We start from the raw sequence: 72,089 nt of genomic DNA, 5'->3' as shown, positions 1-72,089 counted from the left end.
CTTGGGGCTGGTGCCCTTGGCCCATATAGGCCAAGGCGCACACCCTACAGCCCATGTGGCCCCCCGGGGCAGGTGGACCCCCGGACCCCTTTCGGCACTCCCGGTACAATACCAATAATGCGTGAAACTTTTCCGGCGACCAAAACAAGACTTCCCATATATAAATCTTTACCTCCGGACCATTCCGGAACTCCTCGTGACGTCCGGGATCTCATCCGGGACTCCGAACAACTTTCGGGTTACCGCATACTAATATCTCTATAACCCTAGCATCACCGAACCTTAAGTGTGTAGACCCTACGGGTTCGGGAGACATGCAGACATGACCGAGATGACTCTCCGGTCAATAACCAACAGCGGGATCTGGATACCCATGTTGGCTCCCACATGTTCCACGATGATCTCATCGGATGAACCATGATGTCAAGGACTTAATCAATCCTGTATACAATTCCCTTTGTCTAGCGGTATGATACTTGCCCGAGATTCGATCGTCGGTATCCCGATACCTTGTTCAATCTCGTTACCGGCAAGTCTCTTTACTCGTTTCGTAACACATCATCCCGTGATCAACTCCTTGATCACATTGTGCACATTATGATGATGTCCTACCGAGTGGCCCAGAGATACCTCTCCGTTTACACGGAGTGACAAATCCCAGTCTCGATTCGTGCCAACCCAACAGACACTTTCGGAGATACCTGTAGTGTACCTTTATAGCCACCCAGTTACGTTGTGACGTTTGGCACACCCAAAGCACTCCTACGGTATCCGGGAGTTGCACAATCTCATGGTCTAAGGAAATGATACTTGACATTAGAAAAGCTTTAGCATACGAACTACATGATCTTGTGCTAGGCTTAGGATTGGGTCTTTGTCCATCACATCATTCTCCTAATGATGTGATCCCGTTATCAATGACATCCAATGTCCATGGTCAGGAAACCGTAACCATCTATTGATCAACGAGCTAGTCAACTAGAGGCTTACTAGGGACATGGTGTTGTCTATGTATCCACACATGTATCTGAGTTTCCTATCAATACAATTCTAGCATGGATAATAAACGATTATCATGAACAAGGAAATATAATAATAACTAATTTATTATTGCCTCTAGGGCATATTTCCAACAGTCTCCCACTTGCACTAGAGTCAATAATCCAGTTCACATCGATATGTGATTAACACTCAAGGTCACATCCCCATGTGACTAACACCCAAAGAGTTTACTAGAGTCAATAATCTAGTTCACATTACCATGTGATTAACACTCGATGAGTTCTGGGTTTGAACATGTTATGCTTGTGAGATATGTTATAGTCAACGGGTCTGAATCTTTCAGATCCGTATGTACTTCGCAAATCTCTATGTCATCTTGTAGATGCAGCTACTACGCTATATTTGGAGCCATTTCAAATAACTGTTCTACTTGGAGCTATTCTAAATTGTTGCTCCATTATACGTATCCGGTATCTCTACTCAGAGCTATCCGGATAGGTGTTAAGCTTGCATCAACGTAACTCTTTACGTCGAACTCTTTATCACCTCCATAACCGAGAAACATATCCTTATTCCTCTAAGGATAGTTTAGACCGCTATCTGGTGATCTACTCCTAGATTACCTTTGTACCCTCTTGCCAGATATGTGGCAAGGCACACATCAGGTGCGGTACTCAGCATGGCATACCGTATAGAGCCTATGACAAAAGCATAGGGGACGACCTTCGTCCTTCCTCTTTCTTCTGCCGTGGTCGAGCTTTAAGTCTTAACTTCATACCTTACAACTCAGGCAAGAACTCCTTCTTTGACTGGTCCATCTTGAACACCTTCAAGATCATGTCAAGGTATGTGCTCATTTGAAAGTACCATTAAGAATTTTGATCTATCCTTATAGATCTTGATGCTCAATGTTCAAGTAGCTTAATCCAGGCTTTCCATTGAAAAATACTTTCCAAATAACCCTATATGCTTTCCAGAAATTCTACGTCATTTCTGATCAACAATATGTCAACATATATTTATCATAAATTCTATAGTGCTCCACTCACTTCTTTGGAAATACAAGTTTCTCATAAACTTTGTATACACCCAAAACTTTGATCATCTTATCAAAGCATACATTCCAACTCCGAGATGCTTACTCCAGTCCTTAGAAGGATTGCTGGAGCTTTGCATACTTATTAGCATCTTTTAGGATTAACAAAACCTTCCGGTTGTATCACATACAACCTTTCCCCAAAAAATCGTCGAGGAAACAATGGTTTTTGGCATCCTATCTGCAAGATTTCACAAATAATGTAGTAATTGCTAATATAATTCCAACAGACTCTTAGCATCGCTACGAGTGAGAAAGTCTCATCGCAGTCAACTCCTTGAACTTGTCGGAAAACATCTTAACGACAAGTCGAGCTTTCTTAATGGTGATACCTACCATCATTGTCCGTCTTCCTTTTAAAATCCATATGTACCTAACAGCCTTACGACCATCAAGTAGTTCTCCCAAAGTCTACACTTTGTTTTCATATATGGATCCTCTCTCGGATTATATGGCCCCGAGCCATTTTGGAATCCAGGCCCACCATCGCTTCTCCATAGCTCGTAGGTTCATTGTTTTCTAGCAACATGACTTCCAAAACAGGATTACGTACCACTCTGAAGTAGTACGCATCCTTGTCATCCCACGAGGTTTGGTAGTGACTTGATCTGAAGTTTCATGATCACTATCATAAGCTTCCACTTCAATTGGTGTAGGTGCCACAGGAACAACTCCTGTGCCCTGCCACACACTAGTTGAAGAGACGGTTCAATAACCTCATCAAGTCTCCACCATCCTCCCACTCAAACTTTTCAAGAGAAACTTTTCCTCGAGAAAGGACCCGATTCTAGAAACAATCCCTTATTGCTTTCGGATCTGAGACAGGAGGTATACCCAACTGTTTTGGGTGTCCTATGAAGATGCATTTATCCGCTTTGGGTTCGAGCTTATCAGCCTGAAACTTTTTCACATAAGTGTCGCAGCCCCAAACTTCTAAGAAATGACAGCTTAGGTTTCTCTAAACCATAGTTCATATGGTGTCATCTCATCGGAATTACGTGGTGCCCTATTTAAAGTGAATGTGGTTGTCTTTAATGCCTAACCCATAAACTATCGTGGTAATTCGATAAGAGACATCATGGTATGCATCATATCCAATAGGGTGCAGTTATGATGTTCGGACACACCATCACACTATGGTGTTCCAGGCTGTATTAGTTGTGAAACAATTTCCACAATGTCTTAATTCTGTGCCAAACTCGTAATTCAGATATTCATCTCTATGATCATATCATATATATTTTATCCTCTTGTCACGACGATCTTTTAACTGCACCCTGAAATTACTTGAACCTTTCAATAATTCAGACTCGTGATTCATCAAGTAAATATACTCAACATCTACTCAAATCATCTGTGAAGTAAGAACATAACGATATCCACTACATGCCTCAGCACTCATTGGATTGCACACATCAAAATGTATTACTTCCAACAAGTTGATTTCTAGTTCCATTTTACTGAAAACGAGGCTTTTAGTCATCTTGCCCATGTGGTATGATTTGCATGTCTCAAGTGATTCAAAATCAAGTGAGTCCAAACGGTCCATTTGCATGGAGTTTCTTCATGCATATACACCAATAGACATGGTTCGCATGTCTCAAACCTTTCAAAACAAGTGAGCCCAAAGATCCATCAACATGGAGCTTCTTCATGCATTTTATACCGATATGACTTACGTGGCAGTGCCACAAGTAGGTGGTACTATCATTACTATCTTTTGGCATGAACATGTGTATCACTACTATCGAGATTCAATAAACCATTCATTTCAGGTGTAAGACCATTGAAGGTATTATTCAAATAAACAGAGTAACCATTATTCTCTTTAAATGAATAACCGTATTGCGATAGACATAATCCAATCATGTCTATGCTCAACGCAAACACCAATCTCGATGGTAGAGGGAGCGTACGATATTTGATCAACCTTGGAAATACTTCCAACACATATCGTCATCTCACCTTTAGCTAGTCTCCGTTTATTCCGTAGCTTTTATTTCGAGTTACTAACACTTAGCAACCGAACCGGTATCTAATACCCTGGTGCTACTAGGAGTACTAGTAAAGTACACATTAACATAATACATCCAATATACTTCTATCGACCTTGCCAGCCTTCTTATCTACCAAGTATCTAGGGTAATTCTGCTCCAGTGGTTGTTACCTTTATTACAGAAGCACTTAGTCTCGGGTTTGGGTTCAACCTTGGGTTTCTTCACTAGAGCAGCAGCTGATTTGTCGTTTCATGAAGCATCCCTTTTTTCCCTTGCCCTTCTTGAAACTAGTGGTTTCACCAACCATCAACAATTGATGCTCCTTCTTGATCTCTACTTTTGTGGTGTCAAACATCGCGAATATCTCAAGGATCATCATATATGTCCCTGATATATTACAGTTCATCACGAAGCTCAAGCAGCTTGGTGGTAATGACTTCGGAGAACCATCACTATTTCATCTGGAAGATCAACTCCCACTCGATTCAAGCGATTGTTGTACTCAGACAATCTGAGCACAAGTTCAACAATTGAGCTTTTCTCCCTTAGTTTGCAGGCTAAGAAAATCGTCGGAGGTCTTATACCTCTTGACATGGGCACGAGCCTGAAATCCCAATTTCAGCCCTTGAAACATCTCATATGTTTCGCGACGTTTCAAAACATCTTCGGTGCCTCAACTCTAAGCCGTTTAACTGAACTATCACGTAGTTATCAAAATGTGTATGTCAGATGTTCGCAACATCCATAGACAACGTTCGAGGTTCAGCACACTGAGCGATGCATTAAGGACATAAGCCTTCTATGAAGCAATGAGGACAAACCTCAGTTGAAGGACCTAGTCCGCATAATTACTACTATCAACTTTCAACCAAATTTTCTCTAGGAACATATCTAAACAGTAGAACTGAAGCGCGAGCTACGACATAATTTGCGAAGACCTTTTGACTATGTTCAGGATAATTAAGTTCATCTTGTGAACTCCCACTCAGATAGACATCCCTCTAGTCATCTAAGTGATTACATGATCCGAGTCAACTAGGCCGTGTCCGATCATCACGTGAGACGAACTAGTCATCATCGGTGAACATCTTCATGTTGATCGTATCTACCATACGACTCATGCTCGACCTTTCGGTCTCTTGTGTTCCGAGGCCATGTATGTACATGCTAGGCTCGTCAAGTCAACCTAAGTGTTTCGCATGTGTAAATCTGTCTTACACCCGTTGTATGTGAACGTTAGAATCTAACACCCGATCATCACGTGGTGCTTCGAAACAACAAACTGTCACAACGGTGCACAGTTAGGGGGAACACTTTCTTGAAATTATTATGAGGGATCATCTTATTTACTATCGTCGTTCTAAGTAAACAAGATGCATAAACATGATAAACATCACATGCAATCAAATAGTTGCATGATATGGCCATCATCACTTTGCTCCTCTTGATCTCCATCTTCGGGGCTCCATGATCATCATTGTCACCGGCATGACACCATGATCTCCATCATCATGATCTCTATCATCGTGTCTTCATGAAGTTGTCTCGTCAACTATTACTTCTACTACTACAGCTAACGGTTAGCAATAAAGTAAAGTAATTACATGACGTTTATGTTGACACGCAGGTCATAAATAAATTAAGACAACTCCTATGGCTCCTGCCAGTTGTCATACTCATTGACATGCAAGTCGTGATTCCTATTACAAGAACATGATCAATCTCATACATCACATATATCATTCATCACATCCTTTTGGCCATATCACATCACATAGCATACCCTGCAAAAACAAGTTAGACGTCCTCTAATTGTTGTTTGCATGTTTTACGTGGCTGCTATGGGTTTCTAGCAAGAATGTTTCTTACCTACGCAAAAACCACAACATGATATGCCAATTGCTATTTACCCTTCATAAGGACCCTTTTCATCGAATCCGATCCGACTAAAGTGGGAGAGACAGACACCCGCTAGCCACCTTATGCAACTAGTGCATGTCAGTCGGTGGAACAAGCCTCACGTAAGAGTACGTGTAAGGTCGGTCCGGGCTGCTTCATCCCACAATGCCACTGAATCAAGATTGGACTAGTAACAGTAAGCATATTGAACAAAATCAACGCCCACAACTACTTTGTGTTCTACTCGTGCATAGAAACTACGCATAAACCTGGCTCATGATGCCACTGTTGGGGAACGTAGCATAAATTCAAAATTTTCTTGCGTGTCACCAAGATCTATCTATGGAGTCATCTAGCAACGAGGGAGGAGTGGATCTACATACCCTTGTAGATCGCGCGCGGAAGCGTTCAAGAGAACGGGGTTGATGGAGTCGTACTCGTCGTGATCCAAATCACCGATGATCCTAGCGCCGAACGGATGGCACCTCCGCGTTCAACACACGTATGGAGCAGCGACGTCTCCTCCTTCTTGATCCATCAAGGGGGGAGGAGAGGTTGATGGAGATCTAGCAGCACGACGGCGTGGTGGTGGAAGTAGCGGGATTCCAACAGGGCTTCGCCAAGCGCTGCGGGAGGAGGGAGATGTGTCATGGGAGGGAGAGGGAGGCGCCAGGGCTTAGGTGCGGCTGCCCTCCCTTCCCCCCACTATATATAGGGCCAAGGGAGAGGGGGGCGCAGCCTTGGCCCTTCCTCCAAGGAAGGGTGCGGCCAGGGAGGAGTCCATCCTCCCCAAGGCACCTAGGAGGTGCCTTCCCTTTTTAGGACTCTTTCTTTCCCTTATCTCTTGGAGCATGGGCCTCTTGGGGCTGGTGCCCTTGGCCCATATAGGCCAAGGCGCACACCCCTACAGCCCATGTGGCCCCCCGGGGCAGGTGGACCCCCGGACCCCTTTCGGCACTCCCGGTACAATACCAATAATGCGCGAAAGTTTTCCGGCGACCAAAACAAGACTTCCCATATATAAATCTTTACCTCCGGACCATTCCGGAACTCCTCGTGACGTCCGGGATCTCATCCGGGACTCCGAACAACTTTCGGGTTACCGCATACTAATATCTCTATAACCCTAGCGTCACCGAACCTTAAGTGTGTAGACCCTACGGGTTCGGGAGACATGCAGACATGACCGAGATGACTCTCCGGTCAATAACCAACAGCAGGATCTGGATACCCATGTTGGCTCCCACATGTTCCACGATGATCTCATCGGATGAACCACGATGTCAAGGACTTAATCAATCCCGTATACAATTCCCTTTTTCTAGCGGTACGATACTTGCCCGAGATTCGATCGTCGGTATCCCGATACCTTGTTCAATCTCGTTACCGGCAAGTCTCTTTACTCGTTTCGTAACACATCATCCCATGATCAACTCCTTGATCACATTGTGCACATTATGATGATGTCCTACCGAGTGGGCCCAGAGATACCTCTCCGTTTACACGGAGTGACAAATCCCAGTCTCGATTCATGCCAACCCAACAGACACTTTCGGAGATACCTGTAGTGTACCTTTATAGCCACCCAGTTACGTTGTGACGTTTGGCACACCCAAAGCACTCCTACGGTATCCGGGAGTTGCACAATCTCATGGTCTAAGGAAATGATACTTGACATTAGAAAAGCTTTAGCATACGAACTATATGATCTTGTGCTAGGCTTAGGATTGGGTCTTTGTCCATCACATCATTCTCCTAATGATGTGATCCCGTTATCAATGACATCCAATGTCCATGGTCAGGAAACCGTAACCATCTACTGATCAACGAGCTAGTCAACTAGAGGCTTACTAGGGACATGGTGTTGTCTATGTATCCACACATGTATCTGAGTTTCCTATCAATACAATTCTAGCATGGATAATAAACGATTATCGTGGACAAGGAAATATAATAAGAACTAATTTATTATTGCCTCTAGGGCATACTTCTGCAACACACACAAGGCCTTTTCGGTCCCTCGATTAACCGTTGGAGTATCAAACAAAGTCCAAATGGCATGAAACTTGACATGCGGTCTACCGGTAGTAAACCAAGGCCGCATGGCAAGTCTCGGTCCAATCCGAAAACGTTTAACACCCGCACACGAAAAGAGGTAGAATGGGACACCGGGTGACATAGGAGCGCCGGATTACAAAACGAACAATGGGGAAAATGCTCAGATGCATGAGACGAACATGTATGCAAATGAAATGCATAAGATGACATGATATGCAATGCATGACACACAAGCAATGACAAGGCAACAACAGCGAATAACTGGAGGACACCTGGCACATCGGTCTCGAGGCGTTACAGGTTAGCAACCCTTGAAGAAAGAGGCCTCATCAGCCCGTCCCTGGGCAGCCAATTATGCTCCCAAATATGTATTGTGGTTCTGTCTCCTATCCTCTGAATAATTCCGTTCAACATGGTGTCTCGCCCGTCCATAATAGAACATCAAATCTGCGATGGTGATGATCCAAGTTCAGCTTCAACAATAGTGATGTTTGGGAAGTAGATTGCCTTCAGTATACGCGAACTCAAGGACTCTGGGTTTTGAAGTAGCCGCCAAGCTTGCCAAGACAACAGGGCTAGGTTAAAAAGTTCCATGTCCCGAAAGCCTAGACCACCCAAGTTTTTAGGATTAGTCATAATATCCCAAGATACCCAACACGGCTTTCTTTTTCCACGTTTGCTGCCCCACCAGAATTGACGAATGAGAGAAGTTATGCTCTCATAGAGACCCCTTGGCAATCTAAAGCAAGATATTGAAAATACGGGAATAGCTTGTGCTACTGATTTAATCAAAACCTCCATCCCAGCGGCAGACAAGAGCTTCTCCATCCATCCCTTGATCCTTTCCCATACCCTATCACGAAGGTATTTGAAACTGCCATTCTTTGACTAACCAACCTCCGTCGGCATCCCTAGATACCTTTCACTCAAGGTCTCATTTTGCACATTAAGGACATCCTTTACCTCCTATCTTTGAGAGACAGGGCACCCCTTGCTGAAGAAAATATATGATTTTTCATTGTTTACCTTTTGTCCCGACGCTCCACAATAAATATCCAACAGGTTTGAAACACTGGTTGCACCCTCCACACTAGACTTAAAAAGCAGCAGGTTGTCATCTACAAACAAAAGGTGGTTAACAGCAGGAGCTGTCGGTGCCACCTTGACGCCACTGAGCACTGATGACTGAGAATTAGATTTTAAAAGGCACGAAAGGCCCTCCGCTGCTAGCAAGAATAGATAGGGGGAGATGGGATCTCCCTGTTGTATACCTCTTTTAGGTTTGAACTGTTCCAGCTTCTCTCCATTGAATAAGACCGAAAAAGATACGGACCAGACCATAGACATCACCACATCAACCCAAGATGGGGCAAAACCCAGTTTCACCATGATCGCCTGTAAATAATCCCACTCAAGCCTGTCGTAGGCCTTCATCATATCCAGCTTCAAGGCACAAAGTCCGGAAGTTTTTGATCTATTCCTCTTCATGAAATGCAGACACTCATAGGCACATATAATGTTGTCAGTAATAAGCCTTCCAGGTACAAACGTAGACTGTTCTTCTGATATGATATCAGGAAGAATTTGTTTCAATCTATTCGCTACCACCTTGGAAGCTATTTTGTACAACACATTACAAAGACTGATAGGCCTGAACTGAGACAGTAATGTAGGGTTTGTTACCTTAAGGATAAGTACCAACACCGTGTCATTAATAATTTCCGCACTCTCTTCACCCCTGATAATGCGCAGTACGAACTTAGTAAGTTCCTCGCCACATAGATCCCAATGCCTCTGATAGAAATGAGCTAGGAACCCGTCGGGTCCCGGGGCCTTGGTTGGGAACATCTGAAATAACGCATGCTTAACATCCTCGCTGGTATAAGGTGTTGGGGAATGTAGTAATTTCAAAAAAAATCATACGCACACGCAAGATCATGGTGATGCATAGCAACGAGAGGGGAGAGTGTGTCCATGTACCCTCGTAGACCAGAAGCGGAAGCGTTAGCACAACGCGGTTGATGTAGTCATACGTCTTCACGATCCGACCGGTCAAGTACCAAACGCATGGCACCTCCGAGTTCTGCACACGTTCAACTCGATGACGTCCCTCGAACTCCGATCCAGCCGAGTGTTGAGGGACAGTTTCGTCAGCACGACAGCGTGGTGATGATGTTGATGTTCTACCGACGCAGGGCTTCGCCTAAGCACTGCTACGATATGATCGAGGTGGATTATGGTGGAGGGGGGCGCCGCACACAGCTAAGAGATCAAGAGATCAATTGTTGTGTCTATGGGGTGCCCCCCTCCTTCGTATATAAAGGGCGGAGGAGGAGAGGGTCGGCCAAGGGGGTGGCACGCCCTAGGAGGTGGAAACCTGCTCCAAGTAGGTTTGCCCCTCCCTTTCCTAGTCCAAGAAGGAGGGGGAAGGAAGGAGTGCGAGAAGGGAAAGGCAAGGGGTGTGCCGCCCCCTTTCCTTGTCCTATTCAGACTCAAGGGGAGGGGGCGCGCCTCTTGCCCTGGCCGGCCCCTCTCTCTCCACTAAGGCCCAACAAGGCCCATTAGTACCCGGGGGGTTCCGGTAACCCCCGGTACTCCGATAAATGTCTGAAACCTTCCGGAACCTTTCCGGTGTCTAAACATATTCATCTAATATATTGATCTTTACGTCTCGACCATTCCGAGGCTCCTCGTCATGTCCGTGATCACATCTGGGACTCCGAACTACCTTCGGTACATCAAAACATATAAACTCATAATATAACCGTCATCTAACTTTAAGCGTGCGGACCCTACGGGTTCGAGAACTATGTAGACATGACCGAGACACGTCTCCAGTAAATAACCAATAGCGGAACCTGGATGCTCATATTGGCTCCTACATATTCTACAAAGATCTTTATTGGTCAAACCGCATAACAACATACGTTGTTCCCTTTGTCATCGGTATGTTACTTGCCCGAGATTCGATCATCGGTATCTCAATACCTAGTTCAATCTCATTACCGGCAAGTCTCTTTACTCGTTTCGTAATACATCATCCCGCAACTAACTCATTAGTTGCATTGCTTGTAAGGCTTATACTGATGTGCATTACCGAGTGGGCCCAGAGATACCTCCTCGACAATCGGAGTGACAAATCCTAATCTCGAAATACGCCAACCCAACAAGTTCCTTCGGAGACACCTATAGAGCACCTTTATAATCACCCAGTTACGTTGTGACGTTTGGTAGCACACAAAGTGTTCCTCCGGTAAACGGGAGTTGCATAATCTCATAGTCATAGGAACATGTATAAGTCATGAAGAAAGCAATAGCAGAATACTAAACGATCGTGTGCTAAGCTAACGAAATGGGTCAAGTCAATCACATCATTCTCCTAATGATGTGATCCCGTTAATCAAATGACAACTCTTTGTCTATGGCTAGGAAACATAACCATCTTTGATCAACGAGCTAGTCAAGTAGAGGCATACTAGTGACAATCTGTTTGTCTATGTATTCACACATGTATCATGTTTCCGGTTAATACAATTCTAGCTTGAATAATAAACATCTATCATGATATAAGGAAATAAATAATAACTTTATTATTGCCTCTAGGGCATATTTCCTTCAGTCTCCCACTTGCACTAGCGTCAATAATCTAGATTACATAATAATGATTCTAACACACATGGAGTCTTGGTGCTGATCATGTTTTGCTCGTGGAAGAGTGATGGTGTCCTGGACTAGGGGGTAGTCACCACGTCATCTCCTGGTCTGTTATATTGGGCCGAGGACCCCCATGGCCGTATACTCATCGGCCAGTTCGGACAGCTGCCGCATACATGGAAGATTCTACAAAACTTGGTGATCAAGACAAGGACTCCTCCCCACCGGCGTATTCGGCTAGTACTCTTGTTATCCTAGGCCTCTGGTGCATTATATAAACCGAGGCCAGGCTAGTCGATAGATAGATACATATAGATGTTGGGTTTCGTAGTAATTTCAAAAAATTTCCTACGCACACGCAAGATCATGGTGATGCATAGCAACGAGAGGGGAGAGTGTTGTCTACGTACCCACGCAGACCGACTGCGGAAGCGTTGACGCAACGTAGAGGAAGTAGTCGTACGTCTTCACGATCCAACCGATCAAGTACCGAAACTACGGCACCTCCGAGTTCGAGCACACGTTCAGCTCGATGACGATCCCCGGACTCCGATCCAGCAAAGTGTCGGGGAAGAGTTCCGTCAGCACGACGGCGTGGTGATGATCTTGATGCACTACAGCAGCAGGGCTTCGCCTAAACTCCGCTACAGTATTATCGAGGAATATGGTGGCTGGGGGCACCGCACACGGCTAAGGAATAGATCACGTGGATCAACTTGTGTGTTCTAGGGTGCCTCTGCCTCAGTATATAAAGGACTAGAGGGGGGGAGGCTGGCCGGCCAAGGTGTGGCGCGCCAGGAGAATCCTACTCCCTCTGGGAGTAGGATTCCCCCCCCCCCCAATCCTAGTTGGAATAGGATTCGCTGAGGGGGAAAAGAGAGGGAGGGGGCCGGCCACCTCTCCTAGTCCTAATAGGACTAGGGGAAGGGGGAGGCGCGCAGCCCATGTAGGGATGCCTCTTCTCTTTTCCACTAAGGCCCATCATGGCCCATTTAGCTCCCGGGGGGTTCCGGTAACCTTCCCGGTACTCCGGTAAAATCCCGATTTCACCCAGAACACTTCCGATATCCAAACATAGGCTTCCAATATATCAATCTTTACGTCTCGACCATTTCGAGACTCCTCGTCATGTCCGTGATCACATCCGGGACTCCGAACAACCTTCGGTACATCAAAATGCATAAACTCATAATATAACTATCATCGTAACCTTAAGCATGCGGACCCTACGGGTTCGAGAACAATGTAGACATGACCGAGACACGTCTCCGGTCAATAACCAATAGCGGGACCTGGATGCCCATATTGGCTCCTACATATTCTACGAAGATCTTTATCGGTCAGACCGCATAACAACATACGTTGTTCCCTTTGTCATCGGTATGTTACTTGCCCGAGATTCGATCGTCGGTATCCAATACCTAGTTCAATCTTGTTACCGGCAAGTCTCTTTACTCGTTCTGTAATACATCATCCCGCAACTAACTCATTAGTTGCAATGCTTGCAAGGCTTATGTGATGTGCATTACCGAGAGGGCCCAGAGATACCTCTCCGACAATCGGAACGACAAATCCTAATCTCGAAATACGCCAACCCAACATCTACCTTTGGAGACACCTGTAATGCTCCTTTATAATCACCCAGTTACGTTGTGACGTTTGGTAGCACCCAAAGTGTTTCTCCGGCAAACGGGAGTTGCATAATCTCATAGTCATAGGAACATGTATAAGTCATGAAGAAAGCAATAGCAACATACTAAACGATCGGGTGCTAAGCTAATGGAATGGGTCATGTCAATCAGATCATTCAACTAATGATGTGACCTCGTTAATCAAATAACAACACTTTGTTCATGGTTAGGAAACATAACCATCTTTGATTAACGAGCTAGTCAAGTAGAGGCATACTAGTGACACTAAGTTTGTCTATGTATTCACACATGTATTATGTTTCCGGTTAATACAATTCTAGCATGAATAATAAACATTTATCATCATATAAGGAAATAAATAATAACTTTATTATTGCCTCAAGGGCATATTTCCTTCAGTCTCCCACTTGCACTAGAGTCAATAATCTAGATTACACAGTAATGATTCTAACACCCATGGAGCCTTGGTGCTGATCATGTTTTGCTCGTGGAAGAGGCTTAGTCAACGGGTCTGCAACATTCAGATCCGTATGTATCTTGCAAATCTCTATGTCTCCCACCTGGACCAGATCCCGGATGGAATTGAAGCGTCTCTTGATGTGCTTGGTTCTCTTGTGAAATCTGGATTCCTTTGCCAAGGCAATTGCACCAGTATTGTCACAAAAGATTTTCATTGGACCCGATGCACTAGGTATGACACCTAGATCGGATATGAACTCCTTCATCTAGACTCCTTCATTTGATGCTTCCGAAGCAGCTATGTACTCCGCTTCACATGTAGATCCCGCTACGACGCTTTTTTTAGAACTGCACCAACTGACAGCTCCACCGTTTAATGTAAACACGTATCCGGTTTGTGATTTAGAATCGTCCGGATCAGTGTCAAAGCTTGCATCAACGTAACCATTTACAACGAGCTCTTTGTCACCTCCATAAACGAGAAGCATATCCTTAGTCCTTTTGAGGTATTTCAGGATGTTCTTGACCGCTGTCCAGTGATCCACTCCTGGATTACTTTGGTACCTCCCTGCTAGACTTATAGCAAGGCACACATCAGGTCTGGTACACAGCATTGCATACATGATAGAGCCTATGGCTGATGCATAGGGAACGTCTTTCATATTCTCTCTATCTTCTGAAGTGGTCGGGCATTGAGTCTTACTCAACTTTACACCTTGTAACACAGGCAAGAACCCTTTCTTTGCTTGATCCATTTTGAACTTCTTCAAAACTTTGTCAAGGTATGTGCTTTGTGAAAGTCCAATTAAGTGTCTTGATCTATCTCTATAGATCTTGATGCCTAATATGTAAGCAGCTTCATCGAGGTCCTTCGTTGAAAAACTCTTATTCAAGTATCCCTTTATGCTATCCAGAAATTCTATATCATTTCCAATTAGTAATATGTCATCCATATATAATCTTAGAAATGCTACAGAGCTCCCACTCGCTTTCTTGTAAATACAGCCTTCTCCAAAAGTCTGTATAAAACCATATGCTTTGATCACACTATCAAAGCGTTTATTCCAAATCGGAGAGGCTTGCACCAGTCCATAAATGGATCGCTGGAGCTTGCACACTTTGTTAGCTCCCTTTGGATCGACAAAACCTTCCGGTTGCATCATATACAACTCTTCTTCTAGAAATCCATTTAGGAATGCAGTTTTGACATCCATTTGCCAAATTTCATAATTATAAAATGCGGCAATTGCTAACATGATTCGGACAGACTTAAGCATCGCTACGGGTATACCTGGCCATTCCTCGGGCCGGGCCGGGCTTCGGGCCGGGCCAACCAAAGCCCGACGCAAAAAACCCAGGCCCGAGCCCGGCCCGGCCCGGCCGTCGGGCCTAAAAATCAGGCCCGAGCCTGGCCCATCATCCTAAAAGCCCATCGGACCTCGGGCCACGGGCTAGGCCTCTTCCTTAAATGGCGAAATCGACGGGCCCGGGCCCGGCCCGACCCGGGCTTCGGGCTCAAAACCTAGGCCCGAGCTCGGCCCATGGACAAGGTCGGGTCGGGGCGGGCTTTTTCGGGTCAGGCCGGGCCGGGCTGCCCATGGCCAGGACTAGCTACGGGTGAGAAAGTCTCATCGTAGTCAATCCCTTGAACTTGTCGAAAACCTTTTGCAACAAGCCGAGCTTTATAGACAATAACATTACCATCAGCGTCAGTCTTCTTCTTGAAGATCCATTTATTCTCAATGGCTTGCCGATCAACGGGCAAGTCAACCAAAGTCCACACTTTGTTCTCATACATGGATCCCATCTCAGATTTCAAGGCCTCAAGCCATTTTGCGGAATCTGGGCTCACCATCGCTTCTTCATAGTTCGTAGGTTCATCATGGTCTAGTAACATGACTTCCAGAACAAGATTATCGTACCACTGTGGTGCGGATCTTACTCTGGTTGATCTACGAGGTTCGGTAGTAATTTGATATGAAGCTTCATGATCATTATCATTAGCTTCCTCACTGATTGGTGTAGGTGTCACAGAAACCGGTTTCTATGATGAACTACTCTCCAATAAGGGAGCAGGTACAGTTACCTCATCAAGTTCTACTTTCCTCCCACTCACTTCTTTTAAGAGAAACTCCTTCTCTAGAAAGATTCCAAATTTAGCAGCAGAAGTCTTGCCTTCGGATCTGTGATAGAAGGTGTACCCAACAGTCTCTTTTGGGTATCCTATGAAGACACATTTCTTCGATTTGGGTTCGAGCTTATCAGGTTGAAGATTTTTCACATAAGCATCGCAGCCCCAGACTTTAAGAAACGACAACTTTGGTTTCTTGCCAAACCACAGTTCATAAGGCGTCGTCTCAACGGATTTTGATGGTGCCCTATTTAACGTGAATGCAGCCATCTCTAAAGCATAACCCCAAAACGATAGTGGTAAATCAGTAAAAGACATCATAGATTGCACCATATCTAGTAAAGTATGATTACGATGTTCGGACACACCATTACGCTGTGGTGTTCCGGGTGGCGTGAGTTGCGAAACTATTCCACAATTTTTCAAATGTACACCAAACTCGTAACTCAAATATTCTCCTCCACGATCAGATCGTAGAAACTTTATTTTCTTGTTACGATGATTTTCAACTTCACTCTGAAATTCTTTGAACTTTTCAAATGTTTCAGACTTATGTTTCATTAAGTAGATATACCCATATCTGCTTAAATCATCTGTGAAGGTGAGAAAATAACGATATCCGCCACGAGCCTCAATATTCATCGGACCACATACATCGGCATGTATGATTTCCAACAAATCTGTTGCTCTCTCCATAGTACCGGAGAACGGTGTTTTAGTCATCTTGCCCATGAGGCACGGTTCGCAAGTACCAAGTGATTCATAATCAAGTGGTTCCAAAAGTCCATCAGTATGGAGTTTCTTCATGCGCTTTACACCGATATGACCTAAACGATGGTGCCACAAATAAGTTGCACTTTCATTATCAACTCTGCATCTTTTGGCTTCAATATTATGAATATGTGTATCACTACTATCGAGATTTAACTAAAATAGACCACTCTTCAAGGGTGCATGACCATAAAAGATATTACTCATATAAATAGAACAATCATTATTCTCTAATTTAAATGAATAGCCGTCTCGCATCAAACAAGATCTAGATATAATGTCCATGCTCAACGCTGGCACCAAATAACAATTATTCAGGTCTAAAACTAATCTCGAAGGTAGATGTAGAGGTAGCGTGCCGACCGTGATCACATCGACTTTGGAACCATTTCCCACACGCATCGTCACCTCGTCCTTAGCCAATCTTTGCTTGATCCGTAGCCCCTGTTTCGAGTTGCAAATATTAGCAATAGAATCAGTATCAAATACCCAGGTGCTACTATGAGCATTAGTAAGGTACACATCAATAACATGTATATCACATATACCTTTGTTCACCTTGCCATCCTTCTTATCCGCCAAATACTTGGGGCAGTTCCGCTTCCAGTGACCAGTCTGCTTGCAGTAGAAGCACTCAGTCTCAGGCTTAGGTCCAGACTTGGGTTTCTTCTCTTAAGCAGCAACTTGTTTGCTGTTCTTCTTGAAGTTCCCCTTCTTCTTCCCTTTGCCCTTTTTCTTGAAATTGGTGGTCTTATTGACCATCAACACTTGATGCTCCTTCTTGATTTCTACCTCCACAGCCTTTAGCATCGCGAAGAGCTCGGGAATTGTCTTATTCATCCCTTGCATATTATAGTTCATCATGAAGCTTTTGTAGCTTGGTGGCAGTGATTGAAGAACTCTGTCAATGAGACTATCAACAGGAAGATTAACTCCCAGTTGAGTCAAGTGATTATGATACCCAGACATTTTGAGTATATGTTCACTGACAGAACTATTCTCCTCCATCTTGCAGCTATAGAACTTATTGGAGACTTCATATCTCTCAATCCGGGCATTTGCTTGAAATATTAACTTCAATTCCTGGAACATCTCATATGCTCCATGACGTTCAAAACGTCGTTGAAGTCCCGGTTCTAAGCCGTAAAACATGGCACAGTGAACTATCGAGTAGTCATCAGCTTTACTCTGCCAAACGTTCTTAACGTTGTCAGCAGCATCTGCAGCAGGCCTGTCACCCAGCGGTGCTTCCAGGACGTAATTCTTCTGTGCAGCAATGAGGATAATCCTCAAGTTACGGACATAGTCCGTGTAATTGCTACCATCATCTTTCAACTTTGCTTTCTCAAGGAACGTATTAAAATTCAACGGAACAACATCACGGGCCATTTATCTACAGTAAACATAGACAAGCAAGATACTATCAGATACTAAGTTCATGATAAATTTAAGTTCAATTAATCATATTACTTAAGAACTCCCACTTAGATAGACATCCATCTAATCCTCTAAGTGATCCATATCAACTAAACCATGTCCGATCATCACGTGAGATGGAGTAGTTTCAATGGTGAACATCACTATGTTGATCATATCTACTCTATGATTCACGCTCGACCTTTCGGTCTCTGTGTTCCGAGGCCATATCAGTTATATGCTAGGCTCGTCAAGTTTAACCTGAGTATTCCACGTGTGCAACTATTTTGCACCCGTTGTATTTGAACGTAGAGCCTATCACACACGATCATCACGTGGTGTCTCAGCACGACGAACTTTCACAACGGTGCATACTCAGGGAGAACACTTACACCTTGATAATTTAGTGAGAGATCGTCTTATAATGCTACCATCAATCAAAGCAAGATAAGATGCATAAAAGATAAACATCACATGCAATCAATATAAGTGATATGATATGGCCATCATTATCTTCTGCTTGTGATCTCCATCTCCGAAGCACCATCATGATCACCATTGTCACCGGTGCGACACCTTGATCTCCATCGTAGCATCATTGTCGTCTCGCCAATTTATGCTTCTAGGACTATCGCTACCGCTTAATGATAAATTAAAACATTACAGGGCGATTGCATTGCATACAATAAAGCGACAACCATATGGCTTCTGCCAGTTGCCGATAACTTGGTTACAAAACATGATCATCTCATACAATAAAATATAGCATCATGCCTTGACCATATCACATCACAACATGCCCGGCAAAAACAAGTTAGACATCCTCTACTTTGTTGTTGCAAGTTTTACGTGGCTGCTACGGGCTGAGCAAGAACCGTTCTTACCTACGCATCAAAATCACAATGATAGTTCGTCAAGTTAGTGTTGTTTTAACCTTCTCAAGGACCGTGCGTAGCCACACTTGGTTCAACTAAAGTTGGAGAAACTGACACCCGCCAGCCATCTGTGTGCAAAGCATGTCGGTAGAACCAGTCTCGCGTAAGCGTACGCGTAATGTCGGTCCGGGCCGCTTCATCCAACAATACCGCTGAACCAAAGTATGACATGATGGTAAGCACTATGACTTGTATCGCCCACAACTCACTTGTGTTCTACTCGTGCATATGACATCTACGCATAAAACCTAGCTCGGATGCCACTATTGGGGAACGTAGTAATTTCAAAAAAAAATCCTACGCACACGCGAGATCATGGTGATGCATAGCAATGAGAGGGGAGAGTGTGTCCATGTACCCTCGTAGACCGGAAGCGGAAGCGTTAGCACAACACGGTTGATGTAGTCGTACGTCTTCACGATCCGACCGATTAAGTACCGAACGCACGGCACCTCCGAGTTCTGCACACGTTCAACTCGATGACGTCCCTCGAACTCCGATCCAGCCGAGTGTTGAGGGAGAGTTTCTTCAGCATGACGGCATGGTGACGATGATGATGTTCTACCGATGCAGGGCTTCGCCTAAGCACCGCTACGATATGATCGAGGTGGATTATGGTGGAGGGTGGCACTGCACACGGCTAAGAGATCAATTGTTGTGTCTATGGGGTTCCCCCTCCTCCGTATATAAAGGGGGAGGAGGAGAGGGCCGACCAAGGGGGTGGTGCGCCCTAGGAGGGGGAAACCTATTCCAAGTAGGTTTGCCCCTCCCTTTCCTAGTCCAAGAAGGAGGGGGAAGGAAGGAGTGGGAGAGGGGAAAGGCAAGGGGGGCACCGCCCCCCTTTCCTTGTCCTATTCGAACTCAAGGGGAGGGGGCGCGCCTCTTGCCCTGGCCGGCCCCTCTCTCTCTCCACTAAGGCCCAACAAGGCCCATTAGCTCCCAGGGGGGTTCCGGTAACCCCCGGTACTCCGATAAATGTCTGAAACCTTCTGGAACCTTTCCGGTGCACAAACATAGTCGTACAATATATCGATCTTTACGTCTTGACCATTTCGAGACTCCTCGTCATGTCCATGATCACATCCGGGACTCTGAACTACCTTCGGTACATCAAAACATATAAACTCATAATATAACCGTCATCTAACTTTAAGCGTGCGGACCCTACGGGTTCGAGAACTATGTAGACATGACCGAGACACGTCTCCGGTCAATAACCAATAGCGGAACCTGGATGCTCATATTGGCTCCTACATATTCTACGAAGATCTTTATCGGTCAAACCGCATAACAGCATACGTTGTTCCCTTTGTCATCGGTATGTTACTTGCCCGAGATTGAATCGTCGGTATCTCAATACCTAGTTCAATCTCGTTACCGGCAAGTCTCTTTACTCGTTCCGTAATACATCATCCCGCAACTAACTCACTAGTTGTATTGCTTGCAAGGCTTATAGTGATGTGCATTACCGAGTGGGCCCAGAGATACCTCTCCGACAATCGGAGTGACAAGTCCTAATCTCAAAATACGCCAACCCAACAAGTACCTTCGAAGACACCTGTAGAGCACCTTTATAATCACCCAGTTACATTGTGACGTTTAGTAGCACACAAAGTGTTCCTCCGGTAAACGGGAGTTGCATAATCTCATAGTCATAGGAACATGTATAAGTCATGAAGAAAGCAATAGCAGAATACTAAATGATCGTGTGCTAAGCTAACGGAATGGGTCAAGTCAATCACATCATTCTCCTAATGATGTGATCCTGTTAATCAAATGACAACTCTTTGTCTATGCTAGGAAACATAACCATCTTTGATCAATGAGCTAGTCAAGTAGAGGCATACTAGTGACAATCTGTTTGTCTATGTATTCACACATGTATCATGTTTCTGGTTAATACAATTCTAGCATGAATAATAAACATTTATCATGATATAAGGAAATAAATAATAACTTTATTATTGCCTCTAGGGCATATTTCCTTCATAAGGGGCACATAAATATCGTTCATGGCCGGGATTACTTTCTGGGGAACGTGCTGCAACACCTCCTCAACACCGATGACACCCTCTGATGTGTATTGTGCCTCATAGAACTCACGAACCATGGTGCGTAGCTCGGCTGGGTCATCGGTGTGTACACCCAATGAGTTGTATAATGCCTTTATCATGTTCTTCTTCCTTCTCATGCTTGCCCGCATATGAAAAAACTTAGTGTTTCTGTCTCCTGTTGACAGCCATTCCAATCTTGATCTTTGCCGCCACATAATCTCCTCTCTATGGTACAACTCCACCAACTTTTCATTCATTTTGATCTCTATGTGCATCGGTCCCGTGCATGTTGGATTACTTCGCATCCTATCAAGTGAGGATTTTAGCTCCTTTATCTCCTTCCGGACACTACCGAAGGTGTCTCTGCTCCAAGATGTTATTTGATGGGATATGGAGAGAAGCTTGTCTCTGAAATCTCCTATGCCATAACCCCGGGACACATCATTCCATCTTGACTCGATAGTTCGCCTCCAGTCCTCATGTGACTCCCACATGACCTCATATTTGAAGGCCTTCGCACCTCCCATCTGTTGCGGCTCTTGATCAAAGCTAAGAAGAACTGGGCCATGATCCGAGCTAGCTGACGTAAGGTGTTTCAGGGTCGCTGTAGGGAACATGTCCATCCAACCAGTGGACGCCAGAGCCCTGTCCAGTCGCATCCTGGCATAAGAACCCCCGGCCACCTTCTTCTCAAAAGTCCAGAATCTTCCCTGATACCCAATGTCCATCAACATGCAAACATCCACAGCATCCCGGAAAGCTTGGATTTGTGCATTGCTTCTATTAGCTACGCCCTGGTGTTCTTCCTGACGTAGCACCTCGTTGAAATCACCCACACAGACCCAAGGCAATTCATTCAAAGCTGCCAAGTTTTTCATTAGATCCCAGGTTTGGTGCCTCGGACTAGTTTTAGCCTCCCCATAAAAGCATGTCAATCGCCATGGGTCCTGCCCCGCCCCCTGTATTCTCACATCAATGTGATAAACAGAGTCGCCCAAAATCTCAACATCAATTGTTTTATTCCAAAACATTCCAATTCCACCACTTCTACCCTGACTATTTATTGCATACGAGTTATCATACCCCAGAGTGCTAGCAAAAGCTTCTACACGTACACCACTGATTTGTGTCTCAACAATACATAGTACGGTAGGGGCAAACTTCAACGCGAAATCGCGAAGTTCACGAACTGCCGCGGGTTTGCCCGCGCCATGGCAGTTCCAGCAGAAGACACTCATTGGTTCCGGCAGAAGACACTCATTTGTGTCTCGACAATACATAGTACGGTAGGAGCGCTCGTTAACTAGTTGGTTCCTGCAGTAATTACGCTGAAAAGCCAACTGTTTGGGCCTCAACTGTTAGGCCGCGGCTTGAAGAGATGGGCCGCAGCTCCTACTCAAATTAGAGATATTTCGCGGGAGCGTCTACGCCTCTGAGTGAGACGGGTCGTTTACGTCGGCTGTTCCATCGTTACATATGTTTGATTCATTCTCTTTTTTGCTATTTTCTTTTTGAAAAACACACATATATACATACGTATTTCGAAAGTTAGTCTACTTAAATTTATAAAAATCAGTGAGCATTAAAAATGTTCATGTAATGTAAAAAACTCATCACATAAATTGTAAAAGCTGTTCGTATCATCAAAACATTGTTCATCACATTTACAAAATGGTCGCACGTTTTAGATATATGTTTGCGACATTTCTAAAAGAAATGTTTGCGTAACTTTGGAAAACATTCTGTACCATATGGAGAAAAAGTTCAAGGCATTTCAAGAAATGTTCCCATCGCTTATAAGATGTTTCACGCGTTTTGAAAACTATTCATGTTATTAATTAAAAATGCTTGCCGTGTATTTCCAAAACAACCAGCATGCATTTGAAAAATGTTCAACAATTAAAAATGGTTCGCACATTTTTGAAAAATGCTCATGAAATTAAAATTTTGCTCAATATATTTTGTAAAAATGTTCGCCGTGTATCTGTTAAATGTTCAACATGTATTCCAAATACTGTTCAGCATGTATTGAAAGATGCTCTACGTGTATCTAAAAACTGTTCAACTTATATATAAAAATGTCTAATGTGCATGTGACAAATTTTCAACATGTATCTAAAAATGTTTAGCTTGTATTAAAAATGCCATGTATTTGAAAAAGCTACTTCCTCTGTCTCGAAGTATATGATGTTTTTTAGGCTCCAGTAGCGTGCAAAAACATCACATATTTTGAGGCGGAGGTAGTAAGAAAAAACAAAACCAGAAAAAACTGGAAAAAGAAAGGAAAGACAACCAGCGAAACCACACAGCTGATAAAATCTCTACTTACTTAAAAGGAATGTAAGGTTCTCATTTCACCTTTTTTTTCATCACCCCTTGGTCCAACCTTCCTTGCATGATACTAAATCAACCTAATTTACTCACCTTCTGAACCAACTCCACTTTTATTTACTTACCAAACTTCGGATCAAAATATAAGGTAATTCATGGGCAGAATTTGATGATCATTTATTTACACAATTGCATTATTATAGACAGTTAAATCATAAGCCGACGTATAGAACATTTATATCCCGTTGCAACGTACGGGCATTGTTCTAGTAAGAAAAAACTTGAAGAAACCTGACCAAGAAAACACACAAAAGGAAAAAAAATGTGCGCAAGGTACGAAACCGATCTCTACCTGTCTATAGAACCTTCCGAGTACCGCTCTATTGGGCCGGTCCAGTTAGACTATCACACAGCGGGCGCCAAAGGCGAGACAAAGGTACATCTTGCAGTACGCGAGATTATATCATTTGCTGCATTTTGCTCCTTCTTTCTTAAATAATAACACGGCTAAAACAGAGCTCCCCGATGAAAGAAGGGGAAACTGCACTGCTTTCAAATATGACGTGAATTCTAAAAATGCTCATTTCATGAAGAGATGAGGTTAGAATAACGAATTTCATTCGAGCGGTGACCCGATACTAAAACGGTAACTAACCCAGAAGATGAGGGGAGCAATCTGACGTGAATTCGAATTCGTGTCGATTTTTTAGATAGGTTGCCAAGTCCTTGATATGTAGGCATGAATTCAACCTGTGTTGTGAGGACAAGCAAACAAATGAAGAGAAAGTCATTGCTTGTAGTAGTACGGCAGAGGACACGGCAGCATGAGTCTATGACGCCACGTTGCCGTGGCCACAGCAGACCAATCCCACTCCCACGCTCCCTGCCTGGTGGGCCTGCTGCTACCGGGCCGCTAGGAGGGAGGACCAAGAACCAAACAGGGAGAGGGAGCTCTGAAACCCAAGCACGCACACGCAAGCAGCGGGCGGAGGCACAAGAACCAGAGAGACATGCAGTGCAGCAATTGTAACAATCAATGTCCAAGTTCAGGTTCAGGCAGCCCATGCCGCCATCCCATCCACGGCCATGCTCCTACTAAAACCACAGGGCTACTGCCGGCCACACTTCCACGTAGCTATCTTTCGTCTCCTAGTTTTCCTTGAGAATCCTTCGGCGGATGAATTCAGACTCTTCGCTCCATTTGTGCGGAGAAACAGAAACCTCTAGGGCGGGCAGCAGCTCCTGCTCTGATCACTTCACCGGAGTTTTTTTTTTGGGGTACTCCCTTTGTTTCAAAATAAGTGTCTCAACTTTATACTAACGTTAATAAAGTTATACTAACTTTAAAATACTTATTTTGGGACGGCGGGAGTACTAATCAGGAAACGTTCTCTGCTCACTGTTTTCATGTTACAGAGTGGTACTCTATAATGCAAAACCTGTGCTGGGCAATGGTGATCGCTAGCTCCTGGTTGAGTCGTGTTAATGCTCTGTCCCTCCCTGTCCCTCTGGTACCTATAATTGGTACTCCACTGGAGCGTTGCCCGACCTGCAGGAAAGGAAGAAAACTCCAGTAGGCTTATCCATCCACTGCTCGTCTGAAACTGGTGTTCAACACACACACACCCGTGCATGTACCTCCCTCCCTCCTCCTGTCAGAAATTCAGAACAGGATCCCAGGCCTTTCTTGAATGCAGCACAGTGAGTGAAAACACACAAGCTGAGCCCTGATTGATTAATGTTGTGAAGAAAACACATGGCCTCCTTATCTTTGCGTGATGGAACTCAATTTCCATTTTCTGTGACACGACAGCAGCCAGTGTCCTGGCTAGCTAGTTTCTTCAGATTTCTCCTGTACTGCACACCGGGCCGCGGCCACAGTGCCACAGTGAAGCCGTAGTTCTCAAGCGCTGCTGTAGCTGCAGTACAATGAAGCAGGCCCGGGCCCGGGCCCTTAGAACGCTGTCCAGATTTTATTTATTTAAAAATGACAGTAACATTATTCCAAAAAAAATGGAGTCAAGTTTTGTCTGGCACCACACCTTTGGGTGCAAGTTGGAGCCGATGATCGGCTGCTGCACCGCCAACCAGGAGACACAGCACAACTGCTTGCCTCCTTTCGGGTACAGCGAAGCTCGCCAATTTTTCGACTGAAGAAATCAAACGGGAGACGAGCAGGCGGATCCAGGCAGGCAGGCACAGCAGTATCTTGTCCTGATAATGGAGGTGCCGTCATGTCAGCAACAACTCAGCAGTACAGTGCAGTGCTCCATCTACTGCCCAATCTACTGCTTTCAACAGGAACTCTGGCTAAGCGTACGTGCTAAGCTGCTCATGCTCATGGAGCGATCAGCAGTAGCAACACTGTGTTGAGCCACAGCTGTACAACTAGCTTAAACAAAGCCTGTGGCGCTCACTAATTAGTAATTACCACTTACTAGCAGCACTGACTGATGATCGATTAGCAGTGCCTGCGCACGCACGCACGTAGTAGTGCAGTAATAAGTAGACGGGAGTCCAAAAAGCGGGAGCGAGGGAGCAGCCCCGGCTGGGCCGCGCCTGACCCGGAGCTAGAGTATAAACAAAGGCGTCTCCTCCAACATCATGCATCTTTGAGCAAAAAAAAATGTTTGGGAAAGTGGTGAAATCCTCCAAGCCAAACCATTGGTTTTCAGAGGTGGCCGGCCGGGCCCTAGAAAAGAAACTGCGCGCGATGCGTCTCTCAAGATCAACAAATGTTTTTTTAAAAAACAAGACAAAAGACTTGCCATTTTTATTGAATAAGAAGAGGTTTCAGAACAGATATCGTCAAGCGCCTGCAGTGGCCCAACTACAAACTTCCTCTTTGATGCGTCGCATAACTGTCGCCACCGGCACCGCTTTGCTCCTCAAGACACGAGCATTCCTTTCATTCCAAATCTCCCATCCCACAAGTAGTAACAGGGAAGACAGGGCCTTCATCGGGAGTGTGTTATTAGAAAGGACCGCATCCCACCAAGATTTCACCGAATCGAACAGGAGCCACGGGGCCGTGGGGATAACACACCCAAGCCATGAGAAGACCGCGTTCCAAATCCAGACAGAGAAACGACACTTGAAGATTAGGTGTGCTGCAAATTCTTGCACCTGACTGCAAAGTGGGCATTTGTCACAATTTGGCCATCCTCTTCTCTGAAACCTATCAGCCGTCCAAACTCTGTTTTGCATAACAAGCCAGGCAAAAAAGTTGCATTTAGGGGAACCCACACCTTCCAGACCGTAGCAGCCAAACCTGAGAGCGGGAGGTCATGAAACTGCGCCAAGTAAGCGGACTTTGCAGAGTACTGCCCATCATTGATTGACTTCCACACTATAGAGTCCTGGACACCTGGCTGAATGGCCACACTCGCTAGCCTCTCCCAAAAGGCCAAGAATTGTTGAAGGTGTTACGGTCGCCACGACCTTAAGAATCATACAGAGACGAACAGAGGGAGGTCGCTCTAAAACCCAAGATGCCAATGATGAAGCAGTGGCATCCCCTCTAGCCTCTGCTCTGCTGCTGCAACCATCAAATTTTCCAACACACTTTCCCCACGCACGCACGCGCGAGCAGCAGCAGCAGCGGAGGCACAATCAGAGATGCAATGCAGCAATGGTGCCATGCCAATCAATGGCCGTACTTGCACCTGCTTGTCCAGGTTCAGGCATGCTTCCCCTCGCGCCGCCACCGCCCTGGGCGACTCGGGGGCCTCCAACCCTAGGCACCACCGCCGCCCTCTCCTTCTCCCCTCCTCGCGCCGCCGCCGGGTGACGCCGCCGGGTGAAACCCATGTGGCAGACGGCGGCGGCGGGGGGACTCCCTCTCCCGCCTCCCCTTCTTCCGCGGGCGGCGGATCTAGGCGGCAGGCGGCGGTGTCCTGCGGCGGCAGGCCTCGGCGAGCGGTGGCGGGGCACGGGGCACGTGGCGGCGAGCCTCGGCAGGCGGTGGCGGCTGTGCGCAGGGCTGACTCCGGGGCGGCGGCGCGGGCTTGGATCCATCGCGGATCTGACCTGTGGGCGTGGCCTCGGCCTCCCCTGCTCGGCCGGCGGGTCTCGGTGGGGGGGCTTCCCCGTGCTGAGATCTGCCATGCCGGATCATCCAGATCCCGGCAAGGACGACGGCGACCCGTGCACGAGAGATAGAGGTCTTCGATCAGATCTAGGTGAAAACCTGCTATTGGCTATTGCCAAGGCCGGCGATGGCGACGCTGTCTGCGCCGTTCCCTTCCTGAAGGCATCGTCATGGAGATGTTCAAGGCCACTCTCTGCTATCTCCGGGGGAAACCCTAGATCAGTAGATCGGATGACGGCGGCTCTCTGGTGTCGTTTTCCCCCATGGGGGCGTCATTCTTGGAGGTGCACACGGGCTCAAGGGACTAGAGGACGACGACTTTGGTGGAGCGGTGCTTCATCTTTCCCATTGAAGGTGGCGGATCTCGGCGGCGTGGTGTTGTTGAGACTCGGCGTCTGATGCGCGGAGATGGACTCGCGCAGGAGGAGGTTGCTGTCTGGCGTCATGGTGACGTCGATGGCTGAGTGGCCAGACAAGGTAGAAGCCTCAATATGACTTGAAGATGGACTTGTGAAAGATGGCGGTGACGACACACGAGTGTGTCTGACCGGATTGTGTCCCAGACCCGGTATGTGGCTCGGCTGGGGCTTCCGAATATGTTTCTGCTTCCGACTTTTGATGTTAGGCTTAGGTGAGTGGTTTGGGTAGTGGCCCAGCTAGCACCCCTTCATCATTTTGGATAGGAGTAGCGGCATATGTTGCCAAGACGGTGGATTCAGGCACATTGTTGTAATACATTGTAAGGTCCTCGAGAATAATCAATAAAGTGGTCGTATGCATCTCCCAGATGCAGAGGCCGGGGGTCATCCTCCTTTTCTAAAAAAAAAGGCATGCTTCCCCTCTACACTCTACGTAGCCTTGGTCGCCTGATTTCCTTTAGGGCTCCGTCAGATAAATTCACACTTTACGTAGCCTTCACTCGGGTCGTGCCCCTGTGACCCCGTAGAGTTTAAATATGACTGCTTTCTTTGAGATGGTTCTTTGGATGTTGGTAGTTTTAACTAGTTGCGCGCCTGTAGTGAACTGGTACTCTTTTCTATGGAGAAGAGAAGAGAAACCGGGAGTTGTCAAATCGCTATAGTTGCTCAACTTTGGTAATCTGCACTGCTAGTCCTTTTTCTTGTGGCGGTCTTAACTAGTGCTGTCAGAAAGAGATTCAGAATAGGTTTCCTGAATGCACCACACCACAGTGAGAGTGAGCGAGCGTCCCATTCCTCCCACGCACGCAAGTTGAGCCCCAGTTAATGTTGCGGAAAGCCATGGGCATGCTATCTTAATCTACTGCTTGATGGAAGTATAAATTCCTGTGCCACGGCCCAGGGTCGGAAGCACTCTTGTCCAATGCCTCTAACAGTTGCAGGCTCCTACGGTACAGTGAAGCCGGCCCGGGCCCTGGTCCGATCCTGCCTCCGCCCCACAGCCACACTGTCCGGGTCGCGGCCAGGAAGCGTGCTTGCCTCCTTCAACAGTGCGGCAAAGCTCACCAATTTTTGGATGCAAGAAATGTACTTACATGGGAGATGAACAGGCGTACCAACAGCTCGCCAGTGCCCAATCTCTTCCTTTCAACAGCCAGCGCAGTGTTACTACTGCTTGCTGATCAACCTACGTACTCGCTCCGTTCCGAATTACTTGTCGCAGGTATTGATGTATCTAGATGTATTTTAGTTTTAGATACATCCATTTTTATGATGAATAATTTGGAAATGAAGGGAGTGTTAGTTAGTACTAAAGCTGCTCATGGCCATGCAGTGATGAGCGGTGGTAACACTGAAGGCGTCCCGTCACCTGACCTTGACCCTGACCCGGATCGCATAAACAAAGAGGTGGTGCTGTGCTCTCTGCACTCAAGGATTCTCAGCATCTCCAAGAGGCCACGGACAATGACTGTTTCCGATGGCATCACATGGACACACAGACGCAGCAAAAAATGACTGACCTGATGCATCCAAAACTCCAAATTCAGTCTTAATAGATTCTACTTTTCTAAAGAGGTGTAACCATTATGCTTTGAGCAAATACATGTGTACAAACGGAATCCCTAAAAAAAACCAGTGGTTTCATCAGACGTGGCCCTAGAAGAAAAACCGTGCGCGCTCGCTGCGTTTCTGGGCCAGCTCATGTTAGGCCAACTCCACCATGCGATCTCAAACGGACGTCCGATTTCGCCGAATTTTGTCCCTTTGGATAGGGCGATGGGGTCGTGTCCGAACCTGTCCTGGGATAAGGTGCCCGTGCGCCCAGCGCGCGGCCGCATCTGTTTGCCTCATCCTGTCCGCCAGGGCAAAAAATACCCATATTCTCATATCAAAACTAGTTTGCACGTTCAAATATTTGTCTAAAAATAAAAACAGTTTTACAACCCAATTGAAATTGTGTTTAATAAAAAAGTTTTACAACCAAATCGAAATTGTCTTGATTGAACATAAAATGAACCAATACAACTATTGGTTGGCAATGTGATCCAACACGTGCTCAACCAAGTCATTTTGAAAATCCAAATGACTGTGCCAATCACGCAGCTCACGGTGAAATTGGACAAACTGTTCAAATGTGGCCGGTTCTTGGTGCAAGGGCTCAACATTTTCACCTTGATAATCAAATCCTTGGTCAAAGATACTCTCATCACGCTCGTCCTCGACGACCATGTTATGCATGATCACACAAGCAGTCATAACCTTCCAAAGCTTCGTTTCATCCCATGACAGTGCATGGTTTTGAACGATACCCCACCGTGATTGAAGCACACCAAAAGCACGTTCCACCTCCTTTCTAGCACTCTCTTGCATTTGGGCAAATCTCTTTCTCTTCTCACCTTGGGGTTTCGAGATTGCCTTCACAAAAGTTGACCACTGAGAATATATATATATATATATATATATATATATATATATATATACGGCTGCGCTAAAGTGCGCCTGAGCGCAAAGTTGCTAATCGTGCGCTCCGGTCAGACTACGCGCACCACTCCCTCGCCTCTGTAATCAAGGAACCATCGAACCTCGTGTATTTTTCTTCCAACTAGTAGTAAATTTAGTGGGAAACCTAGTAACGATATTAATTTCATTACTATTGCCTCCCACTCGTTCACGATCCCGCGCACATATGACATAGTAATGAACAATAGGAAACATAGTAAAAGAATTTATTATGTTACTGCTGCCCGATCTTGTTTTATTAGTGTCCGCTTCCATTTCCATGGCTCGTAAAAAACTATGGAATATAGTAATCAACCATCATAACCGTTACTGTGTGGACAATTGTCCTAGTAAATGTATTGAGAATTAGTAGTAATAAGAGTTCTCCAATGGTAAAGCGAGAGTATTTGCTAAAGTAATTGAGCGATTTTTCACATGGCTGATCACTGTAAAGTTGAAAAGTTTCAGGCTGTAGTAACACATAAAATGCAAATTACTACATGTGGCTTGCCACTTACGATCAAAAGAAAGTGTGGAACCACGTGGGGTGGGGTGGATCTGCGGAGGGGTGCACATGCAGTTACTTTTTTCCTAATCTAGTTACGGCTCAATGGGCAGCGCGCATAATCATAATTCTACGCTCTGGCTCACTTTAGCAAGTCTATATATATATATATATATATATATATATATATATATATATATATATATATAGCATCAGCTAGATAGTATCCCTTGTTGTACTGGTGGACGTTGATCTCAAAGTTGACAGGTGGGGAGTGACCTTCTACAAACCTTGCGAAGACTGGAGAACGCTGCAGCACGTTGATATCATTGTGAGAACCTGCCATGCCGAAGAAAGAATGCCATATCCAAAAATCCTGCGAAGCCACCGCTTCTAATATGACAGTGCACGCTTTGACATGCCCCTTGTACTGGCCCTGCCAAGTAAATGAACAGTTCTTCCACTTCCAGTGCATACAATCTATGCTGCTAAGCATGTCTGGAAAGCCTATAGCCGTGTTGGTCGCCAACAATCTCTATGTATCAGCGGCAGTTGGCTGCCTCAAGTACTCCGGGCCAAACACCTCGATCACAGCCTGGCAGAACTTGTATATTGACATCAGACATGTTGCCTCACTCATACGCACATACTCATCCACCAGATCGCCTGGAATTCCGTATGCAAGCATGCGGAAGGCCTCGGTGCATTCCATATGCAACCACTCCCTCTCGGATACGATTGAACACATGCCTTGCCATTCGAAAACGGCGACGGAATTTATCCGGCTTGAAGAGCGGGGTGTTGGCAAAGTAATCGGCATAGAGCAGGGCGTGGCCTCTCTCCCTGTTGCGGTTCAGGTTGGGAGCACGGCCAGGGAGTGACCCCCTATACCGAGGAAGCTGCTGTTGAATGTGGTCGTGAACGACCAGTGCAGCCACCACAAGATCTTCATCATCCGACGACGAATCGTTCGATGAACAAATAAAGTGGTGGAAAAAAAACTCATCTCCACTGTCCATACCTTTGTGTGCAAAGTGTCGAACACCTTACGATTGTGGTCCCAAAGAGGCCGCGATGATCACCTCGACGCGGCAGGGATGGTTGGCGGCTGACTACTGGCCGCTCTGGAGCTCTCGTCGGAAGCTGCCGCGACCGCCGTGGTACGTCGCCGTCGGTCGTATCCCCTCTGCCACCGGCTACGACGGCGGCGGCCAAAACTATGGCGAAAGCGCGGACGTGTTGGCGGCTATGTCGAGACGTGGTTTTGGTATGGATGGTTGTGGCCTGCGCAGTGAGGAGTCGGTCGGAGAATAGCGGCGGCGCAGAGAGAGGGGGTGAAGGCGTTGGAAGCGAAGGGACTGCTAGTGTCCCCGACAGACGGGCCACGGGAGGACAAGGGCGTGCGGCGAGCCCGTCCGCGTGATGTCCGTTTCACTCCAAACTCGGCGCAACTTTGGGTCGAGATGGGTCGAAAACGGATGAAATCCGGACATTTGTCTGTTTGGTGCTGCGTGTTGGACCGCGTTATTCGTCCGTTCTACGTTAAACGAACGCATCCGGACAAGATGCGATCGCGCGGTGGAGTTGGCCTTAGGATTCAGGAGGGAGGAAACGAAGCGGCAGGTTGGCGCGGGCGGCCATGTTTCTTCTTTTCCTTTGCTGCAGCCATGAAAGAGGTTGCTGCGTCTTCTTTTTTCAGGATGAAATGTCGCCAAGTGCAGTACGCGGCCTGCTGAGCACAACGGATTGCTCCTGGATGCTCTATCTATCACTAGCGTCGTCAACCTTGTTGGAAACGTGCGTGTCCTCATTAGAAATAAAATTTTAGAAACTCAACGTTCGTTGCGTTGCAGAGAGGGACTGCGAGCGGGACAAAGTTAGAAGCCTCTTTGATTCATATGATGGGATTTCGAAAACGCAGGAATAAAAAAAACGTGGGATTGTATGAATGTTTGATTGTGCATAGAAGAAACATCCTATAGGATGGTAATAAAAAGGCTCGAGTGAAAAAGGACAGTGGACTGCTTCCTCCCTAGCGTGGATGGAGGTAAAAGGAGCCGGTGCACGGGTAGGCCAAAAAGAGCGACTTTTTTACCAGCCTACCTGACCTGCAGCCTGCTTGTGCTTGTGGGTAACAAGTGCCTCTGCCCGCCTGCTGCCAACAAAGAAAGGAATGATGATGATTCAGTAACAAGACCATGATGAGCGCCATCCACATCCACTCACCCCTCGCACACACACAAACAGTCCAAGCTTTGGCCTCCCATCAGTCTCACACGCTCCACCATGACCATGACCAGCATCCACTCACTCCACTCAGCTTACTGCAAAGCAAACGGCACACAGGTGCACAACAGTAACCTCACACGTCCAATCACACACACACACACACACACACACACACACGATGCAGCTATAGTAGCCTAGTGCCTAGTGGAATCCATCCAAGCCCTCCCGCATCAACTCAACTTGCTTGCCGCTTGATCACCACCAAGAAAGCAGTCCAACACCGCGCCAGCTTTTCAGACAAGACGATGACAAGTTTCCACCCCATCCCCATCCGCATCCCCATCCATGCATGCATGCACGAATCACACAGTCAGTCGCAGCACTGCAGACTTAGAGAGAGTGAGGTGAAAATAAATCTAGCTCTGATTGATTTCATTGATGGATGGAGGACTGGGGCACAGAGAATAACTGAGCTGCTAATCAAGCTAAATTGAAGCCTACGGAGATGACATGTTGTTAACTAAGAGGTTACAGTGAGGTTGGGGATCAGGCTGTTCCTTACACTCAGAGATGGATGGCTGGCTGGCTGAGCTACTACTGACTGACTGACTGCGGGCTAACTCTAAGTTTTTACAACAGGTGAATTAGAAAACCTAACGCTACATTTGCATTTGCATTTGCATCGCGCCCACGGCATATGACAAGCTGCTGCTGCTGCTGCTTCTTCTGGTAGTGGTCATTTTGGTGCTACAGGGATCAATGGAGGAGCTCCTGGTGGTGGTGTGAGGTATGAAGCCCTAGCAGTCTAGCACCGTCCACTCGTACCGCCCGGGGAGCGGGCAGCCGCTCGCAGGACAGAAGTTGTACCTGATTTCAACATCACAGTCGAGTGTTAGCAAGTTTCTCTTTACAGTATGTGAAGAAGAGCAGAAGGAAGCATGCTCTTACTTGTCCCTGAAGGTCTGGTGTTGCTGCTGCTCGGCGGCGGCGAAGAACTCGTCCATCTCCAGCGAGCTCGGCACGTAGCGGCAGACCGGCGTCTGCGCCCTGCGGCGGGAGTGGTTGCGGGCTCCTCCGGTCGCCGACCCGGGGGTGCTCATCGTCTCCGAGCTGTAGATGAGGCTGCACGGCGTCGTCTCCCTGGCGCCCCTGCACGCAGCACCGACGAACAGCACAACATGAGGTTCAGAAGCTAGAAATGCACAAGAGGGCCTTGCAAATTACGTAGTACTGCTGCAGAATCAAGCCTGGTTTGTGAGCTCAGATGAGACCAAGCTACAGGAAGCTGAACACGACAGCTCATTCATTTTCTAGCATGCCGCATGATCTTGTCCATTTCATTGCTAACAAGTGCCCCACATCACACAATGTGAGGTGTGCCTGATTATTGGCGCAGCAGCAGCACAAGCACGCTGAATGACTGAATGCTGACAAGCAAGCAACAACTTGGCCTAACACGGCCAAGCAAGCTGCTAAACGGGGGGAGCACGTTCAACATGCATACGCCGGGGGACAAAGGGACCACGCGCGAGATCAATCATACGAACAAGGTGTGGAATTAAAGAAGCTGGGGAAACATTTACCGAGGTCTTCCAAGGCCTGAATTACCAGAAGTAAAATCTTTTCTCTTCAAGTGGCTGGTGCAAATGCTCACAACAAGGGCCAAGGGGTAAATATGAATGGAGGCACTGGCTAGAACAAAAACGTGGTCCGGTCAGAGTGTCCATTCAAGCGGAAAGGTCCAGCCATATCCCTCCAGACAAGGGCAGGCATTCAATGGCGGCGGTGGCGCTCCGGTACAAGGGCCAATGATGAGCAGCTTGCCATTTTCACCCACGGCGGTGGCGAATGGGGCCCTGAGCGCGACGGCGGTGGCGCTCGGCTTTGTGGGATTGAAATTGCTGGCGAAAGGGCGGGAGAGGGGCCTCTCTCCCTCTGGTTGCTGTTGGGAAAGATTGGGGCCAGGCCAATGGAGGGCGGCTGTGGTGGGGAAGGGGAAAGGAGGCTACTTTCCCCTGCCACTACGGGGAAAAGGCGGAGGCCACTGGAGGAGGAGGAGGAGGAGGCTCCACTAATCAAGTGCAGCGCCCACTTTGATTGGGGGTTGATTGAGTGCGCCTGGATGCATCTTTGTTTGGAGGGGAAAAATGGCGGCTTTTCTGGAGGGGGGGAAATAGGGGGGCCTTTTTCCCCGGGTCAACACAGCGGACAGGCGTTTCTTCGATTCTTTCAAGCTCCAGCCAGCCAACGGCTAAGGCTTGAGGAAATCAAGGCCAGCGGAGGCCTTGATTCTTGCAGGCATCCGGGCACAATCAGCGGAAGGTGTGGCTATTTGGGCGCTTCAATCCTGATGGAGAAGAAAATCGCCGGACCAGCGGCGGCGCTCGTCTGAGAAAACTGATAGGGAGGGGGTTCTTGAGGTTGCCGGCGCCTGAGAGTTGAGATTTGAGAGCACGCGGCGGCGCTAATGGAGCAGGACGGCGACACGGCGGCGGATAAACCCTAAACCTCAGTCGTATTCGTATCGGCCGGGGCGGGGCGCGAGAGGGGATTGCTGACTGAGGCGGAGGGGGGGGATTGGCGGAAGAGGAAGGGGAGGAGAGAAAAGTCTGGTGCTCTGTTGTTACCTGTCGGTGGCGTCCCAGTCCAGGACGTTGTCGCCGAAGGAGACCTCGAGGTCGGCCTCGAAGCCCTCGGCGGCGAACGACGACGGCGCCTGCTCCATCCTCCTCCCACCGGCGGCCGGCGGCTGCGGCGCGTCCTCCTTGTCCTTGGGCCCCGGCGGCGGCTGCTTCTCGAGCCTCCTGCTCCTGAGCTCGAGGTAGTCGCCGTCCTCGTGGCCCTTGCGCTGCGGCGAAGGGGACGGAGCGCGCTGCTGCTGCGCGGCGAGGGTGCGGGAGCGGGTGCGGACGCCGAGCAGCGCGCCGGCGACCTCCATGACGGCCACCTCCCCCGAGGCCTTGCTCTTGCGCATGTACTTGCCCATGGCGCCGGCTTGCTCTGCTTCCTGTGCTTCCGGTGGGCGGGAGGCGGCGGCGGCGAGGTGGGCAGCTAGCTAGCTGGGCTGGGCAACGGGAGGCGGGGGAATCGCGGGCATAATGGGCGCGTTGCGTTGCGCAGCGGGAAAAAGGGCGCGAGGGGGCGGGCGATTTGGCGGGCTCGGGCGCGCGACGCCGCCGCTGTATCTAGAGATGGACCCGCGCACGGCCTGGCCCTGGCCCTGGCCCTGGCCCTTGGGGTGGATGGTGGCGTCGCCGCGTGGGGGTGTGGTGCGGGTTTGGGGGTTTCCGAGGGCGGGCCACATGGACGTGCCTTGCCATGGTGGGGTATACTCTTGCAGTTGCATATTTGCAATGGTGGGATTTGGGGGTGGCATATCCTCAAGCATAAATGGGAGGCAAAAGGATGCTTATTGGATGTTTTAGGGAATAGGGGGGTGATGCCACTATTGTGGATAAAAGGAAAGGATATTCTCCTCACATACAAGGTAAAAGGGATTATTTTGACATGTACTAGGAGGTGTTGCTTTTGATTTTAAATACTACTCGTCGTTAGTGATCGGAAAAAAAAACAATCATGGGTTTAGGGTCATGTCATGACGGCCGTGGTTTCGTTTCTATGAAATCGAACCGGGGAGCCACTCCTTGGAGGTCTGGAAATACGAGAATTCGGTTACACATGCTTGAATTGGTACCATCGAAGTGTTATCTTGTGACATTCTAATTTTCACTGACGATAAAATGTAGTCCAACGGAATTAAGGATAAAGTTGTAATTCATGTTTGTCAATATATGCCTTGCTTCCTCTTTTCTTTTATGTTCAATCGGAATTAAGGATAAAGTGGTCCAACGAAATTAAGGATAAAGTAGTCCGACGAAATTAAGCAACCGAGGGACCATTTTCTCGAGAACCTTTCAGGAATATTTTTCATGCTCTCGTGCTAGAGTTGGCCCATTCTTGTCGTCGTTTCAAATTGTTGTAAACGGAGATAAATGATACTCCTAAGTATTGATATGTATGACTCTGCATCCGTTGTTAGAATTGAAGCGTTGCTAACAGAGAAGGAAACAAGTTCACCGGCGCTCTATCGAAATTTGGACTCCCCAATACAGAACAAAGGAACTAATAAGGAACGGTCACGACTGTTCTTATCAGGGGTGTGAATAGTAAGATCATTTAAATAGCAAAAGAAACATTTGCATTTTTTTTATGGTGCAAGATGCTTATGTGCGTGATGCCCATGTCAAATTTGATAATTGCAAGTTTGGTAGGTAGGTACCAAAGTAATCCCGGCAAGGAACACTGGACAGCGGTCAAGAATATCCTGAAGTACCTGAAAATGACTAAGGAAATGTTTCTCGTTTATGGAGGTGACGAAGAGCTTGTCGTAAAAGGTTACGTCGACGCTAGTTTCGACACAGATCTGGATGACTCTAAGTCACAAACCGGATACGTGTATATTTTGAATGGTGGGGCAGTAAGCTGGTGCAGTTGCAAGCAGAGTGTCGTGGCGGGATCTACATGTGAAGCGGAGTACATGGCAGCCTCGGAGGCAGCACATGAAGCAATTTGGGTGAAGGAGTTCATCATCGACCTAGGAGTCATACCCAATGTGTCGGGGCCGATCAAGCTCTTCTGTGACAACACTGGAGCTATTGCTCTTACAAAGGAGCCCAGGTTTCATAAGAAGACAAGGCATATCAAGCATCGCTTCAACTCCATTCGTGAAAATGTTCAAGATGGAGACATAGATATTTGTAAAGTACATACGGACCTGAATATAGCAGATCCGTTGACTAAACCTCTTCCTAGAGCAAAACATGATCAACACCAGAATTCCATGGGTGTTCGATTCATCACATGTAACTAGATTATTGACTCTAGTGCAAGTGGGAGACTGTTGGAAATATGCCCTAGAGGCAATAATAAAAGCATTATTATTATATTTCCTTGTTCATGATAATTGTCATTATTCATGCTATAATTGTGTTATCCGAAAATCGTAATACATGTGTGAATAATAGACACCAACATGTCCCTAGTAAGCCTCTAGTTGACTAGCTCGTTGATCAACAGATAGTCATGGTTTCCTGACTATGGACATTGGATGTCATTGATAACGAGATCACATCATTATGAGAATGATGTGATGGACAAGACCCAATCCTAAACATAAGATCGTATAGTTCGTTTGCTAGAGTTTTCCAATGTCAAGTATCTTTTCCTTAGACCATGAGATCGTGTAACTTCCGGATACCGTAGGAGTGCTTTGGGTGTGCCAAACGTCACAACGTAACTGGGTGACTATAAAGGTATACTACGGGTATCTCCGAAAGTGTCTGTTGGGTTGACACGGATCAAGACTGGGATTTGTCACTCCATATGACGGAGAGGTATCACTGGGCCCACTCGGTAATGCATCATCATAATGAGCTCAAAGTGACCAAGTGTCTGGTCACGGGATCATGCATTACGGTACGAGTAAAGTGACTTGCCGGTAACGAGATTGAACGAGGTATTGGGATACCGACGATCGGATCTCGGGCAAGTAACATACCGATTGACGAAGGGAATTGTATGTGGGGTTGCTTGAATCCTCGACATCGTGGTTCATCCGATGATATCATCGAGGAGAATGTGGGAGCCAACATGGGTATCCAGATCCCGCTGTTGGTTATTGGCCGGAGAGTCGTCTCGGTCATGTCTACATGTCTCCCGAACCCGTAGGGTCTACACACTTAAGGTTCGGTGACGCTAGGGTTGTAGGGATATGTATATGCAGTAACCAGAATGTTGTTCGGAGTCCCGGATGAGATCCCGGACGTCACGAGGAGTTCCGGAATGGTCCGAAAGTAAAGAATTATATATAGGAAGTGCTATTTCGGGCATCGGGACAAGTTTCGGGGTCACCGGTATTGTACCGGGACCACCGGAAGGGTCCCGGGGGTCCACCGGGTGGGGCCACCTGCCTCGGGGGGCCACCTGCCCCGGGGGGCCACATGGGCTGTAGGGGGTGCGCCTTGGCCTATATGGGCCAAGGGCACCAGCCCCAAGAGGCCCATGCGCCTAGGGTTCAAGGAAGGGAAGAGTCCCAAAGGGGGAAGGCACCTCCTAGGTGCCTTGGGGAGGAGGGATTCCTCTCTTGGCCACACCCCCCCTAGGAGATTGGATCTCCTAGGGCCGGCGCCCCCCTTGGACTCCCTATATATAGTGGGGAAAGGAGGGCCTCTCATACCACGCCTTTGGTGCCTCCCTCTCCCTCTCCAACACATCCTCCTCCTCCATAGTGCTTAGCGAAGCCCTGCCGGAGTACTGCAGCTCCATCACCACCACGCCGTCGTGCTGCTGCTGGAGCCATCTCCCTCAACCTCTCCTTCCCCCTTGCTGGATCAAGAAGAAGGAGACGTTACGCTGACCGTACGTGTGTTGAACGCGGAGGTGCCGTCCGTTCGGCGCTAGGATCTCCAGTGATTTGGATCACGTCGAGTACGACTTCCTCATCCCCGTTCTTTGAACGCTTCCGCGCGTGATCTACAAAGATATGTAGATGCAATCCAATCACTCGTTGCTAGATGAACTCATAGATGGATCTTGGTGAAACCGTAGGAAAATTTTTGTTTTCTGCAACGTTCCCCAACAATAACTAATACCTAATCTAAATGGTCACCGAAGCCCGTTCTCCGTGTCCGCCCATCAACCCCGAGAACGAAAGCTTCACCCACTTGCGCCTAAGTACTCTCCAGCTCTGCCTCAGTAACCTCCGCCTCCGGAGGCCCGGGAAGTAAAGTCGTCTGCCTCCATATCGCTGCAAAGCGACTAATTAGCCGAAATGGTGAGCCCACCAAGCCTGGCGTCAATAGGAGGGGAGGAACGGTGGCCTTCCTAGGACACGAGCGACAGTGACCTACTGTGCACTACTCTTCCTCGCTACGCCGGCGCCCGCAGACATGCCGACTTCGTGGTCGCCGCGGCGGGGCGCGGACTTGGCGATGTCCTCCTCGTTGTCGGTCTCGTCAAACACCGCCTCGTCCGCGTCGTCGCTCTCCATGTAGGTGGCCGCCACCGGGCGAGGTAGATTTCACGGGTGGAGCGGTAGGACTCGAGCACCGGATGCTGCTCCGCCAGGTCCGCGTCTGACGCGACAACCCTGTCAGCGGGAAGCTGCTCCTCCGCCTGCAGGTGCTCTCGCAGGAGGTGGTGGTTGTAGGCGGCGTCGGCCTGTGCCTCCCGAAACTGCTCCTCCCGCACCATGTCCTTATAATGGGCACGTGCCTCGCCGATGGTCAAGGTGCAATGCACCAACGAGGTTGGCGTGAAGGAGGAGGGTGGCGCCGGTTCATCGTCAGCAGCGACCTTGATTGGGATGTCATTGTCTTCCAGCTGCCTGCCAGCCAACCAGACGCTAGCAATGACGGCCATCTCCTTTTTCTGGTCCGACGGCAACCCGTCCCAGAGAGCTTTGGCGGGGTAGGGGCATCAGTTTTTATAGCAACGGTGAGCGGCAGATGGACGGGTGGCGTCGGAGGAGATGCCTCGGCAACCGTGTGCCATCAAGGTGGGCAGCAGACAAGCGAACGGACGACCGGCCGCCATGTCGTTTGAACGAACGGTAGTCACCTGCACCGGGAAGCGGCGCGGGCGGTGCTCTCTCGGCTGACGCCAGTGAGCGGTCTTGTCCGCTCTAGCCGGGCATAAATGCGGGCGCTGACCGACAACGCATGGGGAAATGGGGTTTTTTGATGGGTCAGAAGCGGGCGTGACAGTAGTCCGGACTCCCGCAAATTTTCCCCTTGTTTGTCTTCGGTTTACGGGAGTAATCACATCCGAACCGTGCGATGGACCGATACAGACCCACCTTGGATGGTTACACCGTTACTCGGTCCCGATAACATGGTCCAAACAGATACGGAAAAATTTGAGGGTCGGAGTTGGAGTCTTGGAGATGCCCTCAGTTGTCATCATCATTTGAGAGGACCAACCCCAGCTTAAGAGGAGACTAGAATCGTGAAATAATGACCGACTCATGACTAGTATAGGATGCAGGAGACGGACGGGAATGCGCCACGATATACTATACGAGCAGAAGCAGCGTGAGTAGAGTAGTATTACTGCTACAGCCTACAGAAACAGTGGTGTGAATGGACCTTGTAGCAGTAGAACCTCTGGCGGGCATCATCATGGCCCCGTTTTGAATGCCCCGAACTCTACGGCACGATACGATACGCCTGCGCACAACTTTCTGGCTACGCGCTGCCCTACCACTACCATCATAGTACTAGATAGTACCACGATGTTGATGAGCGTAACTCCCGCAGCAGCTACGTATAAAAGTCCACTGTGCACGCTGCAGGCGCAGGCATGTCATTCATCGGGCCGCCCAGCCGGTACAACTACGAGCTATTATTGGCACTGAAACACGTACGTACGCGCGCTGGGTTGAAGTGGCGTCGTCCCCTCCCCGCAGACAGACACGGCGCAGGGCCGTGGATCCGGCCGGCGGGCCCCTCCTCCGGTCTACACGGAGCGACGGCGCCGCCGTGCCGGTGGCTTCATCGCTCGACAGTGAAAGCCCCGACCGGGCCTTTTTCTGGCCATGGTTTAAAGCCGGTCGATCCTAGTACGCTCAACTGGGAGAAGCAGGTGGCTAGCTTACGAGAGATCGTGCAATGCTGTGTTGCATTGCCTCAAAGTGTGCACGCGGGGCAGGCAACTTTTTTCTGAGACACGTGCTCTCCGGTACTTGTGTGTTTGAATGGCTGACAAGGTTCCTTCCTGGAGACAAGGAGTAGAATCTATTTCGTAATTATACCACGATTCGATTTTGATAAGTAATAAGGGACCCGTAAATTAAATTTCGTCTGTATCCGTCCGTGGATAGGGGGCCAGTCCGCTGACACTGATGCGGCAACCTATCATTCAACGCTGATTTCAAACACTTTTTCAACAAACCAAATGAAATTCATGCAAACACAGCAAATTTCATATAAACGAGACGGAATTTATTATATTTTGGACATATTTAACTAAAATAGTTAAAACTATGTGCACGTTTGGCCGCGCGGAACTCCATTCTCACGACACAGATACGTACACTACACTAGTCTACGGCCAGCCACGGCGAATTTCTTTGTCTTCTCCATGTCCGACGGCCTGCTCTCGGACTGCCGTAAGCCGAAAGGTATATGCTTCAGCGCAAAGGGCGGTTCACTTCCCCATGTAAGGCATCGCCGCTCATCGGAGTGAAGACCGCCGGAATGTGCTTCAACAGGAGTGGAAGGGACGATTGTGGCCTACGACAGGGCAAGACACCGACTGTGTACGCCGGGTAATGGCCTTCATAGTACCAAGCAGCTGGCGCCTCCCGTGTTCTACTTCTCATCGATGATGGCGCCGGACGCGGACAATGGACACCACATCGCCAATCTCCGCGAAGCCGACTTCTTTCTTCGCCGGCAGAGTGCAGCCAGAGACAAGTTGACGGCTGATGGCTGTTGGAAATATGCCCTAGAGGCAATAATAAAAGTATTATTATTATATTTCCTTGTTCATGATAATTGTCTTTTATTCATGCTATAACTGTATTATCCGGAAATCGTAATACACGTGTGAATACATAGACCACAATATGTCCCTAGTGAGCCTCTAGTTGACTAGCTCGTTGTGATCAACAGATAGTCATGGTTTCCTGGCTATGGACATTGGATGTCGTTGATAACGGGATCACATCATTAGGAGAATGATGTGATGGACAAGACCCAATCCTAAGACTAGCACAAAAGATCGTGTAGTTCATTTGCTAGAGCTTTGCCAATGTCAAGTATCTCTTCCTTCGACCATGAGAGCGTGTAACTCCTGGATACCGTAGGAGTGCTTTGGGTGTATCAAACGTCACAACGTAACTGGGTGACTATAAAGGTGCACTACAGGTATCTCCGAAAGTATCTATTGTTTTATGCGGATCGAGACTGGGATTTGTCACTCCGTGTAAACGGAGAGGTATCTCTGGGCCCACTCGGTAGGACATCATCATATGCGCAATGTGACCAAGGAGTTGATCACGGGATGATGTGTTACAGAACGAGTAAAGTGACTTGCCGGTAACGAGATTGAACAAGGTATTGGATACCGACGATCGAATCTCGGGCAAGTAACATACCGATAGACAAAGGGGATTGAATACGGGATTGATTAAGTCCTTGACATCGTGGTTCATCCGATGAGATCATCGTGGAACATGTGGGAGCCATCATGGGTATCCAGATCCCGCTGTTGGTTATTGACCGGAGAACGTCTCGGTCATGTCTACATGTCTCCCGAACCCGTAGGGTCTACACACTTAAGGTTCGATGACACTAGGGTTATAAAGGAAGTTTGTATGTGGTTACCGAATGTTGTTCGGAGTCCCGGATGAGATCCCGGACGTCACGAGGAGTTCCGGAATGGTCCGGAGGTAAAGATTTATATATGGGAAGTCCTATTTTGGCCACCAGAAAATGTTCGGGATTTTTCGGTATTGTACCGGGAAGGTTCTAGAAGGTTCTGGAGTGGGGCCCACCTGCATGGGGGGACCCACATGGACGTGGGTAGTGGGGGCAAGGCCCCACACCCCTGGTCAAGGCGCACCAAGATCCCCCCTTAGAAGGAATAAGATCATATCCCGAAGGGATAAGATCAAGATCCCTAAAAAGGGGGGATAACAATCGGTGGGGAAGGAAATAATGAGATTTCTTTCCTCCCACCTTGGCCAATGCCCCAATGGACTTGGAGGGCAAGAAACCAGCCCCTCCACCCCTATATATAGTGGGGAGGCGCATGGGAGCTATACACGAAGTTCTGGCGCAGCCCTCCCCCTCTCCCAAGTACTCCTCTTCTCCCGTGGTGCTTGGCGAAGCCCTGCAGGATTGCCACGCTCCTCCACCACCACCACGCCGTTGTGCTGCTGCTGGATAGAGTCTTCCTCAACCTCTCCCTCTCTCCTTGCTGGATCAAGGCGTGGGAGACGTCACCGGGCTGTACGTGTGTTGAACGCGGAGGTGCCGTGCGTTCGGCACTTGATCATCGGTGATTTGAATCACGACGAGAACGACTCCTTCAACCCCGTTCACTTGAACGCTTCCGCTTAGCGATCTACAAGGGTATGTAGATGCACTCTCCTTCTACTCGTTGCTGGTCTCTCCATAGATAGATCTTGGTGACACGTAGGAAAATTTTGAATTTCTGCTACGTTCCCCAACAGTGGCATCATGAGCTAGGCCTATTGCGTAGATTCTTTGCACGAGTAGAACACAAAGTAGTTGTGGGCGTTGATGTTGTTCAATATGCTTACCGTTACTAGTCCAATCTTGTTTCGACAGTATTGTGGGATGAAGCGGCCCGGACCGACCTTACACGTACTCTTACGTGAGACATGTTCCACCGATTGACATGCACTTGGTGCATAAGGTGGCTAGCGGGTGCCAGTCTCTCCCACTTTAGTCGGAACAGATTCGATGAAAAGGGTCCTTATGAAGGGTAAATAGCAATTGGCATATCACGTTGTGGTCTTGCGTAGGTAAGAAACGTTCTTGCTAGAAACCCATAGCAGCCACGTAAAACATGCAACAACAATTAGAGGACGTCTAACTTGTTTTTGCAGGGTATGCTATGTGATGTGATATGGCCAAGAAAATGTGATGAATGATATGTGATGTATGAGATTGATCATGTTCTTGTAATAGGATTCACGACTTGCATGTCGATGAGTATGACAACCGGCAGGAGCCATAGGAGTTGTCTTTATTTATTGTATGACCTGCGTGTCATTGAAGAACGCCATGTAAACTACTTTACTTTATTGCTAAACGCGTTAGTCATAGAAGTAGAAGTAGTCGTTGGTGTGACAACTTCATGAAGACACGATGATGGAGATCATGATGATGGAGATCATGGTGTCGTGCCGGTGACGATGATGATCATGGAGCCCCGAAGATGAAGATCAAAAGGAGCAAAATGATATTGGCCATATCATGTCACTATTTGATTGCATGTGATGTTTATCATGTTTATGCATCTTGTTTGCTTAGGACGACGGTAGTAAATAAGATGATCCCTTACAAAATTTCAAGAAGTGTTCTCCCCTAACTGTGCACCGTTGCTACAGTTCGTCGCTTCTAAGCACCACGTGATGATCGGGTGTGATGGATTCTTACGTTCACATACAACGGGTGTAAGACAGTTTTACACAGCGAAAACACTTAGGGTTAACTTGACGAGCCTAGCATGTGCAGACATGGCCTCGGAACACGGAGACCGAAAGGTCGAGCATGAGTCGTATGGTAGATACGATCAACATGAAGATGTTCACCGATGATGACTAGTCCGTCTCACGTGATGATCGGACACGGCCTAGTTGACTCGGATCATGTGATCACTTAGATGACCAGAGGGATGTCTATCTAAGTGGGAGTTCATAAGATGAACTTAATTATCCTGAACATAGTCAAAAGACCTTTTGCAAATTATGTCGTAAGCTCGCGCTTTAGTTCCACTGTTTAGATATGTTCCTAGAGAAAATATAGTTGAAAGTTGATAGTAGCGATTATGCGATCAGTAGAAAGCTTATGTCCTTAATGCACCGCTCAGTGTGCTGAACCCCAACGTCGTTTGTCGATGTTGCGAACATCGGACATACACGTTTTGATAACTACGTGATAGTTCAATTAAATGGTTTAAGTAGAGGCACCAAAGACGTTTTCGAAACGTCGCGGAACATATGAGATGTTTCGAGGGCTGAAATTGGGATTTCAGGCTCGTGCCCACGTCAAGAGGTATAAGACCTCCGACGATTTTCTTAGCCTGCAAACTAAGGGAGAAAAGCTAAATCGTTGAGCTTGTGCTCAGATTGTCTGAGCACAACAATCACTTGAATCGAGTGGGAGTTGATCCTCCAGATGAGATAGTGATGTTTCCCCAAAGTCATTGCCACCAAGCTGCTAGAGCTTCGTGATTAACTATAACATATCAGGGATAGATATGATGATCCTTGAAATATTCATGATGTTTGACACCGCGAAAGTAGAAATCAAGAAGGAGCATCAATTGTTGATGGTTGGTGAAACCACTAGTTTCAAGAAGGGCAAGGGAACAAAGGGATACTTCATGAAACGGCAATTCAGCTGCTGCTCTAGTGAAGAAACCCAAGGTTGAACCCAAACCCGAGACTAAGTGCTTCTGTAATAAGGGGAACAACCACTGGAGCAGCATTACCCTAGATACTTGGTAGATGAGAAGGCTGGCAAGGTCGATAGAAGTATATTGGATATACATTATGTTAATGTGTACTTTACTAGTACTCCTAGTAGCACCAGGGTATTGGATACCGGTTCGGTTGCTAAGTGTTAGTAACTCGAAATAAAAGCTACGGAATAAACGGAGACTAGCTAAAGGTGAGCTGACGATATATGTTGGAAGTGTTTCCAAGGTTGATATGATCAAGCATCGCACGCTCCCTCTACCACCGAGATTGGTGTTTGCGTTGAGCATAGACATGATTGGATTATGTCTATCGCAATACGGTTATTCATTTAAGTAGAATAATGGTTACTCTATTTTTGAATAATACCTTCAATGGTCTTGCACCTAAAGGAATGGTTTATTGAATCTCGGTCGTAGTGATACACATTTTCATGCCAAAAGATATAAGATAGTAATGATAGTACCACTTACTTGTGGCACTGCCATGTAAGTCATAATGGTATAAAACGCATGAAGAAGCTCCATGTTGATGGATTTTTGGACTCACTCGTTTTTGAAAAGTTTGAGACATGCGAACCATGTCTATTGGTGTATATGCATGAAGAAACTCCATGCAAATGGATCGTTCAGACTCACTTGATTTTGAATCACTTGAGATATGCAAATCATACCACATGGGCAAGATGACTGAAAAGCCTCATTTTCAGTAAGATGGAACAAGATAGCAACTTGTTGGAAGTAACACATTTTGATGTGTGCAGTCGAATGAGTGCTGAGGCATGCAGTGAATATCATTATGTTCTTACTTCACAGATGATTTGAGTAAATGTTGAGTATATTTACTTGATGAAACACAAGTCTGAATTATTGAATGGTTCAAGTAATTTCAGAGTGAAGTAGCAGATCATTGTGACAAGAGGATAAAATGTCTATGATATGATCATAGAGATGAATATCTGAGTTACGAGTTTTGGCACACAATTAAGACATTGTGGAAATTGTTTCGCAATTAATACCGCCTGGAACACCATAATGTGATGGTGTGTCCGAACATCATAGTTGCACCCTATTGGATATGGTGCGTACCATGATGTCTCTTATCGAATTACCACTATCGTTCATGGTTTAGGCATTAGAGACAACCACATTCACTTTAAATAGGGCACCACGTAATTCCGATGAGATGACACCGTATGAATTATGGTTTAGAGAAACCTAAGTTGTCGTTTCTTAAAAGTTTGGGGCTGCGACGCTTATATGAAAAAGTTTCAGGTTGATAAGCTCGAACCCAAAGCGGATAAAATGCATCTTCATAGGAAACCCAAAACAGTTGGGTATACCTCCTAATTCAGATCCGAAAGCAATATGGATTGTTTCTAGAATCGGGTCCTTTCTCGAGGAAAAGTTTCTCTCGAAAGAATTGAGTGGGAGGATGGTGGAGACTTGATGAGGTTATTGAACCGTCTCTTCAACTAGTGTGTGACAGGGCACAGGGAGTTGTTCCTGTGGCAGCTACACCAATTGAAGTGGAAGCTTATGATATTGATCATGAAACTTCGGATCAAGTCACTCCCAAACCTCGTAGGATGACAAGGATGCGTACTACTTCAGAGTGGTACGTAATCCTGTCTTGAAGGTCATGTTGCTAGACAACAATGAACCTACGAGCTATGGAGAAGCGATGGTGGGCCCGGATTCCGATAAATGGCTTGAGGCCATAAAATCCGAGAGAGGATCCATGTATGAAAACAAAGTGTAGACTTTGGCAGAATGGCTCGATGGTCGTAAGGCTAATGAGTACAGATGGATTTCAAAAGGAAGACGGACAATGATGGTAAATGTCACCATTAAGAAAGCTCGACTTGTCGTTAAGATGTTTTCCGACAAGTTCAAGGAGTTGACTACGATGAGATTTTCTCACTCGTAGCGATGCTAAGAGTCTGTTGGAATTATATTAGCGATTACTGCATTATTTATGAAATCTTGCAGATAGGATGTCAAAACATTGTTTCCTCGACGATTTTAATGAGGAAAGGTTGTATGTGATACAACCGGAAGGTTTTGTCAATCCCGAAAGATGCTAATAAGTATGCAAAGCTCCAGCAATCCTTCTAAGGACTGGAGTGAGCATCTCGGAGTTGGAATGTATGCTTTGATGATGATCAAAAATTTTGGGTTTGTACAAAGTTTATGAGAAACTTGTATTTCCAAAGAAGTGAGTGGGAGCACTATAGAATTTCTGATGAGTATATGTTGTTGACATATTGTTGATCAGAAATGACGTAGAATTTCTGGAAAGCATATAGGGTTATTTTGAAAGTGTTTTTCAATGGAAAGCCCGGATTAAGCTACTTGAACATTGAGCATCAAGATCTATAAGGATAGATCAAAATGCTTAATAATACTTTCAAATAAGCACATACCTTGACATGATCTTGAAGGTGTTCAAGATGGACCAGTCAAAGAAGGAGTTCTTGCCTGAGTTGTAAGGTACGAAGTTAAGACTTAAAGGTCGACCACGGCAGAATAGAGAGAAAGGACGAAGGTCGTCCCCTATGCTTAAGACGTAGGCTCTTCAGTATGATATGCTGTGTACCGCACCTGAAGTGTGCCTTGCAATGAGTCAGTCAAGGGGTACAAGAGTGATCCAAGAATGGCTCACAGGACAGCGGTCAAAGTTATCCTTAGTAACTAGTGGACTAAGGAATTTTCTCGATTATGGAGGTGGTAAAAGAGTTCGTCGTAAAGGTTACGACGATGCAAGCTTGACACCTATCCGGATAGCTCTGAGTAGAGAGACCGGATACATATAATGGAGCAATAATTTAGAATAGCTCCAAGTAGAACAGTTGTTTGGAATAGCTCCAAATAGAGCATGGTAGCTGCATCTAGGAGATGACATAGAGATTTGTAAAGCACACACGGATCTGAAAGGTTCAGACCCGTTGACTAAAACCTCTCTCACAAGCAACATGATCAAACATAAAACTCATTGAGTGTTAATAACATAGTGATGTGAACTAGACTACTGACTCTAGTAAACTCTTGGGTATTAGTCACATGGCGATGTGACCTGTGAGTGTTAATCACATGGCGATGTGAACTAGATTATTGACTCTAGTGCAAGTGGGAGACTATTGGAAATATGCCCTAGAGGCAATAATAAAAGTATTATTATTATATTTCCTTGTTCATGATAATTGTCTTTTATTCATGCTATAACTGTATTATCCGGAAATCGTAATACACGTGTGAATACATAGACCACAATATGTCCCTAGTGAGCCTCTAGTTGACTAGCTCGTTGTGATCAACAGATAGTCATGGTTTCCTGGCTATGGACATTGGATGTCGTTGATAACGGGATCACATCATTAGGAGAATGATGTGATGGACAAGACCCAATCCTAAGACTAGCACAAAAGATCGTGTAGTTCATTTGCTAGAGCTTTGCCAATGTCAAGTATCTCTTCCTTCGACCATGAGAGCGTGTAACTCCTGGATACCGTAGGAGTGCTTTGGGTGTATCAAACGTCACAACGTAACTGGGTGACTATAAAGGTGCACTACAGGTATCTCCGAAAGTATCTATTGTTTTATGCGGATCGAGACTGGGATTTGTCACTCCGTGTAAACGGAGAGGTATCTCTGGGCCCACTCGGTAGGACATCATCATATGCGCAATGTGACCAAGGAGTTGATCACGGGATGATGTGTTACAGAACGAGTAAAGTGACTTGCCGGTAACGAGATTGAACAAGGTATTGGATACCGACGATCGAATCTCGGGCAAGTAACATACCGATAGACAAAGGGGATTGAATACGGGATTGATTAAGTCCTTGACATCGTGGTTCATCCGATGAGATCATCGTGGAACATGTGGGAGCCATCATGGGTATCCAGATCCCGCTGTTGGTTATTGACCGGAGAACGTCTCGGTCATGTCTACATGTCTCCCGAACCCGTAGGGTCTACACACTTAAGGTTCGATAACACTAGGGTTATAAAGGAAGTTTGTATGTGGTTACCGAATGTTGTTCGGAGTCCCGGATGAGATCCCGGACGTCACGAGGAGTTCCGGAATGGTCCGGAGGTAAAGATTTATATATGGGAAGTCCTATTTTGGCCACCAGAAAATGTTCGGGATTTTTCGGTATTGTACCGGGAAGGTTCTAGAAGGTTCTGGAGTGGGGCCCACCTGCATGGGGGGACCCACATGGACGTGGGTAGTGGGGGCAAGGCCCCACACCCCTGGTCAAGGCGCACCAAGATCCCCCCTTAAAAGGAATAAGATCATATCCCGAAGGGATAAGATCAAGATCCCTAAAAAGGGGGGATAACAATCGGTGGGGAAGGAAATAATGAGATTTCTTTCCTCCCACCTTGGCCAATGCCCCAATGGACTTGGAGGGCAAGAAACCAGCCCCTCCACCCCTATATATAGTGGGGAGGCGCATGGGAGCTATACACGAAGTTCTGGCGCAGCCCTCCCCCTCTCCCAAGTACTCCTCTTCTCCCGTGGTGCTTGGCGAAGCCCTGCAGGATTGCCACGCTCCTCCACCACCACCACGCCGTTGTGCTGCTGCTGGATAGAGTCTTCCTCAACCTCTCCCTCTCTCCTTGCTGGATCAAGGCGTGGGAGACGTCACCGGGCTGTACGTGTGTTGAACGCGGAGGTGCCGTGCGTTCGGCACTTGATCATCGGTGATTTGAATCACGACGAGAACGACTCCTTCAACCCCGTTCACTTGAACGCTTCCGCTTAGCGATCTACAAGGGTATGTAGATGCACTATCCTTCTACTCGTTGCTGGTCTCTCCATAGATAGATCTTGGTGACACGTAGGAAAATTTTGAATTTCTGCTACGTTCCCCAACAATGGCGTGGTCGCAGTCACGAGAGGACCGGTGCGACACGACGTCGTCCACGACAACCACGATGCCTGTGCCGTCGTTGTCCGCCGCGTGTCGGCCTGTAGCAACCCGCCACTCCTCAGCAAGCTGGCTTGAAGTGACGAGTTATTGAACGACGAGCCCGCTTGGAGTTTCTGTCTCCGCGAGCTGGCTTACAACCGCCTCGATTGTCGATGGAGGTAAAGCACAAAGTTGCTTGGCTCGTATCCGGCGGGCTCGACGGGCCACCGCAGTTTGCGCCCCACCTCCATGACCACGAAGCCGGTGCGTCCACGTACAGCGTTGTCGACACGGCCGACTCCAACCTTGTCACCGGCATAGTCCGAATCGAGTGGCCAACAAAATCAAAATAAGACTTCTTAGGATACCAAAAGCCAAAATTTGATGTATAAATTAAGTATCGCACTTTCCGTTTCAATGCCTTAAGATGACACTTTTTGGGGAACGCTTGATATCATGTACAGATGCACAAACTTAGCATAGTATCGGGACGGGAGGCCCATAGATATAACAATGAACCAATGAGCTACAAGTAACCAACACTGAATGTTAGACTATGTATAGCTTCTGTACCTATGTACGTATATGGTACATATTGTAACACAACCATTATATATAATGAGATAAGCCACCCCTAGAGGGTTGTGCTGGTTCCCCAAAACTTATTGTCTTACATGGTATCACGCTAGGTTACGATCGCTTCCGCTTCTAAACCCTAATACCAGCACCGCCGCCGCAGCCGCCGCCACCTTCACCGCCGCCGCCATGTCGAGCGCCGCCACCACCGGTTCCACTGCTGCGGGCTTCCTCCTGGCCTCTCTTGCGGCTCTGCTCAACCTCCCGCTCGATGCCGTCTCTGTTCCGGCTCCGATCGGGACAAGGAGCATCGGCTCCGTCTTCTCCACGCCGCCGGCGCCCTCGCTTGGGCGTGACCTCGTGGTCCACACCGCGGCGCCGCCGTCCGCTGCGGACTCCGCAGGCGTCGTCCCGCCGCTCCTGCCGCAAGCGGATCACACTGCCCCGCTGGCGGGGTTGGCGGCGTCCGCCCCGGCCGCGGGCCTTGCGGCGTCCGCACGGCCGCGAGCTTTGCGGCGCCCGCCCTGGCTGCGGTCCCGCCTCCTCCCGCATCGGCTTCGGTGCCTCCGGCTGCCTCCATGGTGTTTGCACCCCAGGCAGCCTCCTCGATGGGATTGTCTTCGCCGCCGCCGTTTCACTTCGGTCATCTCATCACCATCAAGCTCTCCGCCGACAACTACATCTTCTGGCGTGCGCAGGTTCTCCCGCTCTTGGCTAGTCACTACCTGCTAGGCTACGTTGACGGATCGCTTCCCTGCCCACCCGCGCTGGTAGACAGCGTGCACGGTCCGATCTACAATCCGGCCCATCGCGTCTGGACGGGGCAGGACCAGGCGAACCTCTCCTCCATCCAGGGGTCGCTCTCGCCGGCAGTTGCCGGCCTTGTTGTCTTCGCGAAGACGTCTCATGAGGCCTGGACCATCCTTGAGCGCACCTTTGCAGCGCAGTCCCAGGCTCGTGTCTCTGCACTCCGTCGTCAGCTTGGAGAGTGTCAGAAGCTTGACTCCACTGCCACTGAGTTCTACAACAAGGTCAAGGGCCTCGCCGACACATTGGCCTCCATTGGACAGCCCCTCACCGACTCCGAGTTCAACTCGTTTATTGTCAATGGTCTTGATGAGGAGTATGATGCCTTAGTCGAGATCATCAACGAGCGGGGCAACTCGACACCCATGCTGGCACACGAGGTTTTCTCTCGGCTCCTTCTCACTGAGCAACGGGTCGAGACTCGCCGCACCAGGGGCACTGGCTCCCTCTCGGCCAACGCCGCCACCAAGGGTGGCCGCTCTTCTTCATCACCCCGGTCTCCCTTGGGGCTGCCACCGTCGCCCGCCTCGGCCCCCCCACCTACTGCGACCTTACCGGGGGCTGGCGGTCCACGTGTGTGTCAGCTTTGTGGCCGCGATGGGCACTGGGCCTCCAAGTGTCATAAGCGCTTCCAGCGAAGCTTCCTTGGTCTTGGCAATGACGGCAAAGATACACGCAACAATGCCCGTCAGGTCGCCATGGCTGATCGTCCCGCGCCGCAGAAGCAACAGGGACACACTCAGTCCTACTCCATCGATCCACACTGGTACATGGACTCTGGGGCGACAGAGCATCTAACCAGCGAGATGGGGAAGCTTCACACTCGTGAACCCTATCATGGCTCCGACAAGATCCACACCGCCAATGGAGCAGGTATGCACATCTCTCATATTGGTCAAGCATCTCTTCTCACTAGACATGCCAATAGGAGTCTTCAGCTTCGCAATGTTCTTCGAGTTCCATCTGTGACCCGTAATCTTCTTTCAGTTCCTAAACTCACACGTGATAATAATGTGCTTTGTGAATTTCACCCTTTTGATCTTTTTATTAAGGATCGGGGCACGAGGGACATTCTTCTTAGTGGGCGGTTGTGCCAGGGCCTCTACCGTCTGGAGCATCCTGGTGTCGCTCGTGTTTTCAGTGGAGTTCGGGTCTCTCCGTCACAGTGGCATGCTCGTCTTGGTCACCCGGCCACACCTATTGTCCGTCATATTTTGCGTCGTCATGAGCTTCCTAGTTTGTCTAGTCATAAAGATGTAGCAGTGTGTGATGCTTGTCAGCAGGGGAAGAGTCATCAACTTCCTTTTTCGGAGTCCAGTCGTGAGGTGAAACATCCTTTAGAACTTGTGTTTTCAGATGTATGGGGTCCTGCTCAGACTTCTGTCAGTGGTCATAATTACTATATCAGTTTCGTTGATGCTTATAGTCGCTTTACCTGGCTTTACCTTATTAAACGCAAATCTGATGTGTTTGATATTTTTGTTCAGTTTCAAAAACATGTTGAACGTCTTCTCAAGCACAAAATTGTTCATGTCCAGTCAGACTGGGGGGGCGAGTATCGCAACCTCAACTCTTTCTTTCAGTCGCTTGGGATAGCTCATCGTTTAGCATGTCCACATACACATCAGCAGAATGGTTCAGTCGAACGTAAGCATCGTCATATTGTTGAAGCTGGTCTTACTCTTTTGGCCCATGCATCTGTTCCGTTTCGGTTTTGGAGTGATGCTTTCACCACTGCATGCTTTCTCATCAACCGTACTCCTACTCGTGTTTTAAACATGAAGACTCCCATTGAGGTTCTCCTTAATGAACAACCTGATTATACCTTTCTCAAGGTATTTGGGTGTGCTTGCTGGCCGCATCTTCGTCCATATAACAAGCGCAAGCTTGAGTTTCGTTCTAATAAGTGTGTTTTTCTTGGCTATAGCTCTCTTCATAAAGGTTACAAATGTCTTCATGTTCCCACTAATCGTGTCTATATATCTCGGGACGTCGTGTTTGATGAGCATGTTTTTCCCTTTGCCAACCTTCCTGTGTTCACTGTCGAACCACCATCCCTGCATTCATCCTCTGTTGCTTCTGACCAATTTGATGATGTTGCATACTCTCCTTTGCTGTTACCTAACCATGGTGCAGGAACCGGACGTGTTGCTCGTTTGGAGCTGTTGGAGGATTCACCATCATCATCGTCGTCTTCTGGTGGGCACGTCGATCGCCCTATGTTGCATGGCATCGATTCGCGTGCCCATGCATGGTCACCCGACGAGCCCGTCGCGCCGAGCATCTCCACTGCTTGGTCCGTTTCGCCAGCGGCCGCCGAGTCGCCCGCGGCTCGGCCCGTCACGCCGTCTTCGCCTGCGGCTCGGCCCGTCACGCCGTCTTCGCCTGCGGCTCGGGTCCTCACGTCGCCTTCATCAGCGGATCGGCCCGCGACACCGGCCGCGCCACGGCCCACTATGCCGAGCTCGCCATCGGCCCGGTCTGTGATGCCGGAGTCGCCAGCTGCTTCGTCTGCTCTGCCGGTTTCGCCGGTGGGTCGGCCTTCTTCGCCAACCGAGTCCGAGGCTACCGTGACTGGCTCCTCGTCACCGGCTGACTCGTCAACATCGCCGTCCTCCAGCCCGTTGCAGGCTGCTCCGTCGACCTCGGTGGTTCCTGTGTCCCGACCACATACACGCAGTCGCAGTGGCATTTTCAAACCTAAGGAACGTAAGGATGGTACGGTTGCTTGGTTGGCTGCTTGTTTGGCTGCTGCTGTTGCGGATCCATCTTCTGAGCCTCGCTCATATCAGGCTGCCCTGCGCATTCCACATTGGCGAGAGGCTATGGAGCAGGAGTTTCATGCTCTTCTTCGTAACAAGACATGGACTCTCGTTCCTCCACCACCACGGGTAAATGTTATTGACTCAAAATGGGTATTCAAAGTGAAGAAGCATTCGGATGGATCTATTGAGCGTTACAAAGCGCGACTTGTTGCTCGCGGTTTTCGGCAGTGTCATGGTCTTGACTATGAGGACACCTTCAGTCCTGTCGTCAAGCCTACCACTATTCGGCTTCTTCTCTCCATTGCTGTTTCTCGTGGTTGGTCACTTCGTCAACTTGATGTGCAGAATGCTTTTCTACATGGATTTTTGGAGGAAGAGGTTTATATGAAACAGCCGCCTGGTTTCTCTGATCCTGATCGTCCTGACTATATCTGTCGTCTTTCCAAAGCACTATATGGTTTGAAGCAAGCTCCTCGTGCCTGGCATGCCCGCCTTGCCTCTGCCCTTCGTGCTCATGGGTTTGTGCCGTCTACTGCTGACACTTCGTTATTTCTTCTACAGAAGCCAGAAGTCACTATGTATCTTTTGGTATATGTCGATGATATTATCCTTGTCAGCTCTTCTCAGTATGCTGCTGATGCTCTTGTCTGCTCTCTTGGTGCTGATTTTGCGGTCAAAGATCTTGGGAAGCTTCACTACTTTCTTGGAGTTGAGGTCACTTCTCGTGCTACTGGTCTTGTCCTTACGCAGAAGAAGTACTCCTTGGAGTTGTTACAGAGAGCTGGCATGCTGAAGTGCAAACCGACCACCACACCCATGTCGTCTACCGACAAGATAACAGCTGTTGATGGTGAGCTTTTGTCTCCTGCGGATGCCACAGAGTACAGGAGCATTGTTGGTGCACTTCAGTACTTGACGATCACGAGACCAGATATCTCTTATGCTGTTAACAGGGTTTGTCAGTATCTTCAGGCTCCCAGAGATACTCATTGGGCTGCTGTTAAACGCATTCTTCGTTATGTTCAGTTCACCCTGACATTTGGTATGCATATTCGGCCGACTTCCTCTCGGGTCCTTTCGGCCTTCTCTGATGCAGATTGGGCTGGTAGCCCAGATGACAGGCGATCCACGGGGGGTTATGCAGTATTCTTTGGCTCTAATTTGATCGCCTGGAGTGCTCGGAAACAGGCTACTGTGTCACGTAGCAGTACTGAAGCTGAGTACAAGGCTGTGGCTAATGCTACTGCAGAGATTATTTGGGTGCAGTCTTTGCTTCAGGAGTTGGGTTTGTCTCAACCACAGCCTCCTATTCTTTGGTGTGATAACATCGGTGCTACATACCTTTCTGCAAATCCAGTATTTCATGTCCGAAAGAAACACATTGAAGTTGACTATCACTTTGTACGGGAACGCGTATCACAGAAGCAACTCCAGATCAAGTTTATCTCATCTAAGGATCAACTTGCAGACATCTTCACTAAGCCTTTACCGCTGCCACAGTTTGAGGCTTGTAGGCGCAATCTTACCCTTCTCAGTTCTTTAGAAAGTGGCTAAGATTGAGGGAGGGTGTTAGACTATGTATAGCTTCTGTACCTATGTACGTATATGGTACATATTGTAACACAACCATTATATATAATGAGATAAGCCACCCCTAGAGGGTTGTGCTGGTTCCCCAAAACTTATTGTCTTACACTGAAACAGGTAAGTACGTACGCGCGCTCGGTTGAATGGCCGTCCCCTCCCAGCAGACAGACACGGCGCAGGGCCGTGGATCCGGCCGGTCTGCCCCCCCTCCGGTTTGCACGGAGCGACGGCGCCGCCGTGCCGGTAGCTTCACCGCTCGACAGTGAAAGCTCCGGAGGTGATACTGCGCTCGTGCGCGTTCTCCGGCCGGGCTTTTTTCCGGCTATATATATGGTTGAAAAGCCGCTCGATCGTACGCTCAACTGGGAGAAGCAGGCAGCTAGCTTACTTGAGATCTTGCAACGCTGTGTTGTACTGTATTGCCTCAAAGTGTGCACGCGGGGTAGGCAACTTTTTACGTGACACGTGCTCTCCGGTACTTGTGTGTTTGAATGGGTGACAAGGCTCCTGGAGACAAGGAGTAAAATATATTCGTAATTATACCATGATTCGATTTTGATAAAATCATAATTCGTCCAAGATTCTTTTGATGTCCATAAGTCTATAATCCATTGGAAAATTTGTTACTATATTTGGAACACGTTACACACGCCTAGCGTAAGAAACTTGGGTAAAGAAAGGACATCTCCGAAGCTGGCCTAAAATGGACATGGCATTTGTCCGTGGATCTTCCGTCTGTGGACAGTGATACGAGAGTCAGTCATTGCCGTAAACCTCCGCCTGCAATACAGACAGATTCAGACAGAACTCATGCGAAGACAATGAAATTCATGAAAACACACATAAGTTTGATATACTTTACGCAAACTAGATGATATTTCGTCCGTTCAACTAAAACCTAATAAAAAAAACTAACTTGTAGCGAACAATTACCAAGTACGCCTGGCTGAGCTGGTTGGAGGCACATCCATCGCCGTCCCTGTCGTCGGCTCCTGCTGCGGCGGAGTGGTCCTTCCACCACGGAAGGGTGCGGCAGCCCAGTCTAGCCGTCGCCTCACTCGCGCAGAAGCCGCTCTGCTTCCTCTGCACTGTGGTCACCGAACGGTCGCGAGCCTAGGCCGGTGTACCACTGGACTTTGCGAACACTGCCCGACGCGTCGCCTCCTTGGCTACCTTCTCCATCACCAACACGATACTCCTACGACGAGGTGTCGCCGTCGCCATGGCCATCGATGTAGGGGAGGAGGTGCCCGCGCACCTAGCCGATCAGTAGGGGCACCTCCTCCTTCCCGGCCTTACGCGCCAGCCGCGGCGCGGCGACGACGCTGACTCCTCCTTTACTCAATGTCCGATTTCGACTTTGCGGTTGCGCGGGGGATACTGTCTCTGCCTTGATGTGGTGGCAAGGTAGCAACGGTGGCACCTCCTTCACGCGGGATCACGACAACGCGTAGTTAGGAATACAGTGTGTTCGCCCAAATGATGCATGGATCCGGCGCGAGGTGTGCCTTGGTGGCCTCATTGTGGGCGGTTGTAAGTGCATCTAGTGCCCCTTAGTGATTTTGATGTATTGAAGACTTATAGGTTAAGGAACTAATGCGTTTGTGAGTGTACACAGGTCTATAAGTCTATGAGGAGTTTGATATTTACAGAGAAAGTCGACCCCTAAAAATGAAGTTCTTCAACTGAAGACTTTGGATTTCTGAAGACTTTAAAAGTGAAGAAATTGGTGTGACCTTGAAGACTTGGTATTCATTTGAGGAACATGAAGCATGAAGACTTTCGTTTTCGTAGTTTCATTTTCTCTTTCTTGAGTCATAGGAAACACCATACTATTAAAGGGGGTCGAGGAAATACTAAGGAAAATTTTCCATGTGATGCTCAACTCAAAATCCTACACCTACCAATCCCTTCGAATGAAACCATTGGAAATCTCATATAGTCCAGTCATATTCTTCAGTGACAGAGACGAAGTTCTTCTGGTCTCTGAGGAATTTGTTCTGACTGAGGAGTTAAGAATTTGCCAGTGCGGATTGCCTACACAGTGAGGAACATGATAGCCCCGAGGAATTTGATACTCAAATTTCCGATCGTTGCTGTGCTATGCGCCAGCTGTCCCAAAATATCTATCCACCTAACGGTCATATCATTGAAGGGCATTTATGTCTTATCATATCAGGATGCTCCCTAGGCTATAAATAACCGCCCCCTACAACCACTAGCTGGTTGGCTACTCCGAGAGAAACTGACACTTGTCATTTGAGAGCAACCCATCCTCCGAGGACTTTGAGCGAAAATCATCAAGTGAGGAAAAACTCAAACCCAAACAACTACAAACCCCAAGTGATTGAGCATCACTGAAGAGATTGATCATGCGTGGATCCGATGCTTGTTATCTTTGAAGACTGTGCTTCTTCCAGACGGTTAGGCGTCATGGTCTAGAGCATCCAAGAGGAATTGTGGATCGCCGAGTGACCAAGTTTGTGAAGGTTTGGAAGTCGCCTGAAGACTTACCACGAGTGATTGGGCGAGGTCTGTGTGACCTTAGCTCAAGGAGAATACGGTGAGGACTTGGTGTTCTGAGCTGCGTGTTCAGGACTAGGTGTCCGGGACTGTGTGTCCTCGAGTTTAAATACTCAGCAGCTCCAACCAGACGTACAACTGAGACAGCAGTTGGAACTGGTCTACCAAATCATTGTCTTCACCAAGCTTACCGGTTCTATTTCCTCAACTCTTTCATTTCCTCATAACTGTGTTGTGTGATTATTCATATCTGTGCTTGAAGACTTTGACTGAAGATTTTCTTAATTTCCTCAGTTCAATCTCTTCAGTCTGTCTGTCTTCATCCTGTGTTATCCTGTGCTTACGCTTCCTGTACTCTGTGCCTATCTTCATTTCATCATGATGACTATGCTTGTGTTATGTTATGTTTACTTTTGAGTATTTATTCCGCTGCTAGTAGTTCTTCGCCAAGGAATTTCCTCATCGGCAAATTCCTCAGTGAAGAATTTCATAAAAATCGCCTATTCACCCCCCTCTAGTCGATATAACGCACTTTCAGCGGTGCGGTCCATGAGGCATCCCAACGCGTCGGCGGATGCGCAACCGCTACATTGGTGCACCGAGGCGGAGTTGAACGCATGGGCATCGTCCGACACAATTATGGCGCGGCGTGCCCGCCGTGTGAGGCAGTGGGCACAGGAGGCGGCAGATGCCATCGAGGCAGACGTTGGCGAGGATTACAGTTGTGATGATGCGAAGAAAAAGAAGAAATCCATAAAATCTTCATCATCAAAATCCTCAAAGCCTGCATATCACAAGAAGAGCAGCTCCAAGAAGGCTAGGGCATTCATTGACAAGGAAATGGACTCTGAGGCTGAATCTGAAAAAAATGAGGAAGAGGAGACATCTGAGGAGTCCGAATCCGGAGTGGGGAGCCTAGCTCTCGCTACTGCATTCGTCAGCAAGTCTATCTTCAACATCAAAGAAAATGACCTCACCAACAAGGCTGATGAAGGTGATGATGACTACGCTCCCACCTATTGCTTCATGGCAAAGGGTGCCAAGGTACTCAAATATACCTCCTCTGAATCAAGTGAGAATGAATCTAATGAAAACCTTAAGCCCAACTATTCTAAACTTGCTAAGATTGCTGTAAAACAACAAAGGGCTTTTGAAAAGGTTCAAAACATGCTAGACAAAAGTGATGATATGTTGGGTGAAGAAATGGATCGTACTAAAGCCTTGACTGAAAATCTTCAAAGACTTCAAACTAGGTTTGACAATCTTCAAGGTCATCATAACACTCTCTTATCCGATCATGAGAAGTTTTCTTATGAATTTCTTCAAAGAAAGCAAGACCTTGAGAAGCTAAGAGTGAGTTATGAAGATCTTCAGAAGGAGCGCGATTCATTACTTGCTCAACAAATCAGCGCTTCTCAGGAAGAATTTGTTCCTCCTTGTTTGAAATGCATTGAACGCGAATCTGCTAATTCTTCACCTGAATGTTCAAATGCTGCTAATGTTTCAAATTCTTCACATGCCTCTGCTATCACTAATTCCTCATTTGAGAACATTGCTAGTATCACTGACGATGCAGGGCTAAAGGAATTGTACATGACAGGCATGTATAAAAGCCTCAAAGGGCATCAGACTCTTTATGATGTGCTTAAAAAGGAGATCCTCAACAGGAACCCTAGGAAAGAGGGTATTGCCTTTGAGAGGAAACTCAGTGCTGATGATACATATTGGAAGCCTGAGCAGTACCCCAAAACTACATGGGTTGCTGCAAAGGGACCTCCAGTTGATCCATCTAATTTATCTGGATTTGCATGTGAATCTCTTTGTTCTGATGATGAGTCATTTGACTCCAACTATAAATTGTTCAAAAATCAGAATGGTGAAGTATTTGCTAAATATTTTGGCACTAACTGCAGGAACGGCCCCCCTATGAAGAAAATCTAGGTTCCCAAAAGATGCCTTGAAAATCTTTAGGTAAATGTCATCATGACGCCACCTGTGAAGAATAGGAACCCCAGATCAAATTCTTCATATGGACCAAAGTCTTCATACGGACCAAACTCCTTACATGGATCATATTCCTCAAAAGGATCAAAGTCCTGATATGAACATCATCGTGCTAACCCGTTTGTTTCGCCGGGAAGATCTAAGGATTATGAATATGTGCATTATTCTTCAAATCATTATGTTCATAAGTCCTCGAAGAATTTCTCTGCTTACTCTTATGCTTACTCTAACCTCTCTTATGTGAAACGAAATGGACTGGCTTCTATGCCATCCTTCTCGTATGGAGCTCACAGAATGATGAACTCTTTGCCACCCCTTCAGATGTGGATGGTGAAAAAAAAGAACTAATCTCTTCTACAGGGTCAGGTCTCTAGACGTACGTAATCATCTGAAGAATTTGCTGGAGACCTGAGCATGCTTGAAAAGGCGCAGGCTAATGATGAAGAAATGAACTTTCATTTCTCACGTCCTCATACTGCTTTATCTGTTCTTTTGCTTGATGAAATTGATCTGATGAATTGATGTCATATTCTTCACTGATGAATTATATGAGTTCGTAAGTTACACTAATTCATCTGCAGGATGATCAACCCAAAGCCACTGAGTGGGTCCTTGATAGTGGATGTACAAATCACATGACTGGTCACAAGAATCTATTGATGGATGCTCCATTATCTCCGTCGCATCTGAAGCATATCATCTTTGCCGACAAAGGCAAAAGTCAGGTATTGGGTCTAGGTAAGGTTGCGATCACAAAGGATCGACACATGGGCAAAGTCATACTTGTCGAGTCCCTAGGATACAACCTCATGTCTGTCTCAATGCTTCGCGATCTCGATATGGTTGTTGTCTTTGGCAAGTACCGTTGTGTTGTGATTATGGAAGCTGACAATTCCAAAGTCTTCGAAGGCTTTAGGAGAGGAGACTTGTATATTGTTGATTTTTCTACAGGATCACAACAAGCCTTGTGCCTACTTGCAAAAGCTTTAGAAGGCTGTATCTGGCATCGATGACTTGGTCATGCAGGCATGAGGAATTTGCACACGCTTGCGAAGAAGAAGCATGTCATTGGCATTGAGAATGTGAAATTTCTCAAGAATCACCTATGCGGAGCCTATGAAGCTGGAAAGATGACAAAGGCTAAGCATCCAGCGAAGACTATCATGACCACTACTCGTCCATTTGAATTGCTTCACATGGATCTCTTCGGTTCTAATCATTATTCTGCTGTTTCAAATGATGCATCTCAATATGGCTTTGTTATTGTTGATAATTACTCTCGATACACATGGGTACACATTGTTACTTACAAACATGAAATGCAGGAAGTCTTCAAATGATTTTCCTCGAGGGCTTCAACCAACTTTGGTGTGAAGATCAAGCACATCATAAGTGACAATTGAACTGAGTTCAAGAATTCTGGTCTAGATGACTATCTTAACGAACTTGGTATTACTCATGAGTTATCTGCTCCTTATACTCCTCAGCAGAATGGCGTCGTGGAGCGCAAGAACATGACTCTTGCTTAGATGGCTCGCACTATGCTTGATGAATACAAAACGCCTCGTCGGTTCTGGATTGAGGCAATTGATACTGCGTGCCACAGCATCAACAGAGTACATCTTCACAAATTCTTCAAGAAGACTGGCTATGAACTCCTCACTGATAAGAAACCCAATGTAAGTTATTTCAAAGTCTTCGGTGCTAAATGTTGGATTAGAGATCCTCATCACAACTCAAAATTTGCATCGAAAGCACATTAAGGTTTTATGCTTGGTGACGGAAAGGACTCGCACACTTACAGAGTCTTCAACAACGTTCTTCACAAGGTTGTTGAAACTGTAGATGTGTGGTTCGATGAAACTAGTGGCTCGCAAAGAGAGCACCTATCTACTGTGATAGATGAACCAGCGCCTGAGGAAACTATCAAGTTCAAGGCTACTGAGGATGTTATTCCTACTGAAGAATCTGCTGAAGAATTCATTTCAGAACATGAAGAATGTCAAGCTAATGCATTTGAAGAAAATATTGAAGAAAATGGTGCTGAAGAGAATGCCGATCAAATTCCTCAACGACAACCAGCTCATCCTCGCATTGCAAAAGAAGTGCAAGTTGAAAAGATCATCAATGACATCAAAGTGCCAGGTCCTCTCACACGCTCAAAAGCTTCACATTTATCTAACTTTTGTGGGCACTATGCTTTTGTCTCTATCATAGATCCCACTAAGGTAGATGAAGTATTTCTGGAGCCTGAGTGGATTCAGGCCATGCAAGAAGAATTACATCAGTTCGAGCTCAACAATGTCTGGGAACTGGTCAAACGTCGAGATCCTCGCAAGCACAACGTCATTGGTACAAAGTGGATCTACCGCAACAAGCAAGATGAAAATGGCCTTGTGGTGAGGAATAAGGCACGACTCGTAGCTCAAGGCTACACACAGGTTGAAGGAATTGATTTCGATAAAACTTTTGCACCTATTGCTAGACTTGAGGCTCGCATATTACTTGCTTATGCTAACCATCATGATATCACTTTATATCAAATGGATGTGAAAAGTGCATTCCTCAATGGTAAGCTTGAGGAAGAAGTATATGTTGCTCAACCCTCAGGTTTTGAAGATCCAAAGAATCCTTACAGAGTCTTCAGACTCAAAATGGCCCTCTATGGCCTCAAGCAGGCCCCACGGGCGTGGTATGATACCTTGAAGGAATTCTTCATGAAGAAAGGCTTCAAACCCGGTTCACTCGACCCTACTCTTTTCACTAAATCTTATGATGGTGAATTGTTTGTATACCAAGTATATGTTGATGATATTATCTTTGGCTGTACTAACCAACGCTATAGTGATGAATTTGCCTACATGATGAGTGAATAATATCAAATGTCTATGATGGGAGAATTAAAATTCTTCTTAGGTCTTCAAATTCGTCAAGAACGCAATGGCATATTCATATCTCAGGAGAAATACCTTAAGGATGTACTGAGGAAATTTGGTATGCAAGATTGCAAAGGCGTTAAAATTCCTATGCCCACAAATAGCCATCTGTGCACTGATGAAAATGGTATCGACTTCGATCATAAGGTATACCGCTCCATGATTGGATCTTTATTGTACTTATGTGCATCTAGGCCAAATATAATGCTTAGTGTTTGCATGTGTGCCCGATTTCAAGGTACACCGAAGGAATCACACCATAAGGCTGTGAAGCATATTCTTCGATATCTAGTTCACACACGAACACTTGGATTATGATACCCCAAGGGCTCGACTTTTGATCTCATTGGATATTCTGACTCTGACTATGCTGGTGATCGTGTGGACCGCAAGTAAACATCTGGTACATGTCATTTTCTCGGATAATCTTTAGTCTGTTGGTTCTCGAAGAAACAGAACTGCGTATCACTATCTACTGCTGAAGCTGAGTACATTGCCGCTGGTTCTTGTTGTGCTCAATTGCTATGGATGAAGCAAACTCTCAAGGACTACGGCGTCAACATGCAGAATGTGCCTCTCTTCTGTGAAAATGAGAGTGCCATCAAGATTGCTCACAAACCAGTTCAGCACTCGAAGACTAAGCACATTCCGATTCGTCATCATTTTCTTCGTGACCATGTGTTGAAGGCGACATTTCTATTGAGCATGTGAAGACTGAAGAACAGCTAACCGATATCTTCACAAAGCCCTTGAACGAAAAGAGATTTAGAAAGTTCGGTGTGAGCTAAATATCCTAGAATCTTCGAATGTTCTTTGAAAAGGACACTCATCCTAACACTTATGCAAAATTGATGACTTAGATGTGCAATATATGAAGAAACGTTTTTCTTCAATTAATGAAGAATAACACTCTAAGTGTGAAGAAATTAACGAAGATTTGATTCTCAGAACCCTACGATAATTGTACGCGATGTCTGAAATCATCATTCTTATACGGTGGGTCACGCCACCACCAAAAGTTGAATTTCCTCAGTTGTTCATATTCTTCAACTTTGCATTGTGTTCACTGTTTCTATTGTTTTTCTTCATTGGCTATATATATATATATATGAGTTTTTGTCCTCTACAGCATTCACTTATGACTACTTCTTCAAGTTGATTTTTCTGCTAAGTGAATGTGATCGGACCCTTTCCCGCTCTATACTATACTCAACCTAATCTGTTCACAAATTCTTCATGTGCGTTCTATTTCAAACTCGTTCAAAATCTTCACCGTGTCCTTGTCAGCTGAAGAAATTACAAACGAAACTTTAAAACCTATCTTATCTAAAATTTCAGCTTTGCCGCTATCCGTTCCGCATCCCACGATACACTTATCCTTTCACCCATGATCGCACACAATCTCCACCTCTCAGTACGTGGGTGACACATGTCATGCGAATGAGAAGGGTCAGGGGCACGTTCGTCAAATTTCTTCGGGCGAACAGTTTTCCACCGTGGCTAAAAATACCCCTCTTCCCCTTCTCTCACTTCTTTTACTCCGCTCGACCTCTCTCCAGCTCGAGCTTCTCAAACCCTAGCACCGCCGCTACTTCATCGTCGCCGGTGAGGAAGAGCTTCACTGCCTCGACCTGGTCGCCGCCGTACTCGCGTCGGCCGCGGAAATCTTCACTCCGCCGCCGCCGTAGCCGTCTTTCTCCGCCGAGTTAGGGCGTGGAAGATCTACACAGACGAACTTCACCTCTCCACCTCACTGTTCGTCGTGTTCTTCGTTCAGGGTAATTAAAAGTTACTTTTACTGCCCTCGTTGATTCGAATGATTATCTACAAAATCTTCAAAGGTGTTTTTCTTCATATCTTCACGCACTAAAATACCTCTCATATCAATTGTTCTTGGTTCGTTTCTCTAAGCTGCGAATTTCTCTTCAAGATTCCTCAATTGTGCGGATTTTTGATCTGTACAACTCTGAAACCTAGGACTAAGAATGCTTAGTGAAATTCCTCAAGACTTATCTGGTCAAATTCCTCAGGCTTGTCCTTTTTACAAAACCTTCTGAGAACGCATATGACCTCTCCAAATTCCTCGCAACTATACTCTGTTCACAGGTACTCATGTCAGCTGCTGAATCACTAGGTTCTCATCAACTTAACTCATTCACAGCATTCCTCGAAGAAAAGTTGCATACTTCTTCAGAGAATTCAATTGTTCAAATTCCCCAACTGAAGAAAATGGCTGACGGTAAGAAGTCACAGAAAGGAGGAAAGAGGGCTGAGGTCAACATAGCGTTTGAGATCCCTGATGATATATATGCTGGGTACTGCACACCTCTTGAGGAAGACAAAAATCAGCGCAAGGTGTGCATTCAGAAGATAGAGAGGAGATGGGCAAGAGAGTGGAGGGAGTACAGGTATGTTACTCCCAAATACATGAAGAAATTCGCACTCAATCCTCCATGCCCAAGACCTCCATTGGCACCAGGCCAAGAAGCAGATCCCACCATCCTCAAGCGTGGTGAGGACTATCCTGATGAATGAGCCAAGCGCCAAGCCAAGCTGGCCAGGCAAGCCAGAGAAGCAGTGAGGAAATTCAATGAAGACTCTGCTGCTGCTGCCGCCACTGAGGCCTCTGCTGTCAAGCCGAAGAAGGCTATGTCAAAGAAGTCTGCGCGTAAGCCAAGTGCTTCACCAACAGCGCCCTCAAGGCCAAGTTCCTTAGCTATGCCCTCACAGCCAGAATCTTCAAAGTGCTCACGGCCAAATCCTCATGCTGCTCCCGCTCCTCCCAAATCCTCAGCTCCTCCAAAGTCCTCGGCTGTTCTGACAAAGTTCTCAGCACCTGTGCATCTTGCCTCATGCCAAAGGACGGCAGGCACCTCCATTGCCTTAGGTGTCTCAGCTAGTTCCTCAGCTGCACCAAATTCTTTAACGGGACCCTCTCTACTGAAGACAAAGGCCACTGCTGGACGAGGTCTTCGTCCAAGTCCTCAGAAGAAGCAGGTCGCCTTCCAAGTGCCATTTGAAGAAGACGAAGCTGATGATGATGAACTTGCTGAAATCATCAGAGATAGGCAAGTCAGGGTACTAGAGCCAAGGGAACAAATGTACCACTGCTTTTGGATCCCAAGTTGATCCTCGAATACATTAATATTTGGCACAAGGACCCCAACACTCACATGCCTGATTTCAAGCTAACTCCTGGTCAAAGTCACATGCTGACCCACTTCATTCAAGAAGAAAAATGGAAATTTGAGAAGGCCAGGCAGATCAAGAAAGCGCAGTACAAGAAGGAGCACTATCTGAAGAAAAACATTGTCTCTATGACAACTGAAGAACTTGTCACTATTCAAACCGAGATCAAGAAACTCAGTGATGAATTTGACGCATACCACGCTGATTGGCTTGGAGCCAAAGTGCGCTTTGTGAAACTTGCAGATAACTTCACTTCAAATGTTGCAGCCCCAATGTAACAGGAAGTTCCTCAGGCTGAAGCATCTGCTCAGCAGACTGAAGACCATGACAGCACCGCTGATGAAAATCAGGCTGCTGAAGAAAATATGAGTTCTAGGGCTGATGACTGCATTCCAGCCGCTGAAGAAATTGCCAGGGCATCCACTAGTGGTGCGCCTGTAGAAACTGAAAAAATCAGGGCAACTGCATCAGTTGTGCCTGAAGAAAATCAACCAGATTCCTTTGCTCCTCCTGCGCCAACACCAACTCCGATCCTTCCATCTGCATCAGATGTGAAGAAGACCAAGGCTGCAGAGCGTGCAGTAGTGAAGAAAAGGAAAGCATCAGCTACTTTAGATTTTTCAGCTCCGAAGAAGATGAAGCCTATGACAAGTTCATTTGCAAAACCAATCGATGTTGTTCCAATCTCAACCATCCCATCAAAGGACCTTGTTTTTTTGGTGAAGAATATGAGATCCCTAGCGGATCTGATGAAGAAAATCATTCTGCTGCTTCATTAGAGCAGATTGATGAAGAAATTAAAGTGGATGAGATCCCTTCAACACCTGTCATTTTCTCGCCTCTGCCTCAGTTCACTGCTGAAGAGGCTGGCGTTGAAGAAATGGAAGATGAAGATGTGGACGTTGGCTGCTCCACACCAGTAATGAGTGATGAATTTTGGGAAAGTCAGCATCCAAACTCTCCAATGTTCACACCGTTGCAGCAAATACCTCAGTCCCCTGCACAAACTGTTCAAATGGGCTCTGAAGAAACTCACCCCACTTCATCTATACGTGAAGAAATTCCAGCCACTAGTGCTGAAGAAACTGCTGCTGCTGAACATCTAAAGACGTAGACTGCCACTGAAGAGGAATCAGAAATTCCTCAGCCTGAAGAATCTGAGATTGCGACTCCTGAGGTCGTGATGCAATTCACCGACACTCCTCTGCCCAAGCCAAAGGATCCATTCTCACGCAAGCAAAAGTTCAAGGCTGATGATTTCTTTGGCGAGCATGTATTCTTCGAAGACTACAACCCATATGATTCTGCTCGCATAAGGAAGAGGCGTTTCTGGACTGCTAGTCAAGCAAATTTCTATTCCTCAGTGCTGTTCAACAAAGAGAAAATCTTCTACCATGAGCACATTCCTCACGTGGATATGAAATCTCTGCCGTGCTTCATGCCAGTCCTCAGTGTTCTTCACGACGCTGGACTGTTAAATTTTTGCTCTGACATCTGCGATTGGAATGAAGAACTGGTTCTTCAATTTTATGCAACACTGCACATCACAGGAGATTCTGAAGATGAGAATTCATGGGTGCTGGACCGGATGTCTGAGAACACTCACTACACAGCACCAACTACTGAATTGCTTCATGCCTTACCACTCAGTCCCCCCCTTGAAGAAGCTCGTTGCATCTACAGTGAACCTGAGCTTACAAATCACTACATGCAGGTTCTGATGAAATCTTTGAAGCCAGGTCAGGCCCCACGAAATAAATTCCTTGTGAAGGAATTACTTTATGTACCCAGAACTGTCTATCGTATTCTTACGAGGACAATGAGTCCTATCAAAGGCCACGACTCATCTGATGAGGAAATTGTTGGCATCATGAAAAATATGGTATTCAACATCGTTCATGGCATTCCTATCAATTATCACGATTTCTTCATGAGGACTCTGGCAAATGTTGCACTGTCTCTGTTTGAGCTGAAGCCTTATGCACCTTGGATTATGAGATTCCTCAGGACAAGGTCTTCACTCAACTATAAAGCTAATTTTCAGAATCACCTCAGCTACTTGCCCCCGATTGAAGTCCTCAAGCAGACCTATTCGTCAGTTGATGAAAAGGGCAAGGCACCAGCTGTTATGGATGAAGACATTCGTCCATTGGATGGACAGTTTCGCAAACCTGCATCTTATTCCAGCAATGATGACTCTGCCACCCATGACTCTGCCAATGCACCCAAGTCTACTCCTCAAGCCACTGCTCCACGTGTGATGACTGACCGTGAGCTACTTCTTAGTCTTCACCAGAAGGTGGATCAAAACCATAAATGGGTTAAGCATCAGTTTGGTTCATTTCTTCACAACATGACTGCTACACACAATGCAGTAAAGAAAAACCATTACTACCTCCATGAAGTCTTCGGTCGCACCTGGGCCATTCTGTCACATCTATATGGTGAAGAAGATCTCAAGAAAATGGGCCTCAAGGAAGATTTTGACTGGTCTGCACCTCCACCGAAGAAATTCAAGAAGGTCAAGGTTCCTTCTCTGGTGACCAGTTTATATTCTTCATCGCGCGACACCGATAAGAATGAAGACTTGGACGACACTACGGCAGGCCCTACTACGACAAACGACCCCAACAACGCTGGCGCTCCTTCATCAACTTGATATTCTTCAGGGGCGTTAGTCCTCATATTCGATCATTTTGGTCATTTGATGACAAAGGGGGAGAATTTTGAGTTAGTCTTCAAGCGGATCTTTCTATATGAACGTTTTTATTTGTTAAGTTACAACTCTCGTTCTTCTGAGACTTTATTGGATCAAGTTGTAAACTTAAACCCGATGGTGCTCTGATACTTTTGATATGTCTTTCTGCATGCTTATTCCTCATATATGCTAATGCACACATGCTGAATTACATCAGTCATCATATTTCATCATGCATTTCAAATTCTTCATTGTGATATGCCAAATGCGTGTATGAATTACAAGATATAGGGGGAGATCTCCATGATTCTACTCTTCAAGTGTGCAATGCTTCAAAAGCAAATACCTCATTATGCACATATTCAGGAGGAGTTCTTCTATATCTTGCAATCAAATTCCTCAATATCAATATATACACTTCATATGTTTATCCCCGTTGAAAACTTAACCTATATTGTCATCAATCACCAAAAAAGGGGAGATTGTAAGTGCATCTAGTGCCCCTTAGTGATTTTGGTGTATTGAAGACTTATAGGTTAAGGGACTAATGCGTTTGTGAGTGTACACAGATCTATAAATCTATGAGGAGTTTGATATTTACAGAGAAAGTCGACCCCTAAAAATGAAGTTCTTCAACTAAAGACTTTGGGTTTCTGAAGACTTTCTGAAGACTTTGAAAGTGAAGAAATTGTCGTGACCTTGAAGACTTGGTATTCATTCGAGAAACATGAAGCGTGAAGACTTTTATTTTCGTAGTTTCATTTTCTCTTTCTTGAGTCATAGAAAACACCCTACTGTTAAAGGTGGTCGAGGAAATACTAAGAAAAAATTTCCATGTGATGCTCAACTCAAAATCCTACACCTACCAATCCCTTCGAATGAAGCCATTGGAAATCTCATACAGTCCAGTCATATTCTTCAGTGACAGAGACAAAGTTCTTCTGGTCCCTGAGGAATTTGATACTCAAATTTCCGACCGTTGCTGTGCTATGCGCCAGCTGTCCCAAAATATCTATTCACCTAACGGTCATATCATTGAAGGGCATTTATGTCTTATTATATCGGGCTGCTCCCTAGGCTATAAATAGCCGCCCCCTACAACCACTAGCTAGTTGGCTGCTCCGAGAGAAACTGACACTTGTCATTTGAGAGCAACCCATTCTCCGAGGACTTTGAGCGAAAATCATCAAGTGAGGAAAAACCTAAACCCAAACACCTACAAACCCCAAGTGATTGAGCATCACTGAAGAGATTGATCCTGCGTGGATCCGACGCTTGTTACCTGTGAAGACTGTGCTTCTTCCAGACGGTTAGATTTCATGGTCTAGAGCATCCAAGAGGAATTGTGGATCACCGAATGACCAAGTTTGTGAAGGTTTGGAAGTCGCCTAAAGACTTACCACGAGTGATTGGGCGAGGTCTGTGTGACCTTAGCTCAAGGAGAATATGGTGAGGACTTGGTGTCCTGAGCTGTGTGTTCAGGACTGGGTGTCTGGGACTGAGTGTCCTCGAGTTTAAATACTCAGCCGCTCCAACCATACGTACAGCTGAGGCAGCAGTTGGAACTGGTCTACCAAATTATTGTCTTCACCAAGCTTACTGGTTCTATTTCCTCAACTCTTTCATTTCCTCATAACTGTGTTGTGTGATTATTCATA

General features: G+C 46.9%; 1 protein-coding gene across 1 annotated transcript; it reads right to left on the bottom strand.

Annotated features, from left to right (window-relative positions):
* Positions 1 to 33,602: 33,602 nt before the first annotated feature.
* Positions 33,603 to 36,367, bottom strand: LOC123105874 (cyclin-dependent kinase inhibitor 5). The gene is made up of 3 exons (XM_044528040.1): positions 35,825 to 36,367; positions 34,146 to 34,346; positions 33,603 to 34,064 (listed from the first exon to the last, which is right to left on the bottom strand). Exons 1-3 carry the CDS (start codon positions 36,181 to 36,183, stop codon positions 33,995 to 33,997), a joined length of 630 nt encoding a protein of 209 aa, XP_044383975.1. The 5' UTR covers positions 36,184 to 36,367; the 3' UTR covers positions 33,603 to 33,994.
* Between the last annotated feature and the right edge of the window lie 35,722 nt (positions 36,368 to 72,089).

Source organism: Triticum aestivum, chromosome 5A (assembly GCF_018294505.1).
Source record: "Triticum aestivum cultivar Chinese Spring chromosome 5A, IWGSC CS RefSeq v2.1, whole genome shotgun sequence".
In the NCBI taxonomy this organism is placed as follows: Eukaryota; Viridiplantae; Streptophyta; class Magnoliopsida; order Poales; family Poaceae; genus Triticum; species Triticum aestivum.
The sequence above is the reverse complement of the archived record's forward strand: the minus strand, read 5'-3'. Positions and strand labels throughout refer to the sequence as shown.

What these genes read in the sequence shown, in the direction of transcription:
- LOC123105874 (XM_044528040.1), bottom strand. Translation starts at nt 36,183, where the DNA reads ATGGGCAAGTACATGCGCAAGAGCAAGGCCTCGGGGGAGGTGGCCGTC. An exon ending in GACTGGGACGCCACCGACAG is followed by an intron (nt 34,347 to 35,824) that starts GTAACAACAGAG and finishes TGCTGCGTGCAG; the next exon opens with GGGCGCCAGGGAGACGACGC. An exon ending in CACCAGACCTTCAGGGACAA is followed by an intron (nt 34,065 to 34,145) that starts GTAAGAGCATGC and finishes TGTTGAAATCAG; the next exon opens with GTACAACTTCTGTCCTGCGA.